The 72,089-nt window shown below is 39.4% G+C and overlaps 2 protein-coding genes across 2 annotated transcripts; one reads left to right on the plus strand and one right to left on the minus strand.

The window, feature by feature from the left end:
• Positions 1 to 12,219: 12,219 nt before the first annotated feature.
• Positions 12,220 to 37,228, plus strand: syt6a (synaptotagmin VIa). Its single transcript, XM_031741916.2, has 7 exons — positions 12,220 to 12,259; positions 14,631 to 15,021; positions 17,018 to 17,576; positions 27,103 to 27,223; positions 28,151 to 28,322; positions 31,223 to 31,373; positions 35,047 to 37,228. Exons 1-7 carry the CDS (start codon positions 12,220 to 12,222, stop codon positions 35,116 to 35,118), a joined length of 1,506 nt encoding a protein of 501 aa, XP_031597776.1. The 3' UTR covers positions 35,119 to 37,228.
• Positions 37,229 to 42,934: 5,706 nt separating this feature from the next.
• olfml3a (olfactomedin-like 3a) lies at positions 42,935 to 52,407 on the minus strand. The gene is made up of 3 exons (XM_031741915.2): positions 51,975 to 52,407; positions 47,542 to 47,854; positions 42,935 to 45,155 (listed from the first exon to the last, which is right to left on the minus strand). Exons 1-3 carry the CDS (start codon positions 52,083 to 52,085, stop codon positions 44,371 to 44,373), a joined length of 1,209 nt encoding a protein of 402 aa, XP_031597775.1. The 5' UTR covers positions 52,086 to 52,407; the 3' UTR covers positions 42,935 to 44,370.
• Positions 52,408 to 72,089: the final 19,682 nt, after the last annotated feature.

The following is a 72,089-nucleotide window of genomic DNA, read 5'->3' on the forward strand; positions in this document are numbered from 1 at the left end:
TGCGGTCCACCTGCCCCACTGGTGTCAGGAATTCTTGTATTTGTAAAGCTTCGAACTCCAGCTGCTTTATGACATTGCTTTCCTCCACATCTCATATAAAAGAAATCATAACTTCATACTGGAAATAATATTTATAGCCCTCTGTTCGGTAAAAAATTCATTAGCTGCGGAGTGACAGGGCAAGTCCCTGAGACAAGGCTGTGGTGGATGATGGATCAGGCGGGTCGCACATGTATCACAGGTCAGGTGGAGTGTTTCTGACTGACAACAAGGGCAATGATGAGGTGATGCAGTTTGGGTTGTTCTCAGTATAGTGACATGCAGGGATTTGTTCCCCATCATTTAGGTGTCCTGAACCCCAAAGGAAAGAATAATGTTGGGTTTATCCCCTGGAATTGCTTCTGCATTGGAAGATTCGGGATGATTTATGTCCAGTGCCAATGCTCAATGTCAATATGGAAAATAATGTGCCCATGTAGCAACGGGGGGTTGTAATAAGGTCTCAAGAGCCTGATGCTAGCAGGTTTGTTTATATGAGCACATCATTTACATACTCACCTGTGGCTGGATATTTTCTGTTTCACAATAATAAAAAAAAGTTAATATCCTGAACAAAATGTCTTCAATCATTGTTGTCGAGCCATGATGGCTCATTAAATGTGTTTATAGCCACCATATTGAGGGAGAGGAACTGGAGACACCGTTTTAATCACTTCATTGAGAAATTACACTTTTACATTTACAAGGACCACAAACAGCCTGGCAACAATTATTAGTAACATATCTCCCCACAAGTGGCATCTCACCCTGTGAAGATGATTTACAACCTCAGAAAGATGTGGGTGGGTTTAGAACAAGTTAATGGGTGTGTAGGATGGGTTACAGCTTTGATCCATAGAGAAGGGTTTGCAATTAATGTTTTAGTTATTAATCACAGTTAAACTAAGCCAAACCAAGTTAAATTGTAGTACAATAACTATATTACTGTAAGGGCAAAACATTTACATGCATCTTACTCCAGCATCAACCAAAAGCTTCACTGTTACCTGCTCTCTTTCTGAAAATATTAGACATATATAGGAGTCATTTGCTGTATTTTTAATAGTAGTAGCAGTTGACCTACTTTGAAGATTGAGGAATTAACTTAAAAAGCACAATTGACAAATACTGTATAAAGTTGGTTCCTCCTTCCTTTTGCTTATGTTGTGCTTGGAGTTTTACAGAGACAGTGTTCGAGACTTGTCTTGTACAGCTGAAGTATTATAGATATATATAAAGAACCACTTTCGAGGTCTCCACTCCTGTTTTTGATAAATTTCAGAGCTATCACAGAAGACGATGCTAGCTAAGCTAGCTGCATGCTACCAGCTGTCCTTTGATCACCCCGTTACATTATTCAGTATTGTTACTATTTAGCCATTTAGTGGGTTCAAAGCATCCTTTATCAAATTAATTTTGATTGTTAATCTTGCAAAACAATCCCATTTAGATTCTTGAGATAGTTTTTTTTTTCCTTTAGGTGCTCTTTATATATATAAAAAAAAGATATATTGCTCTGTATACATGTAGAAGACACTGTGTGGCTCTTTGGTAACTAAATTAGCTTTTTTGTTTTTTGAAAAAAGATGGCATTAAGGTTCTGTACTGAAATGATTTGATTAATATTTATCACTGTAAAAAACAAAACAAAGCGTTATCTCTTACCTACAATGCACCTGTCAGCATCTGTCCACTCTCGGTTCAGTTTTTGCTCTCATACTGCAACTGATTATAACCCAGGAGATAACATCAGTGTTTCACGTGTGCTTGCTGGGTAGTTTTAACCATTAAAAATAGCAACAAATTGCAGACCAGACAAAAGCCAACAATGGGTTTCTCTGTATTTTTGGACATGTGGTTCCTACGACTTTCAAAACAAGTAAAATTTTAAATGCACGATTTTGTTATTAGCAAAAGATGAATAGACAAATGAACTAATTAAGTTGAGCTAATTGAGTTAAGAAGACTTGGTTGCTGTTGTTCAAACACTGATGGGAGAAATACTGTATTCAGTTGCATTAAATAGCTTCCTGGGTCTCTGTGTTTCTTTGCAGTTCTTTTATTCACAAGATCAAAATGAACTGAAGAAAAAAAATCACAGATTTCTCTCATAATATGAGAATGTTAAATATCCATTCCAAAATAAGGCAAACTTTAAAAGAGACAATTTAATTTAATGAAGCAAATCAATGTTCATTTATGGTTTGCCTCAGGAAAGTCACAGTGTACTCTGTGTTGATAAGCAATAAGTTGATTTGGCAGTGCACACCTTTCATCATTTTTCATCTACCACTTTGTATTTTCTATTTTTAATTCAATTTTGTTATTTTCTCTTAAACAGAAGAGAAGCAGGCCTGTGAAGCTCTGCTGTCTAGTTCAATATTTGCTCAGTGCAAATGGCCCCCCAAGAGTAAAGGCAACCAGGCATACTGAAAGCCATGTGCCAAGAGATAGGGGCTCCTGGTCAACAAGCAGGTTAATTGTGTGATAGGACCAGATGTTAATACTGGACTGAACTCGACACAGACGGCCTCATGGGAAGCTTCCCCTGTGGCTTCCGATTGGCTGCAGAAAACAGCAAATGATATTTGACCCTATGCAGTATGTGCACAGGCCAAAATATATTGAATTCTGTAATGAGAAATATTTTAAGTTTCCTGGGTAGATAATAACCTTTTTTAAACTGTTCGGAGGAAGTGAAGATGTGGAGGAGACGAGAGACTTCACTTTGATTAACTTCACACTTGTGGAGGAGATAACAGCCTTCTGAGTGGCTCTCCTGGGTAGATTATTGAGTGTGAGTGCTGGCATATTGTATGAACCCTCTAAAGTCCATTAGCAAACTCAAGTCATTACAAACTGAGACAGTGGAAACTTAAGTCTAGAGAACTGACCTTTCAGATGACAGAAATTCCTTTATAATGATTAGATTTCAAAAGATGAGAAATTAAATCATCAAGTGTAAATCCAGTTAGGTACAAAAATTGACTGATGCTGAAAGTTATGATGAAAAAAATGTAACTTTTGAGACTAAAAAGTGTCAGAAAACAAGACTCAGAATTCCAGCTTTGTAATTCAAAATGTAATCAGACAGGACTGTTGACACAGCTATAAACAAAAATGGAACTTTCATGTTACTTCAGAGTTACCAATATTGATTTTAATATTTGAGTTGGATTTTGGTGGATAGTTAGAATTAGTATCAATAGTGCCATATGCCACTTTTTACCTGCAGGAGTCGAAGGGATGAGGGTCCAAATGCAGACAAAACTGGTTGGGCATGACCTTTTCTTAGATGATTTATTATTGAAGAGTTCAATAGGTTTTAGGTACACATGGACTGGCTGAGTTTAGAGAAAGACAACTACGTCACGAAATGAAGCATGTAAAGCAGGATCGAAATGCAGGACACAAAGACAGACGATGTGAAACAAAAGCAAGCTGCATAAAAAGTCTGTGAAGACTAAGCACAAAAGCTCACAAAAAAGGTACCTAACACCACATGGGGAATCACAGAAGACATAAATAGACCATGAACAAAGACTCAAAGTATAACTCATTAATCTTGCAGAAGTAAACAGAGGATTATTTATACACAGAGGGTGATCAGAGAGCAACCAACAGGTCATCAACACAGGTGAAGACAATCAGGACATTCAGGGGAAGACAGACAGGAAGCAAAGCAAACACAGGACACAAAAGAAAACAAACCTTCAAAGTTTAAAGGAGACCGAAACAGAAGTGAATACTAACATTTACCAAGGAAGCACTCAAAGGAGACATTGTAAACATGGACACAAGAAGGCTCACACTAAACGTGAAGCCAGATAAGGGAATACAAGAGAAAAAAGACAAACCACAGAGACAGAGGGAGGAACAGACGGGGAAACACTGCACTTTACTAACAGAAACCAAGAATCCAAAACTCATAACTAGAATAACCATAAGGTAAAATAGGAATCAAACACTCAAAAGATTTCACAGAAAATAAACCCTGCAGTGTACTAGATTAAAGAAATCAAAACAGGAACCCAGAAACTGAATAAAGACAGATATCAAAACTTCAGGCATGTGAAATGAAAATAAAATCTGAACAAAAGCCCAAAATCAAATATATCTGCAACAATTCAAAACCAAAAATAAACACCCTAGAACCATGACATGGCTAAGAAATCACACTTGGAAAAAAACACTCCTTAAAGCAGGAAACTAAAATATCTACTCATCATGGTGGTGATGGTTAATCTTCAGTTGTCCCAAAAACTTTATCTTCTTCTGGGGCTTCTGCTGGGTTAGCTCTGTGAGCCACACAATCACTGTAGATTTACACTTGTGCATTTAATCTACACTGCAGGTATTACATCATAACCAAAAACTTTTCTCAAACCCTACATCATAACCTGAAATGCACCTCCCTAGAAATTTGCAGTCAGTGCAGCTCCGCAGCATCTGTGATTGGCCTGTTCAGCTTCGGCCCTCCCCCCTAAACATTTATAGCCACTTCTTCTTCTGTAATCATTTTAATGAAGAAGTATACATTAAACTTTACTGTCAGAAGTCTGTTTGACATCCTCTGTCCTGTAAAGCAAAGTAGGTTTAATCAGAACTATTTTGGCAGAGTAACTGTTGTCTGTCAGATATGGCACACTGGAGACATTACTCTTCAAACCTGACAAAGTGCTGTTTTTATTGGTCTTTCAAGGGGAATCAGTGTAGATGATTTTAATCAGCCTTTATGCAGAGCCAGGACTTCTCTGCTCCCTCTTTATCAGTCAGCTGGCCCTAACCTTATGGAGATGTCATACTGAACGTCAACACCAAGTGCAAAGTTGATTTAAATGGCACGGCCATGTCCTGAATGATTTAGTTAGTGTTACTTTGTGCAATTCTGAAGTTAAAACTCGCAGTGAGTGACAGAAGCACCAGTGAGAGAACTGCCACCTGCCACTGGAGTTGCAGAGATATGCAGAAGGTGTCCTTCTCACAAGGTGACACATCATTAGCAGAGGCATTAGACACAGAGAGCAAACAGTAAAAAAAAAAAAAAGATTGTTGGGCAATGAATCCCATTTAGTAACTTTGTGTTTTTCGCCTTTTTTTCCCCCACTTTTTCAATCAAATTCTCATTTTTTAACATCACAAGTATGGGCATAGGTTTGAGTGAAAAAATATGCTTACCCAGTTCATTTAAATGCCGGCCCTTTACAAGTATCCTTATGAGCTTGTGATGAATTGAAAATGATAGACTCATCTCACTATGGTCAAACAATAATGCCATGGTGCATATCTGCCAACAACTTTGACAAAAACCGGATTATTAGACACCCTGGGAATGAAAACAGGTTGAAACTGCACTAATGCTTTAAGGGGTTAACTTAATTATGAGTAAATTATACATGGCTGGACAAAAGCAACAGCAATGTGATTATTTTGTGCACTGTGAAACCAACACAAAATCCTACTCTGTGAATATGGAATTAAGAAAGATTTTAAACCTTTATATCTTCTGGAGGTGTTTGGAAATTATACATGCACAAGCTGTGTCCTACTTAATCTTTAAATGATATGGATAACCACAGCGGAATATATTTGGCGTTTTGCATTCCAGAGGCAAAATTCTGTCCCAAAGCAGCCCGAATCCTCGAGCTGTCTGTGTTTTCACAGTGACAGATTCCTGGACACGACATCTCTGCGGCATATTTTGACAAAACTCAGACTGAAAAAACAAAAAAACACCACCTGCTCCTACAGACAGCTCTAAAGTATTTGGACACATTTCTGGTTGACAGTATATCTTGGCCTCACAGGTTTCAAACTGTCAACCATACAGAGTGATTGAGCTGACAAACGGGGGCAAATGGTTTTAAGTGGATGTAGCATCGCCCCAAATCTTTTGTCTGCTCTGATGCTTCTGACATGTTACCCAATATTCACTATTTTTTTTCTTTTTTCCCACTTAAAGCGCCCGAGCTCACTTCAGGGAGGAAAGGAACTAAGTGTTGTGTCTATAAAAGGTTCTGTCCCCTTTTGTCTCACTGCCAACACAGCTGGGTGCTGTAATTGTACTGTTACCACCATTGCTGTAAAAACATTCAATTCAAATTAAAGCAATGACTAATAGGGGTATTATATTTCACCGAGGCTGGTTTACACATTTTTTTCCCTAAAGCATGAGCATCTTTTCCCACCTTAGCGTGAAAAGATGCTCACAGAAAATGTGAGGGTGTTATTTTTTCCCACAGTCTCAGAGTCTTCTTCAAACCTGTAACTGATCTGCTGGGGCCTAAACTCCTCTTCACATGTGGTGTCAGGGCTTTAGGATTTGGGGATCTGGAGGATTATGGGATTTTCCGATTGCTCTGAAAACGACACCACGGGATACAGAAATCCAAAAATGGCTGAGGTACCCACATCAAGATTAGAGCGTATTATTTCACCCCTTAGGGAAAGAAGACAGGGAAGCCACTAGTGACAGCTTTGAAACAAGTGTGTTTGGGAAACATTTACAATTTAAGGGGATTGTACAATACAAAGCCTATTGGGGGCTAAAATCAGCTGTGCAAAGTCAGCTCACGTTTCTAATTCCATGAAATGTCATTGCCTGTTGTGTAATGTGTTCTTTCCCTGAACCAGTTTAATTTTCTCTGGAAGTTGGAACCATTAATAACAGATCTGCTGCACTGCTCTTTATGTTTGAGCTGAAACTAGTTTTAAAAGCTGCCGCAGGTTATTCAGTGTTACTTGGAAAACGGTATCTCTGTACATTGTGGGGAGGGAGATGCAGAAACACATTCATTTGTCATGTCAGGTAAATACATGAAATCGCCAAAGACTGCTTTTTCTATCTTGTCATGAAGACAGAAGTTTTTCTGTTTTTCCCCCGCAGAAATATCAGATGTCATAGCCTTGTGTGAAAGGCAGAAAAGATGAGTTATTTCAGTGTGTGGGGCACAGACAGCACCAGCACTCACCACCATCCTCACAGACATCGCCCTTTAGGTAAATGAGCCCAGCAGTGCAAGGCACAGCTGTCGCTATTGATCACCGAGGGTAGTTAGGGACTCTAGGAATTTATCGAGTTGTGAAATCTTTGGGGGTTTTGTTTAAGAAGGCTTTTTTTTTTTTTTTTACCCCTGCTTATTTCTACTCCTATTTAAATTCCATATTTCAATCTGTGTTGTTAACATAGCCACAGGATTGCTGGGAAGAGGGGGCACAATAAAGCAGTACTTTAAATTCTGCTGTCGACTCTACACCATATGTTGCCTAAATCGTTACAGACATAAAAGCTGTAATAAAAGGAAAAGTCAATGCAAAGTAACATTTCAGAGGATTTTCAGTTTTCTTAAAAATATATCCAGAAGGAAGACAACACATCTGCTTCTGCACTATGGGGGAGAAAACAAGGACTTGAATATGCAGAAGTAACTCTTTCTTTTTTTCTGCATGTCTGTGTTCATCGGGTGGGTGGTCCTAACTTCAGTCTACAGCTGTGGAGGGTAAATACAATGTGTCTGCATGCAGAAATATATTCTCAAATTCATGAAAATGTTAAAGTAAATACGGCTTGTAAATATGAAAATACATAATACATCAACCGCTCCGCTTATTTTTTACCAACCCTAACCTGTTATTTAGGTTTTTTTCTGGTTTTTTTTACATGTTTTATCTGCATGTTTATGCATAAATACATGTTACTGTCCAGAGGGTTTAACCTATTTATTCATATATGCCTGCATTCATGCATTAACTTATTTAAATTCCATCTATTTTTGTGCTGCATGCATCCATATTATTATGATTCATATAACTTAAACAACAGGTTAAATTTCCACAGTGGCTGCAAAGAATGAGTCCACTTTATTGTGCAGGTCCCTCTTCTTATAAAACAGGCAGTTATTTATATTATTCATATAGTTCGCATATTGTTTTGTTCTATTGCATTCATATTTGAAAATCTAAGACGTCACAATCCTGCCTTTCACTCACCGCTTATGTGCTTATCATCGTCCACCAAATACCTTTTAATGTGTAAATTTACTTAGCAATAAAAGTGACTGGCTATGCTAAATATGAAAGAACAAAACCCTTCTGTGCAGTCATTTAAATAACAAGAAAATTACTTCTTTATTTAGTATAGCAAACACAAATGTGAACTCTAATCAACCTAAAGCAATGTATTTTTTTTATTAGCAGGATGTTTTAAGATCTGCCAGCATGTTCTCATCCCGGGGTGCAACATAACTTAATTTTGTCAGACCCACAAAATCAGCATTAGAAGGCTGGTGGGGTGAAAACAGAATGAGTTAAAGTATGAACCAAGTAAATCTAAACCATAAATTTTTTAGTGCCTAGAAAAGGTTTAGTTTAAAATAATACTTTTAGTTCACTGAGACTATTGTTGCAATCTTACTCGCTCAAAAATGACAGAGCCACCAGCCTCAGTAATCTCATAATCTGCATCAGGGCACAACGGCTGAAGCCCACCTTCAATGTGAATGAGCTACAAGGGCAAGTGACACCTCGAGAAGGAGAGAAGTCTGGATCAAATGGACTCCTCCTGCCAGAGATGAATTGGTGCGAGCAAACACGGAGGATCCATACTTTCTCTAGTTATTGCGTAACTATGGAAACCAGGTCAGACCTTAAGCACATTAGTCAAATAAAACAAAAAACCCTTGGGCATCGTCACATAATATCTGATGAAAGGAAGCTTGATTCGAACAAGAAACTACGCCTGTACTGAAACGCACACAGTGGCAGCAGAGAGAGCAGCAACCTGTTGCATGCCTCAGCCCTCAATGTGCTTCAGCTTGTGGGAAAGGGTAAGCACGCCACAACGATTTGAAAGCGCTCGAGTTGCATTCACGCAAGGCCCATAGTTGAACATCCTATCTTCCATACTTCACTTCCCTGCCCTTTTCACCTGCCCTAAAGCCCAGCTTTGGAGTGAGATTGAGTCAGCCTCTGCAGTATTGATTGTGAAAAAGGCGTCTGCAGCATGAAAGGACCCCAAAAAGACCCCTTTGATTGACTGCAGGATAGTGAGAGTCCACTCTTCTGTGGCGTGGGTGTGATCATTAATAGTGTGGTAAACCCTGAGGTCAGTTTAGTCTCACGCTGTCAGGCGAGGTTGTGTCCAGAGGGAGTAATATGTTCACGCAGCTCTGCTCCATTACCCTTCTGTCTGGAGAGGAAGAACAATGGCTTTTCCATCACTCTCTATTCCTCAAGCATTCATACCAGCTCTCTGTCTCTGTCTCACTATCACTGCTTCATTAACTCTCTGCATTGAGTTTGTCACATCTTCTCAACACTGACAGACAATAGAAGCACTCAGAAATTAGCAGCAAATTACCTTTATCATTTCTATTTTTGTACCGGAGGCACAGGAAAAACTACCCTTCTCATTAACAGTGGTGTCAGATGGATGATTAAAGAAAAAAAATCTGTGTATTTCTTTTTATACCTTTACCCCGCACGGCGTCTGTCATAGAAAGTGCAAAAGTTCAAGAAGTGACAGTGGAGCTGTGATAGGAACAAAAGATCACTGCACAAACATTTCCTCAATAAGCACTCTTGTCTGGATTTGTGTTCTGGCAGACTTTGTCAGTCAGAGCTTGAGTCCAGTTCAAAGTCTGCTCCCAGCCAAGTACAGGAAGTGTCAAGTGATTTTGAGCCAGGCTGAAATGTGTTATTATGTTCCTTCTTGAACTGCAAGCCATCAGCCCATCCTGAATCCACTGAGACTGCAAATGATCTGAAAACAGAACACATCACGATTGAAATTATGTGAGATATTTCAAGATACTGAGACTACAGCAATAAAAAGAGGGATCACATCCATTAAGGGTCAGAAAATTTAATGTGTACAGCTTTGAAATTATTTTCTACTCAGAAATTAACTGTGAGGCAAAATGTGATGCAAAAGAGAGCATCTGTGTTTAGGACACTATCCCATTTCTACACTGAAAAAACCCCATGATTATTATCTGTTATTCAATTATTGCCTCTTTATGGCATTTGAATCATCACATGAGCCAAGGGGTGAAAAACGGCACACCTTGGCTCATGTGAAACTTTGCCCTCACCCATCATGAGACCTATTGAGGTCACCTGAGGCGAGGTGTGAGTGGGGTGGAAGCACGTGGGAAGGGATCTGTGGACTGCACCTCTGTTCAGTGATGGTCATTCACAGTAAACACAAACGCAGTGGCCTCCTCTTCTCAGTTAAAAATGTGAACTTTGGCATCTTCTGACCCCAATAGGTGGTAAAAACCTGGCACTCTCCAAGTGTCTTCATAAACTTAAAGACATCAAGTTGCCTTCTTTTTTCAAGATGCTAAGACTTTCTGAATCTTTTTTTGCAGTGTTCAGCACATTAAGTACTTTTTGTGCTATGTTTTATTATGTTGTCAGTGACATTTGTATGTGAGGATGCACAACTCGCCAAATCTGCCTCTGGTACAAGGCAGTGAAAGAACACATGCAGAAAAAGAGTGATATTGCTTAAATATGTCTCCACTTTTTTGTCATCTGTTGGCAACTTACTTCGTGAAGCGCTTTGTGCTGCACACTGTTTTTACCTCAAATACCTAACAAGCAAAAGATTTCTTAAATAAAAGGTGCGGATTTGTAGGACTCATATTAAGAAGTTTTTAACTACCTGCTAAGACCTCCCAAGATGACCCTGCCAACATCCATCGTTATTCTAGTTAGTCCTATCTTTGCAAGTCTTTGGCAATTTACAGCTGCCCTTGGTGGGAGAATAAAATTTTGCATAAGATTTTAAATATAAGTTCTTTCTTACTGTTTGAGGATGAAGTTGAATCTACCTCTGTGCAAAATTAACAGAGCCAGCATGTGACCTCGGTAAACGTTAATAGATGCCGACTGGACAAACGGCCATCTTTTGTCAGTTCCTCAAAGAAGGGTTGTCTGTGTTTGTCTAAAGTGTGGTTGTTTCAAGTATCGTTTAGTTTCTCATGTAGTTCTCTCTCCAGAGTTGAAAATGTGAACTTTAAAATACTTGAGTCTGAACTTTGTATTACAAAGAACTCATGTGTGCCTGTGTGTTTACACAAGTCACCTTGAGTAGTACTTCAGTGAAGAGGTTTTCAAACAGCGAGGCTGACTTTTAGATATTGTGTGTGCCTTACGGACCCCCTTATCAACATGGTCAGTACTTGGAGCTGCAGTATAAAAATACATACTGAAACCTAATATCAAGTCAGAGCCCACAGGCATGATATACACTTATTTAAGCTTAATTCTAGTCAGGCCCTTACTCCCTCTCACTCCGTTAGTGTGTGGAGTCACACTTGAGGCTTATGAAGGGTCTCTTAAATAAGGGGGTTGTAGAAATACAGCAGCAAGATTGGAGATGACCTTGTAATCAGCATACTAAGATCATGTCTACCACTTATTAGAAGATGTGCCCCGATTCAGTTTCATTTGGATGTTTTTATCATTTTTTTTAATTAGCCTATTTTTCTATATTCACATATTGGTATTTCTAGTCAATATTGGAATTTATTATCTAAAATATACAAAAACGGTGCATTTCTTTTTGTTTATTGCTGACACGCTTGAAATAGTCACATGCTTTACCTTCCCACAGTAGTTAGTAAGCTTAGACTCTGTGTTGGAGGACTTTATAACCCACTTCCACTTCAGGCTATTTGGTGTGAAAAGCACTTAATGTGATGAATCCTCCATGCAAACATGTAAATGGAGTGAAAGTGTGTTTAGGGGACTGAACTGAATTTGGAGTTAGTGTAACTTTCCCTTCCAGAGGGCATCTTTATATTTGTATTTCATCATAGGTGAAAACCCTTAAACTTATCAAATATGACACAATATACACGTCTTGTAACCCTGAAACCTGACTGTAAGCCATGATGTTTTTATGCATGTTTTTATGTATTTAATGTCAGATAATTTGACTAAAACCTAATTCTTATCAACTAATTCCCCATAGCTTTATGTCAAATTACAAAAATGCAAACACGAATAAAGGTTTAAATATCAAGTAATATATTAAAAGCAGGAAATATTGAGTTCCTATTTACATCCCCCAAAGCTCTAAAATTTAGTGCACGATTTTGAATTAAATGCAATAAATGGAGTGCCAAAATGCATCGATACCAACATGACTGAGGCTCAGAACATCCCACGAACATGGAGGTGGAGCTGGGCACCGACTCTAACGTCAACCTGTGTTTGAAGATGTGTTGCTGCAGTGGAAAAGTTAAAAACAAGCCAGAGTTAACATGTTCAAATGAAATTTCTAACCTGTCAATGTATTTTGTAGCGAAATATCGTCAAGACATACATGCAGCAGCACATCTCACAGCGCGGTGCAGGGTCAGCTTCAATTTGCCGTGACGGGGGATGAAGACTCGGCAAACGACAGTCCTGAGATGAAGCTTTGTGGGGAGCAGTGTGAAATTTCAGATGACATGGAGAGGCCAGGGCTGTGGACAGCCAAGAAATCCTCTTCAGGCATAAATCCTCCAGACTTGAAATCCAGACCGCTGCTTGGCTAAGCTATAAATTCTTCTTAGTGGACTCTCCATTTAGTTTGAAATTTTAAACATCAAAGCTCTTAATTTGTGCAAAAAAGAGGGGAAGCAGATTGTAGGATTTTTTTTTCCCATAACACTTTGGAAAAGTAAAAAATGAAACATGACGTAAAAAAACACAAGCTATTTTTAAGCTTTTTAATTCTTTGTAACTTTATACTTTAATTCTAATGTATTTTAGAGATAAATATTAAAGTTCCATGTTTCTTAAAACAATTTGAAACTTCATAGCTTATGTAAAAGAAATCAAAGAGGTTTACGGAGTAAATGACCAGAGGAAAAGAAATACTGATAATAACTGATAATAAATAAATAATACTTATATTTTCATACAAAGCTTATAAGGATCGGCAGGTAAGGTGAGTGTATGCAGAAGTTAAACCCACATAGGGGTGAACCATAAACTGTATATACTGTGTACATAAATACTGGACTGGCCTCGAAGTCTGAAAAGTGAAGATCATGTGTAAAGTGTCTTAAATCTGCATTCTTTCTAATGGCCAGCAGCTCAAGGCTCCAAAATGGGACTTCACAAACCAATATGTGATGTCATTTTATAATGAAAACCAGAACTAAACAGCCAGATTTTAGAGAACAACTTAAAGATACAAGAATGTATTCAGTGGGAGTCAGCAGAGAGTTAAAAGGAAGGAGAACAGATAAGTGGGAAGACTAGAAACTGAAAGAAGTAAAGACAAGATTTTAAATACACAGGAGGAACTGATAAGGAAACAAGGAACTAGCAAAGGCAGGGCCAACCATCTCTAAGGAGGAAAAAGACAAAGACATGGAGTAAAAGCACCAGACAGAGATGCAGGGGAAATGATAAATGGACATAGACACAAAATAGTTTTTTTAAAAATTCACTTAATCATTTAAATAAACCTATAAGCTAAAATAATTCAAAGCAGCATAAAAATACTGACTGCTGACTGCTATTAAATATCGCACGTTAGCTGCCTGATTAATAATTGCATATTACATATGGTCTCTAAAATTAAAACCCTGAGTAAACAGAGCTTCAAACGCCTCAGGTTTCTTATAGAAAAGGCTGAGCTGGGTAAATATCAGATAGTAAATCGAGTGCGTATTGCCGCTGATCTCTGTGGTGTTATGTCGAGAGAAGAGGGGGGTATGAGGATCCTCTGAGAGGCCACGAGACGCTCCATGGCACAAGTTATTGCGGCTAAATCTGAGCAATCACAGTGCGTGGAAAAGAACACTCAGGCAAAGATTGGAGAATTGAAAGCAGTCCTCGTCGAAGCACGTGGAAGACACTCCAAGTGTCATATAGTGAGATATAATTACTATAGGAAAGATGCCCCAGAGGGAAATTTGAGAGATGCAGCCTATATGTTTCCTGTGTTTAGTATTTTTTTTTCCCCCTGTGGTCCCTGTGAATCCTTGCAGAGTGCTTGTCAGCATTCTTGGTACATCTCCAGCTCTTTGTATGCTGCTTGTTCCCCGGAAAGCATTTTCATACCATAAAATAAATGAGTTTGACTGTGCCCGGCTGCTTTATCTGCTTCATGGTGAGAATCCCAGTGGAAGGCTCCTGACACCGTGGTCCTTTTCTCATGAGTCTTTTTACAAATTTAAACACTTTACATTGTTTGTTTTGGAGGGTTTTTTTACTATCATCTGTCAGGCTATAATTACTTTTACCACTAGAGCGAGTGTAATGTCATAGAAAATTATCCCTGTACGAGTTCACACTACACACATGCACACATTTAAATTCTGTTTGCACTACCATGCTTCTCTTATCTGTTGACCCAAAGGAAGACAAATGGAGGTTACTTTAATATTTATGAATCTTGTAGTCCTTGCTTGCTGTCCTTAGTCTTACATTAAAACCAGATTTAGCACCAGGCCTTTTGAAAAATCATCTCCTAACCGACTCTTTCTCTTTCTCTGTGTCCTCTGTCCCCTCTCACCCTTGTGATCACCATCTGTTTATCCATATTGTATGATCCTCTGTTTCTGGCCCCCGTGGCTCGTCACCAGACGCTACTTTTGGCCTCCTGCTCGGTGTGTTTGTGGTCTGTGGCCTGGCATTGCTGGGACTTCTTACATTTGTCTCCTGGAAGCTGTGCTGGGTGCCTTGGCGGACTAAGGCCCACTTTCCCAGCCCATCCCTCAGCCCGGCCCGTGGCCCACATCATTGCCCGCTTCAGCCGCCACTCCTGTTACCCAGCCCCCAGCAGACGCCAGTCACCATGGCAACAGAGAAGGTGAAGGACCCCATGGGCTCGATTGGTTTCCTGGAGGCTGCGGTGAAGATAAGCCATACCTCTCCTGACATCCCCACTGATGTGCAACTCTCCATGAGGGAGCATTTCCTGCGCCGCACGCAACGCATGCAAAGGCAAACAACTGAACCAGCTTCCTCCACTCGGTCAGTCACATACATGCATGTGCATGCAAATCTGATGACACATGACACACTGTCTCATGTGGTTATTTATAATATGTGTACATATGTGCAGGATTATGTGTAAGCAGAATTCAAGACATGGAGTAATCTAACGTGGAATAAAGTGTGTAAACCAGGGGGAAGTCACTGCTACATATAGGATTGAAATTTTCTAATTTGATACCTCCATAGTAAATTATAAATAACATTGAAGAATACTGAACTCTGCCTCAGAGGCACCTCTCTCCAGCTTAAAATTAATGTCTTTAAGACTTTCTTCAGAAGTATGAATATAACACAGTGTGAAAAAAATTACTTGCAGTTTTACAAGCACAACTCCATATTACCACCTAGTTAACATCAATGATTTATTATAGCTATTATGCATACTAATACATGCCCATTGTACAGTATTGTACAGCCTGTTCATGCTGTAAGCAAAAAGACAATTATTCACATTGAGAAAGGCTTTTGCTTTTTTTTTTTTTTTAAAAAAGGGGTCATTTTACCTCGTTGCTAGGTGGTTGCTAGGCTTGTATAATTCTGCCTTTGTGGCTATCGATATAAATGACATGTTATTGTCATGATATTGGAGTTATAGGACGCTTTCATAGGTTATTATAGGTACATAAATGCTAAAAACAGGTCACTTTTGCCAGTTGATGGGAGATTACTAGGGAACGTAGTAACATCATCATATCAGATGTAGATAAGAACCCTCGGGTTACTATCGGCAAAGTAGGTAAAACCCAGGATAAACTTTCCTCCTGTTCCAGGTAAACAATTAAAGCAGCCACCAGTGACAACATAGGATACCAGTGTTTGACATATGATCTGGCAGTAAATACATTAGAGGGTTACCTAGGCAACTGGAACATCCAAAAACGAGCAGCTGTCAAACTAATGCTTGACAAGTGAATTTCTTCCAGTTTTCATGTAGCTTTTAGGTCGATTTAATGCCAACTCCTGATGGTTCAGGAGGGGTTGGCAGACAAAGAAACCAATAAAAAGACAGACAGGATAATTTTTAAAGGATAAGAATTCATATTTATGTTCACACCACTGGCGCTCACTGAGCTGTCACAGTAAATTTAACTTTGACTTTTAACTTTTACACTTCCTGTTCAAATTTTCCCAACAGGTGTCAGTGATAGTGATAGTCCCATGCAACAGAAATACAGGCCTACTTACTGTAGAAATACAGGTCACAGCCTTTAATTTCTTTTTTTCTCAGGCAAGAATTAACTTTGATCAACTGCCACTATAGCAGAAGACATAAGGTGACACATTTGGTTGTATTGTGCTGACACTAGTTTAGTTTAGAGATGGATGCCAACACTCATAGACATCACATTACAAAGCACTGAGTCTTGTCATTTTTTAAACATGCATGTTAGTCGGATAGTGTTCACTTTGGGTCCCTCAGAATCTGAAATAAATGCCGTGACACGGTGAGCCTGTATCCTTTGAAATTAAGAAAACCAAGGAAATGTCAGAGAAGCCATATGCACATGGAAGACCTTTTAATATGTGCTTGTCCTAGAGAAGGGTAAATTTTAAACTAAAATACTTTTAGTATAAAATGTTTAATATTCTAAACCTGATTCCATAGTTTTAATATCTAAACCTAACTAAACAAAAAAAGATGGTAATGTCAAAAACAAAAGTAATATCAAATTGTTAAAAAAAGCAGTCCTGCAAATGACTAATTACTGTTATTTTTGTCTTCTGGTTGGAGGTCTTGTCACTTTACTCTCTGCAGTCCCGTCTTCCTTTACTGGATTTTTGCAGGCTGCCATTTTTCATTACATTGTGAAATGTTAAACTGGTTATTTTTGTATTAAATTACAGGAAGAGTTTCCTCACCAAATGTCAGTCTGTGACGAGTTGAAAATGAGAATGTGTTATCGTTTCACCAAAGCTCAACCTCAGCTATTCCTTCCCACTTGTGTTATTCTTCTCTTTTCTGTCCTTGTAGGCACAACTCATTCAAAAGACACCTGCCCAGGCAGATGCAGGTAGGCAGTCTAGACCTAGGAAATGACTACATGGTGGACAAGGATGAAAAGCCCACTAGCATCGGTCGTATCCAGCCAGAGCTCTACCAACAGAAGGCCCCAGAATCAGAGGACTCATCCAAGAACAGCAGTAAAAACTGTGGCAAGATTAACTTCTCCCTCAAGTATGACTATGAAAATGAGTCTCTCCTTGTCAACATCCTCAAGGCAGTAGACCTACCAGCCAAAGACTTATGTGGCACATCTGACCCTTATGTGAAGATCTACCTGTTGCCCGATCGCAAGAAGTTCCAGACTCGTGTCCACCGGAAGACACTCAACCCCACATTCAGTGAGAGCTTCCAGTTTCCTGTGCCTTATGATGAGCTGGCCGCCAGAAAGCTCCATATGAGCGTTTTTGACTTTGATCGATTTTCACGGCATGATATGATTGGTGAGGTGGTGATGGAAAACTTGTTTGAGACGTCAGACCTCTCCAGGGAGACAAACATATGGATGGACATCCAGTATGCCACCAGTGTAAGAATCTATTGACTTTTTCAACTTTTCTATAAGAGGCAAAGTCAAATGAGTAACAAGTAAATGAAAGTGATGCGATATTAAAGAGTCTGACAGAGAGATTCACATCCTTTAGTTTAAACATTCACTGCCCACTTCATTTGATAAACTTGCTCACTTGCTTATCAATGCAAATATCTAATCAGCCAATAACAAGTCAGCAAATTAATACATTTAGGAATGTTGACAAGGGAAGATGACCTGTTGAAGTTAAAAATGAGCATTAAAATCTGGAAGAAAAATGAGTTTGTAATGTGGTTGTTGGTGCCAGACAGGCTGAGTGTTTCAAAAAGAATTCAGGCAACTGGTGGTACAGTGGTGTGGGCAATCCTGAGTATCCATTTGGACATAGACATGAAAATCATCTTGACAATGTAGGACAGAGCGAATAAAGGCACAGTCCATCTAGTGCAGGGGTGTCCAACTCCAGGCCTCAAGGGCCGGTGTCCTGCAGGTTTTAGATGTGTCCTTGATCCAACACAGCTGATTTAAATGGCTAAATTTCCTCCTCAACATGTCTTGAAGTTCTCCAGAGGTCTGGTAATGAACTTATCATTTGATTCAGGTGTGTTGACCCAGGGTGAGATCTAAAACCTGCAGGACACCGGCTCTCGGGGCCTGGAGTTGGACACCCCTGATCTAGTGGGTTCTTCTTAGTAATATCTACATATATATCTCCCTTAGTTCAAATTGCTGGCACTGTGCCATTTATAAAGTAAAATATAATACAACTGTGACTAAATCAAATCTTTTTTTAATTTTAAATCTTCATCATAGTTCAATCAAGATGCAAATGGAAGATTGAAAAATGCTAGAATTTAAAATGAAGCACACTACCGGCTCCTGGATGCTCATATTTCACCTCAGTGCTCCATCAACACAAACGATCTGATTTCCTTGAGAAGCTCTCTGTATTTGTGGTCATGCTCCACCATCGCTGGCAAATATGGCCCAGAATGCTTAAAACCTCACTACATTTTAGACTAATACATAAATTAGCAGCAAGAAATCATTATTCCCCAGCAGATCCTTGAGCTTCAAAGTGAAGAATAAAAATTTATGTAAAGCCATAAAAGAATATTTTTGACTCACTGCTCACTCATGCAGGCATTTTTCTATTGACTTTGTTACTTGTTGACAACGTCCAGGGGCCATTTTTAGGAACAAATTGTTTGCATTAGGTGCCTCGGACCCTTCATCATTTTATCACCTCGTCTGAGCCCTTATATCTCTCATAAGCCCCACCCCCACTCTTGTTGGACTTCTTCAGGGGTTGTTCAGTAATCTCAACATTATTGCTTAGTGGGCAGAAAAGCAAGGATCCTTCTCCTTGGCACACAAACTTTATTGAACCACCAAATGATTTTACGACAAAATCCCTTGCTCGTATTAAATTCCAGATTGGCAACATAAAGAATGCACAGATGGTGCGAGGGCTTAGTTAAAGCAAAAAACAAATACAGTATGATGTAGTGTTCGATGTGAGACTGTGTACAACACTCTGCAGCTTAATGAGCAGAAAAGACAGCAGCATTGAGCAGAGTGAGGCACGGCAACAAAAAATAACCAGCAGCTCTTCTCAGTTCACAGATCAATGAGCGATAGTCATCAATAACATCAACCCACAAGCGTGACTTTTATAAAGAATCCAGAGGAGACCAGATACTTAGTCACTTCAGACTATTTCTCGTGTGTGTTCAGTGTGTAGCTATTCTGGGAAGCTCTTTAAAGGGCTGATAAGTAGCATTATTTATTAGCTCTGACTGGGACTGAAAGCCAAATTCGTTGTAATAAAACATCCATATGGTAGAATATGAAGCAGTTCAAGTTGCATCGACAAAGAAGTCGTTTAAATTATTTAGCCTCAATTCAGTTTTATTTTTATAATGCCACAACACTGTGCTTTATATAGCAAAGTAATGACTGTACAGTATTACAAGAGGGACTCCATTGATCCGAGAATCCCCTGTGAGCTAGCAAATGGCAAAGGAAAGAAGGAAGTCCTCACTTTTAACAGGGAAAGCCCTGAAATAGGCTCAGAGAGAGGCAGCCATATCCCTCAACCTCTAAGAGCTGACCTTTTGGGAGTTGAGGCGAAAGAGAAGAAAGAGGAGAAATGAGAGAACAACAAGACAGCAAGTAAAAGCACAAGACTACACTCACTGGCAACTTAGACATTTAAGCATGTAGACATATTAAAGTTCACCTGGTGGAACTTTAAATGAAACCTCAGAATGGAAAAGAAAGATGATTTTATGGATTTGAATGTGGTGTGGTTGATTGCTGATCTACTGGGATTTTCCCCACACAGCCATCTCTAGGGTCTACAGACAGTGGTTTGAGAAAGAGAAAATATCTCTTGAGCAGCAGTTCTCTGATGCCAGAGGTCAGAGAAGAATAGCTAGACTGTGTTGAGCTTATAGGAAGGCAAGAGTAACTTAAATAACCAGTTGTTAAAACCAAGGTAGGCTGAAGAACACACATCTATGCCATGAAGAATTAAGGCAGTTCTGAAGGCAAAAACGTCGGTTCAACTTGTAGTCCATTTTGGATTTCTCTAAAATACAGGGTTAGGTCCTGCAGTTCAGCAGAGCATCAAGAGTGAAGCTGCATAGTAATTAGCGTTAAAGCTGTTTTTGCACATAAAACCGTGAAAATGTGACCAGAATCAAGTCCAGGTTTGGCAGATTGTCTGTGTCAGACAGTATTGGAAAGGTTACTTTGAAAATCACAGAATACATGACCCAAAATGTAGTTTGTAACATATTCCGTTACGTTACTCAATGTGAGTAACATATTCCGAATACTTTGGATTACTTGTCATGCTTTATACAACTATATGACTGTACTATTGCTGTGTGATTTATTATTATTACAGAAGGCTATTCTCCACTGAGCTAACATCGTTAGATGGCGTTAGCTGAGGTTAGTTCATAGACGGCATTCTGTTAGACTTGATGGATAGCATTAACAACCAGCTAGTTGCAAATAATCATGTGCAGTTCTGAAAGCAATACCAGCTAGATTTTCCAATCTTAATATAAAATGAGTAACAGTAGGGTGGGTGGACATTAGGTAAGGCTGCACTTTTTGCAGTGATCTCGTATAGAAAACTATTTCTGTATCAGTAATATGTGTTCTTTCGGTCAACTTTCAGAACTGCACATGATTATTTGCAGCTAGCAGGTTGTAATGCAGCCTTCATTAATAGTAATAAATCACACAGCAATAGTATATTGAAGATACTGAAGTGGCACATAACCCAGGTGGCTATCAGAACTAAAACAAGGTAGTTGCAGTAGGCTAATGTTAGTTTTTTTAAAAGAACTTACTTCCAGATTTTTTTTAGGTTGGAGGTGGAGTCTTTTGATCCTGAGAGCAGCTTGATTGCTGGTGTCGGAAATGCATTCCTGCCCGTGCACTGCTGGCTCTGTTGTGCTGGCTCCAGGTTCACTGTATAACTGACGCCACCAACATTAACAGGACGCTTACATTAGTAAAGCCTCTTATTGCGTGTTTTGTTTGGGTTTCTGGCAATGTGTGAATTACCAAAATTAGAGAGGGGATAGCCTAACATATGAAACGAGAAAAGACCGCCGTGTAACCCATTTATTTCAACAAAGTAACTGTATTCTAATTATCACCTATTTAAGTGGTATCTGTAACAGAATACAGTTTTTGCATGTTAAGTACATAACACCGGTACATGTATTCTGTTGCTCCCCAACACTGGTGTCAGACATGTTTGCATTGCTAAAAAATATTCATTTGGTTTAATCTAGTGGTGGAGCTGAAGGAGGCGGGACATGATGCACATAAGCACCCTGACTTTGTTGTGAATTCTTTAGACAATTCATGTGGCATTTTCCCAGTTTGTAGTTAATAGTTCTCACTGTGGTTTGCTGGAGTCCCACAGCCTTAGAAGTAGCCTTTCCTGACTGATAGATTTCAGTTACTTTGTTTCTCAGCTGCTTCTTTGGATGATGTGTAGCTTTATGAGATCTTTAAGACTAAATCACTTTGTCAGACAGATTCTATTCAAGTCATTACTTGATTCAATAGATCTGCTAGCAATCAGGCCTAGGTGCACCTAGTGAAACTCAACTTTTTTTTTTATGTGGTTAATCACTAAAAACTGCATTTTCTATTTACTAGGGTTATCTTTGTCTAATATTAAAATGTATTTGATAATCTGAAACATTTAAGTGTCACAAATGTCCAAATAAATAAGAAAACAGTCAGTATCTTTTAACAGTACTGTACCTATAAGCTCAGTCTGATATTTTTGTACCAGGGAGCTGGTGTGTTGAGTCTGACTGAAGTGGATATTTGGTTTCTGATATGCTCATCTGGGTGATCTATAAAAGTTGAGTTCTCCATTACATGTGTCAAAACAACTTTAACCGAGTGCTCTAGTTTAACATCTTATCATTTGCCAATTAAGTCTCAGAGTGCAGTCTCATAGACCAAAGCACTGACCTGAAATGAAAAGTTCAGTAATCACTGGGATCATTCTAGGCCTTCAAATCAGTGGTGATTTCCCTTCTTTTCATCCGGCCATCATGAGGCTTTTTGCTTTGAGCAACACATCTAAACAGTTTTTTTGATTGATCGCATGAAAAAAACTTTAAGGCTATCCATCCAATTGTTCTTTAGAGATTTTAATGTGCACTAAAGAGACAGCCTGATTTATAGTGCCAAAACACGCCTGAGAAATGATTAATGCTGTGCAGATGTTACTGACTGGCACCAAAACAGCCTGCATTTCTACAAGAACAATCAAAGTGTCACTTTATGCTTTTACAACGCCTGACATTTCTGCTGTGCTCTCACATTATGGCTCAACCTTCACACCCTTCAAACAAAATCCCTCACATCGGCAGCGCAGAAAGCCAAATCTCAGCTGTATGTCTGAGGAGACGTTAAGACTGCAGCACTCAGACAGACGTGTTGGGATTTGCCAATCAGTGCGGTTCTCACTGAGCTCATTCAGGGTGATTAGGGGTCTGTGTAACCTTAATACTCTTTTGGCTAATAACTCACATGGGACAGATAACAGGACACTCATTCTTCTTGAGACTATTAGCTCAGCAGGGACTCAACACAGGACTGTCGGCTGTGCTTAGAAAGTTTTTGACTTCCTCTATGAAAGCTCTTAATGGTACAAACCTGTTTTTAAGACTCATTCACACTTTGATTGCGTGTGTAATTGGGTTATATTTCATTGGAGCCCTAATATGTGAATTGGATGTACTCTGTTTTAATTTATTGCCATTGGCAATGATCTGGAAACATCTAAATTCTGACAGCGGTGAAAGATTCAATTCTCTTTGGCATCATTGGAAACTAAATACTCGTCTTCTGTTGGCGTTGATACCAGACAACAACAACTCTGATGATGGATGTCTATGGAGGGGAATGACGGTGATCAGGTCCCAACTATGATCCAAAACATAGACTATACATTCATTAAAAACATACAGATGCATGACACGTTGCTACTTCCTACCTCGTGCAAGAGTGAGATCGTCTGTGCATGCTCCTCCAAATATGATCGCATGTGTCTGTAACTTCATTTAGCTGTTTATCTTGTTGTCACATTTTGGGACTCTTTGCAACATATTCAGCCTCTGACCACATGTATTAAATTATTTGAGGTATTATATATATTATACTAGAGTATATTTTTAACCAACTAGGCAGCTTCCAACAATACTTTTGTGATGGGACGTGGTCTGCGGCGTGGCTGCCAGGGAGGCGGACGCACCTGGACGGCACCGGCAATAACGCCTCGCCGGCTTTAAAGTCTATATTGGGTCCTGAGTTTGTGTTGTTGTTCATGTGTGTGTTTGGTTGCAAGCTGAAAAGCTGCAGCCATGTTTGTAACAGCAACCATAAATAGAAGAAGTATGCTGAAAAGCATGGAAATTTTGTTGCGTCTGTCGTGCCCAATCCTGGGTTTCGGCACCACTGTAATAAATCCACGGCAGACTCGACCAAGTTTCCATGTCCAGGTGCGTCCGCCTCCCTCGCAGCCACGCTGCAGACCACGCACAACCACAACTTTATTTAAAGATACAACACATTTTTGGGTCAGCTTGAAAGAAAGGCACATGCAAAATGTAAAAGTGAGATCAGAGGTCAAATGTGACCATACACCAGTATCTTTTTCTAAATAGGCAGTAAAATTTTAAGCATAGTTTCAAAGATGAAAGAGATTTTTTTAGGAAATCTTATTTGACATTTAGGAAGAGGTCAAAGGTCCAAGGTAATGTTATATATCATTCTCTATGCCTATATGTCGTCAATACAAACAATGGCAGTAAGAAATGTAGTTTTAAATAGCTTTTTAAAGCATAATTATCACTTTGACCTTTTAGATCAATCTGTTGACCTTTAAGAAGAGGTCAGAGGTCAAATGTGATATGGTACTTTCTATTATATTAAAATTAATACACACCACACTCGTAGTTTCAAAGTTATAAGGCTTTTTGCCAGTTTTTCGACCAATAAGTCGATATGTTCACCTTGATGACCTTGGTGGATGTAAGCCAAATTTTATTTGACATGACCGCACTCTACACCCCTGCAAAGTTTTATTAGAAATCATTCAAAACTTTTTAGCTATTGTGGTTAAAGACAGAATCTACCACAGACTACCATAAACAACCTCCTTGGTGGAGGTAACTAGTTACAATTAGGGATGGGTATCGTTTAGGTTTTATCCGATACCAGTACCAAACCAGTACTTTTGAAACGGTGCCAGTGCTTAAACGGTGCTCGAACCAGTGCTTAAAAAATGGAGAACACAAAATTGGTCCAAAAAGCTCTCATGTTCAGCTGTTTTTTTTGTAAAAAGATAACAATGTTAGCCTTTTCTGCAGCTATAGGGGATTTATGGCATCACTCTTGGCTGGAAGCAGTGCTTAATCAATGGAAAAAACACAAACTTTGTCCAAAAAGCTCTCATGTTCAGCTGGTTTTTTTGTAAAAAGATAACAATGTTAGTCATTTCTGCAGCTATAGGGGATTTATGGCATCACTCTTGGCTGGAAGCAGTGCTTAATCAATGGAAAAAACACAAACTTTGTCCAAAAACCTCTCATGTTTAGCTGTTTCCCACTTTTTCTTTGGTCATTTTAGCCTTTTTGGCCAGGGTGAAGGGAGTATCTGCCATCAAACAAGAAGACAGCCGCATGTAACAAGCAACTCACACAGAGAAGAACGGCTGCTGCTGCCATCATCATCCGTCATCATTTCTGCTACACTGGCAGGGCTAGGGGCCAGGACTCTACTCTTCGAGTTCTTGGGGGATGTTGCTAACTCCGGGTCCGATAACAGGCACCACACCCGCAGTAGATGTGCTCGGTGTGAGGTCTCGCAGCAAGCTATCAAATACGGCGCATTTCTCGGCTTTTAACAAAATGCTATACGTCGCCAGGTGTTTCATCAGATTCGAGGAGTTACCTCCTTTGCACAGTATCACCTTAAAGCACTTGTTGCAGGCTGCTGAGTTTGCATCTTTTGCTGTGAAGTACAGCCAGACTTTTGACCGCTTCGCCTTGGGCGTTTTAAATCTGTAACTCTGCTCTAAAAGAACGTACGTACCTGGCCCCGCCTACTACGCTTGCAAAGGTAAAATGATTGGCTAGAATCCAAAGTGTATGACATCTCAGAAAAAAAAGCACCGAAATAAAGCACCGAAATGTGCGCTGCTTTTCGGTCTGGTTACTTCCGTTTATGTCAGAACCGGATACCGGTACCCATCCCTAGTTACAATTCCATAAGTCTTAGCTGAAACTGATGAAATGTTGTGGTACACAAAGAGAAGACTGACAAAGAGAACAATAAAGGAGTTCAAACACCAGTCTGGATTTTAAATATTTCTTTTTGATATATTTCAGGTCCATTGAAGCAAACTAAAAAAACATTTGCAAAAAGTGCAAACATTTCAGTCTGTGTTGTGCTTTCCTCAGTGTAAAATGAGCCATGCACCATTAGTCACCCCATATGTGGCTCACTCTAGGGGTGACATTGTTAATAACTTAGGGTTTGATTGGACACCGATGAATCCCACTACCAGCTGGTAAGGTCATACCAAACACATTACAGTAATATAATTCTGAAACATTAGCACCTTCTGGTGCACATAATAAAACACTGGAAATGAGATCTACATGTACAGATGAACAGAAAACGGGTCAAATCTAATCTGTTTAACTAATTTTATAGAAAAATGCACTTATATTTATTGACTCTCAAATTAATTTGTGTCCTTGTGAACCTGTGGCATTGCCTAAATGTCTCTGTTGGGTGGAGTCCCACTCTTTACTCCAAAAATAAAAGAGTCAAGAATCTCTTTGCACATGTCAGATACAGTAAATATGTACTGGATTTTTCTATAATTGTACAGACGTAAACATTTCCAAATGATGAAAAAGTTGTGTAAAATACAGAAGACATGTTTTCTCCTTTCTGGGTTTCCATTCACTTAATAATGCAAAACTGTTTTTCTCATAATCGGTTGCAAATGCAAAGTCAAAAACTGATCAAAGGCTTTTTGAAGTTCCACTAACATCTCCTTTAGAGATGTCTAGCCTCAAACTTAATGCAGGGTGGACCTTTTTGGCCTTGAATGATTGCTTGAGTAGTGTAAAATGTACGCAGAGGAATATAGAACCATGCCAAGAGACTAAACATTGACACTGATTGTAATTAGACCTCAAGGTGGCTGTAGAGTCTAAGTAAGCTCTTTTATAATGTAACGATCAATTAAGAAATGTATAGTATTATGCATCTGTCTAGAAATTATTAGTTTCTTCTGTCATGCAAATGAATCTTTAAGGTTCCTTGTTAGTGCTTACAGTTCCCTTTTGGACAGTGCGGTCCTTGTTTCAAATCCAACTGCAGTTTCATATCCTCACATCTCTCTGCTACCTCAGTCCAACAAAGAAATCTCATCTTAAAGACAGAGGAACGCTACAGAAAATGCAGGCAACCCTCCAACCTGCAGTGTGCTTTATGATAAAAGTATATGCTGCATTAAACCTGAAATGGATGGTGCAGAGATCCAAGAACAGGAGCACAATGCAGCTGCTTTTTGGTACAAAAAAGGGGAAATGTTGCATTATTTTTGCATCAAATTGACTCTTTAATGCATCTTTATGTGTAATCTGTGTTCTAAATAGATAGCTAGTCTCAGCTGTGAGACTAATCGGGGCATCAGATATCTTCAGAATCTTCAGAACAGATAACCCAATAGTGCATTATGCAGTCCTTGCTTCACTCAGTCTGAGTGCTGTAGTGGTTACAAAGAGCCGACTTTAAACAAAATATAAGCATTGATCCCAGAAACAAACCTTCAGTAAGAGACAACACACTTATTGTACATCACTTCTCCCTGAATCGAAGCACTGGGCTGAATGTCAATGTGAAACTAAAAGAGATTCTTTTTTTTTTATCTGTGTTTGTGTTTGTTTTCCCACAGGAAAGTGTTGACCTTGGAGAGATCATGTTTTCACTATGCTACCTGCCCACTGCAGGCAGACTCACACTTACTGTCATCAAGTGCAGGAACCTAAAGGCCATGGACATCACGGGATACTCAGGTGTGTTGTGTTGTGCCTGCACTTTCAGCTGCACTGACTCAAAATGAATGGTGCTCCTTTGAGAATCCAATTGTGAGCATGTCAAATTGAATAAACAAACAAAGGAAAGCTCTCTCCCTAATGCTGCATTCTGTTTATATCAGCAAATATTAATAAGCAGCACTTGCAATATTAAGACAATGTCAGCAAATAGTTTCAGGCGGTCTGTTTATTTTAATGTCCCGCTGTTCCACTTTTCTATTAAACATTTTCCCTACGATACTGATACCACTTGTGAAACGTGACATTTATCGCACGTTAAATGCCAGGCTTTAGGTGTAATTTGGAGTGAAAGTGGTAATTTTCTTCCCGTTTTAAATGACATTTCAATTCTTTTGATGTTATTCACAATTTTAATCCTTGGAGTTTTCATGGATTTAGCTGACTACCATTATCTTGATTTACTGAACTGTGCCCTCAAGCATTTGTTGGGACTTTTTTTAAGGTGGCTTACGTCTGATTAGTGTAGTATAATAGCTCGTGCAAAGTGATTTATTACTGACAGATGAAAAATGGAATCAGCATTCAGGAGACTCTCTCAGTCATGCTTTTTAGCAGTTTTCTATGGCCTCCCCTTGTCTTTGGTTAGACAAGGCATTCACTCATCTGCGTTTATGCACATTACTGATTCCTGGTTCCCCCAGCGTTGCTTTCATGTTGACACTATTAACACTGTATTCATTGGACTTCTTTGAAGATGTTTTGGCAGTGAAAGCAACCACAGAAGCTTTGTTGTTTTTAAAATTTGCCAGAGGCCTTCGTGATAATTGCTGCTCTGGCTGCTCCTGAAAGAGACGGACAACTTGGAGGTTGTCCAAACGTAATGATATTCAATTATAAAGTCACATTTTCTGCCCTTGTTCATCCTGTTTTCCTCTCACCTATCAGATCCCTACGTGAAAGTGTCACTGATCTGTGATGGGAGACGTTTGAAAAAGAAGAAGACGAGCATTAAAAAGAACACTCTGAATCCCACCTACAATGAGGCCATCATCTTTGACATCCCGCCGGACAGTATGGACCACGTCAGCCTCCACATCTCCGTCATGGACTATGATTTGTACGTACATATTTGACTTACTTATTTAGTAATAGTGAAAAAATGTTTCAGCTTTTTATCTGATATATTTTTATCCATTTGCTATTTCATTGAACACATGAAGCTCCCACAGCAGTCATGATCAGGGTGACCAGATACCAAAAAATTAAATGAAATAAATTAAATTAAAAAATAAAATAAATGCGCATGGAAGCAGATTTCCATTTAACATGTAAAGGCCAAATAACTGATATAACAAAGTACATTTTCCAATTTTCTTCCTAAGTAAATGCAATAAGGATAAAGGGTATAAAGTCCTGTATTGTGTTTTATTTCAGTGTCATTTTAGCAGCTGTTCTGTCAGCTGGGTTTCAGTAGGGATGCATCCATAGATCATCAAATGTTTTTTGAGCCATATCCAACAATTTAAGTAATTTCTTAGCCGGCTGTGACACACATACACTGTGTCGCTTCATGCCCTATCTTCACTTGTGTGAAACTGAATATAATAAAAACCCTTTCCTGACTTCTTCACACGCACTCAGTAAAAGTAATACTTTAGAAAAGTTCACATCCTGCACAGCCTGTCAAAATGTGGGCGACTGCCTCAATATGGCTTTTGGGGTCAAGGGATAAAAATGCTGTTCAGTTCCAGTTTCTAGTTGTGATGGCTTGGCTGCTAGTGGAAATAGATGTAATAAGTGTTAACACAGAAATAGTGGGAAATAAAGGAGTGGAAGTGGGTTGCAAAGTGAGTTGCATAAGCAGCTGTAACTGTGGACATCCTGGAGCACCTTAGATAGTCCATTCCATGCAGGATACAGTATTTTCCAATAGGTTATGTAAAAGGGAATATGAAAATAAACTGATGTTGACTTGTTTTGAGAAAAGCTGAGCTGCCTGGAACCACAGCTGAGTTTGACTCTGTGGCCTGCAGTAACTAATGCATTGTTCAACATGTAGCAGCAGTCTGTGTTTACCAGAAACCAGCAGGAAAATTAATAAAAGATGATCTTACTTGTGCAGAATCATGCAAGTGCAGATTTTGGCATTAGAAAGCTCCTGCAGGTGAAAAGTTTTGTTTCTGCTTACCTGAAAGTTAAAATATAGGAACAGGATTTTAAGTATCTATTTGCTGGCACATATAAACTACAATAGTTTTGTAAAAAAAAAAAAAAAAAAAATATGTAATGCTATGAAATTCTCAAACTTTGTTTAAAAGTCATTTATGAATTTATATATTACTTGTACACCTCAGAATTGGTTCAGTTTGCATTTTTCAAGGCAGTCTCAGAACACAAAAGCACAACAGTGTATGCACAACTGACTGAAGCTGACTACAGTCAGTCTACAGTCATGGTGGATGCTGGCATACATGTCTGTGTCATATGCTGCTGTGCGACAGGCAGACTGGGGGATCCAAATGCAGGACACAGATAACAAACCTTGACTCAAAAAACAGCTTTATTGCTGTAACTCATGTAGCAAAATACAAAATTTAGACTAGGCAGGAACCGAGAACGTATGGAACTGGCATTATGGAAACAATACGGACCACACAGGGCACACAACCTCAGGGAGAATACAACAAAGAACGATGGGAGACTCAGACAACAAATACACACCAGGTAATGAGGGGAGAGCAAACAGGTGGGAGACACAGCGGGAACAAATCTGGGATAACGAGATAAGGCAAGTGGGACAAAATACAGAACAGGAGCAGGAAATAAATAATACTGAAACACAGGCACAAACCTACAAACATGACACAAAGACAGAAAGACAAACAAACATGGAGACATGACTGACTGAGGAGACAAAACTAACTACAAAAACAAGCATGACTGACATAGTAATGTAGGTCTTTATGGATTCATAACACATCAAGACACCTCTTTTGCCAACTTTTAGTCCCATAATGTCTGCTACTGAATATGCCTGACATGAGCTGGGTTAATGAGTTCATCAGGGGCCACCACAACCAATGACCATTGCACAGCTGCAGGCTACACTCATCACTCACCAACAGATCTGAAGGAGGAAGCCTCATATTAGATGTCTCGTATCTTTTTCTTCGTTCTGCTCTCCTTTTAAGAGTCGCCACAGCAGACCATCTGCCTCCATCTCACCATATCACTTGCATGATCTTCTGTCACATGGACGTTCTGCATATCCTGCCTGACTACATTCATGAATCTTCTGCCTGGCAGCTCCACCTTCAACATCCTTTGTCCAGTATATCCACTATACCGGACAACTTTGCCCTAACTTTGCCTCCAAATTAGTCTCCACCTGACTTGTTTCTCTTATAAACTCATTTATAATCCTGTACCTACTGGTCTAGTAGAGCTGAAGATGCTTTTAGTCTTGTATGCACATATATTATAGTCCCGGTGTATAAAGTCTATTTAAAACACAAACTTGTGTTTCTTTTTGACTGCAATAGTTTAAAAAGTTATCAGGATCCAATAATCATATAATTACTTCATGTGAAGTAGGAGACATTTTTGATGGGGCAAAAAAACAAATATATATATATATATATATATATCATATTTTGTCTTTCTTATTAACAGAGCAGTACCAGGATTAGAGGTGTGGCCCCAAGTGCTTTATTTACAGTCTGCTATTATGCAAGGAGAAAATCCAGTGCTGCTAATAATCTTGGGGATTATGTGTTTCCTCCATTTGCACTTCACATTGTTAACAGAGCAGCGATCAGCTCTGAAGCGAGTCAGTTCTTCTGCCACAGAGCTGATCAGCTGCAGATCCACCGCATCAATCAGGGGGACAACCACACTCAGATTTGTGTCTCCTCTGATTACAAAATGGGCGTCTTACAGTTATAAACAATGTGTATGAGACGTCACGTCAAGTTAAATCAGACGTATTCATACCAGTATGCGTGTGTGTCCCTACAGGGTAGGTCATAATGAGATCATTGGTGTGATGAGAGTTGGATGCAGTGCTGAGGGACTTGGCAGGGACCACTGGAACGAAATGCTGGCCTATCCGCGGAAGCCAATTGCACACTGGCACCCCCTGCTGGAGCCCAAAAAATCTGAGAAGGAGGTAAGTTTGAGGGTGGATTATTCTGTACGTGTTTATGATTTTGGATGAGGAATCAGGGGACTTAGCTGGTAATTCTCAGCCTACTTAAGGAACATTGCTATATGGAAGAGGATTCAAACTGCGAAGGGCTCTGAAGGAGAGACTTGAAGAAAGATGCTGCTTGAGGTTTGAGCAACAGGTCCACGGAGCGCTTTGCAAATTAACTTTAAATTAGTTGTTTGTCTAATTTGGCTCATTTATCAGTACACTTTGGAGCAGCCACTGGAAAACTGCTTATGAGGTAATTAAGTATACTCTTTATGAGAATATTGATATATCTAAAAACCAAAGCAAAAAAAATCCATAAACCACCAAAAAAGATGATTGTTGTAAAACCTGGACTTCCTGGACCTGGAACTCTTCTTGACCAATAGATTAGTGCAATGATAGCTGTCTGCACATGCATTAGTATTGCATAAACAACAAATAATAATAGATAAATGGGCTTAGCACAATCAGCAAGAAAGATGTTGACAAATAGAAGTTAAGAAGCGACTGAAAAGTAGGGATGGGCATCGTTTAGGTTTTATCCAATACCGGTGCAAAACCGGTACTTTTGAAACGGTGCTGGTGATTAAACGGTGCTCGAACCGGTGCTTAAAGAATGGAGAACACAAACTTTGTCCAAAAACCTCTTATGTTTTTATTTTTAGAAGTCTCTCATGTTTAGCTGGGCTTTTTTTTTGTAGAAAGATAACAATGTTAGCCTTTTCTGCAGCTATAGGGTACATATGGTTTCACTCTATCAAACAAGAAGACAGCCGCATGTAACTGCGATGGTGTTTGCTAGTTCACCTTACATGCATTAATGTAATAATGTGGTTAGCGTACTCAACGTTAATTACACATGAACAACATTAAGCTACTCACGCAGAGAAGAACGGCTGCTGCTGCCATCATCATCCGTCATCATTTCCGCTACACTGGCAGGGCTAGGGGCCAGGACTCTCCTCTTCGGGTTCTTGGGGGATGTTGCTAACTCCGGGTCCGATAACAGGCAACCCACCCGCAGTAGATGTGCTCGATGTGAGGTCTATCAAATACGGTGCATTTCTCGGCTTTTAAAAAACCGCTATGCGTCACCAGTTGTTTCATCAGATTCGAGGTGTTACCTCCTTTGCACACTATCACAGTATCACCTTAAAGCACTTGTTGCAGGCTGCTGAGTTTGCATCTTTTGCTGTGAAGTACAGCCAGACTTTTGACCGCTTCACCGTTTGCGTTTTTAATCTGTAACTCTGCTCTAAAAGAACGTACGTACCTGGGCCCGCCTACTATCCTTGGAAAGGTAAATTGATTGGCTACAATCCAAACTGTATGACATCTCAAGAAGAAGAAAAAAGCACCGAAATAAAGCACCGAAATGTACCGTTTATGTCAGAACCGGTACCCATCCCTACTGAAAAGTAGCACAGTTTTAATTTTTATGTGTACCTCACAAGTAGGAAGTCAAAACTTGGAATTATGCTACATGTGTACCAAAGATTATAATGACATGGAAAATATTTGCTTCGTTCCTGTAAAATATTCTAATCGTTGTTACTTTTTTAAAGTTTCCTGTTTATTCAGATGGTGCCTGTTATCCTAAGACTGTAGCTCCATATTTTCAATCTCAGACTGAAAGTAATCCCTACGTTTCTTATACCGGGCTTTGGTGTCTCTAATGAGCTTCTTGTTAAGCCAACCTTCTTCCGATTGGCTGATCCTCAACAATAGAATTTTTAAATTGTACTTGGGTTGGTCTCCTATGCTCATACTGGCTCAGATTAGTACATTACAGAAATCCCTTCCTCCTGACATCACAAAGAGCAAAGAGTAGAAAAATGAAACTGAGCTTACTTACATAAAGGCTTTATTCAAAAGTTATCCTTTGCCTTTCCCCTTTGTATATACACTTACCAGCCACTTCATTGGGTACACCTGTTCAACAGCTCATTAGCACAAATACCTAATCACCCAATCACATAGGAACGACTCATTTAGGCATGTAGACACAGTCAAGAGGACCTGCTGAACCTGAAAGTGAGCATCAAAATGGAGATAAAAGGTTATTTAAGTGACAATGATAATGGTATGATGGTGCCCGACCAGTTGGTCTGAGCATTTCACAAACTGCTGATCTACTGGCATTTTTCCCTCACAACCATCTGTAGGGTTTACAGAGAATGCTCAGAAAAAAGAGAAAACATCCAGTGAGCGGTAATTCTCTGGGCAGAAATGCCTTGTTTATGCCAGGGGTCAGAGCTGACTGGCCAAACTGCTTTAAGCTGAGAGGAAGGCAACAGTAACTCAAATAACATCTCTACTAAAGCTTTCCCACCAGGCTTGTGCTGGTTCTTAATCTAGAACAAACTCTGTGCATTTCATCCACTCCTGGCAGCTAAGAATAGGAAATTGAGGCTACAGTTCAGGCAGGCTCACCAAAATTGGATAAGAAGATTTGGGAAAAGGTTGCCTGGTCTCGTGAGTCTCGATTTCTGTTGCAAAATTCAGATGGTAGGATCAGAATTTGATGTAAACAGCATCCTGCATTGTATCAATAGTTCAGGCTGCTGCTGGTGGTGTACTGATGTGGGGAGATTTTCTTGGTACATTTTGGGGCTCCAAGTAACAGATGATCATTTTATAAACCCGACAGCCAACCTAAGTATTGTTGCTGACCATGTCTATGCCCCTATGACTATAGTTTACCCATCTTCTGATGGTTACTTCCGTAAGATAACACGCCATGCTCATCAAATCATCTCAAGCTGGTTTCCTGAGCATAATGATGAGTTCACTGTACTCGAATGGCCTCCACAGTCATGGGAGATTCCCATGAAGAATGTGACACCAACAAAGTGTATTAAGCAACTGTGTCATGCTATCATTTTAACATGGACCAAAATCTCTGAGGATTGTTTCCATTACCTATTTGTAGGTGATGGGAGGCAAAAGGACGGCCAACCCAGTACTAGAAAGGTGTACCTAATCAACTGGCTGATGAGCATATAAAAAAAACAGAACCAAGGAAACACATACCATGCCCACTTTCAATGCAAATGCAGCTACAAAGCAAATATCAATCAGAATACACATGAAGCAAATTTAAAAACCATGGTAACTTTAGGAAGTAGTGAGAGCATTGCTGAACCCATGGCAACAAATTCAGTGTTTAATTCTGACAAAGCGTTATAGGAATTGCCGTTCCAAAACTTGATGGATATTTAAAGGCAAATTTCATTATACACAAGCCAGCACTAAAGATAATAACTGTGGCTTTCTTTATTTCTATTATAATTGCAGCCAAATCATAAGGCCTTTTACAGCTAGATGTGACTCTATTGCATTTTGCATCATTAAAGAAAGTTTTCAGGAAAATAGCTTCAAGAAAATGAAAATAAAAGAAAGTTCTGGGGAATAAGGTGCAGGTGATTAGGGAGCTTTCTTTGTTTTAAATTGAGCATTTTAAGGCACAGAAGAAGAAACGATGATGACATTTTGCATGTTTAGAGTCGAGGTTTCATGCTACTTTTTTATCACTTACTGAACGTTCTGACACACTGATTTGACACCTTTGTTTTGGCCGATATTGAAAGTGAGCAAAGCGACATATGTGCCATGAATCACTGCCTTGTGTCTGTGTGCCCTGTAGTGGAAGGCGAGGACAGCCAGCTTTGACAGCCAGGGCTCCTGCCCTTCACCCAGGCCCCCAGCCAGTCCCTGAGCAGAGCCACCTGTGACCCAGCAGCCCAGAAGGGGGTTTCCGCCCTCCTGCTAAACCACTTCCTGTCTGTCTGATTGAGGAGAAATACAACCCCAGCGTGTCTCCCTCTCCCACTTTCTCTCTCTGTTTCTCCCTTCCTCGAGTCTAGTTCCAGAGCACTCCCAAGAACTGATCTCGGACTACCGTCAGTCAGTTAGTTGTGTAAAACCAACTCTGTTTTCGGGTTAAAATTTAGGGTCCTCAATTTCAAATGTGGGTGTTTTGATGGGCCGAAGTCATTTGGCGGACATGCAGTCTGCAGATACTGAGCCGTCTGAGCTGAGACGAGCTGATTCCGGTGTCCTCACAGGAGACTTTTCAAACACTGAAGATTCAACATTGCACTGCAGAGACGTTTGATGAAAAAAATAAAAAAGCTCAGTCGGATATCACTCCTTGAAAGCAGTGGAGGTTTCGCAGAGGGAAGCTGAGGACACGGCCTCAGCAGAAAAGGAGAAGACCTTAAGAGATCTGAAGCTTTTTCAAAACTCTACAGCTGTATAAGAATAAACGATGCTGAGTGTAGCATTTTGGAAATATTAGATATAAAACCACTCCACCATTCGTTATTGTTTGTGATGCTCCAGCTGAGTTTGCTGTACTTCCACTTTCATCACTAACAGAAGCAATTATCAGATCTCCATCTTATTGAGGAGAGGCGGGATCAGACTGAAACTAATATATTGTCAGCCTGACAAACTGCAGCTTTGGTGTGTTTTCAAAAGCAGACATTTTACATGACAAAGAAGAAAAAGCTGCAGGATTATTGGGCTTCACAGCAGAGCAAATTGGCTGCATTGCAGATTTTTTTCGGGTCTTTGTCCATTTTCAGCGTAAGAGGTAGGAGGTTAAATTACCACACAAAGGCACAGCCAGATTCTAAAAGACAAAATATAATTTTGACAAACAAAAGTTTTCACAGAGGGAGCTGCAAAGGTTTCTGTAAACAGGGAAAATGCGAGCACACTTTACACACCCTTACCTCTTTCTCTGTTTGATGTTGCAATCTCACCCTCTCTTCCAGGTGAAAGCTCACACCAACGCTCATGTTTTCTTTCAGAGAAAAACACTTTTCAGAAACACTTCTTTGCCACGTATTGTGTTTTTATGTTTGTTTTTTTCATCTGATTTTGGTGGATGTGTATAGCTTTATGTACAGGCATCTGCTGGTTACCGTATGTATGTTTTATCTAAACAGAAAAAAACAGAAGAGAAATACAATGATGAAAAAAAACTGACTTTAAATTTATGTAGCCTTGTTGGTGGTAAGGATTTAAAATACTAAATGGAAAAAAAGAAGAAATTCCTTCCTTTTTAGAAACATTCAACTTTCTTGATGTTTATGCTGTCTAATTATACTGCTGGATTCATGTACAGGGATAAATTATGCTGGATCTGTAATATGTGGCATTTGGAGGATATTTGATGTAAGAAAATGTTTGATCTGTATCAGTATTATTCATTTGATTGGTCCCTGGTTATTATTGGCTCTCTTTACAGTAACTCAAGTTTTAGTTGGATAAAAGATGATGGATGCAGTCTGCGTATCTATGGAGTATACACCTTTGATATGTTTGATACAACTGCCTTTTACTCCAGACATTATACCGAGTTACAGTTTTGAACAGATCATTGCATTGCTTTATCGTACTGACTTTACACACTAGCAGCTGCAATGCTGCACAAGTGCTGATGATGCAATTTCAGTCAAGCTCCCTCATAACCCTTACATACAATGGATACTAAATTTGTGTAAGCTTAATTAAGCACTTACTTGAACAAGTTATAAACTCGTTTTTTTATATCCAATTATGTTAAGCTCATAGACTGTATATAAAAGATGTCTGCAGCCAACGTGATACGACCCTTTGGTTAATAAAGTGCTGTTGTGAAGCTTAAAGCTGCCCATTTTTACCATCACCATGTTGGTGTTTTGGAGCCCTATGTGATGAGAGAGGGATGGATGATGCTGAGAAACTGAGGAACACTCCACTCTCATAAGGACTCATCAGTAGTGTTGGGTGTACCATGTTCCAAAGTAACACATTATATAATATTATTATATATTAGTATAGCATTTTTCAGTATCACAGTAATGTAACATATTCTTGTACTAAATTCAGTACTTACATTACAGTTACAATTATGTCATTACTTACATTCATAAGCATCACGTTTTCTGTAGAATTAAAAAAACAAATCAAACATGGCTTTTTAAATGTATATTTACACAACAATCAGCTGATTTGGAATGATAATCTCAGAATGGTCTACATCATTTACGGAGTGGAACTTTGGATATTCCTTTTATTTTTATTGTATGAAAGAGCAAGAGCGCAATGGCAAAGTGCAAACTGCATCTAGAATAGAAACAGCCACATTATACTGCTCACACAGCATTGGCTCTTTGCAGGCATCTGCACAGAGCATGCTAATGCAAAAGCTAGCAAAGAAAGCACATTGTCAGTTCTGTGTTCATAGGTGACACTAAAAGGCAGATCTGATATGTGTGTCCTCATTCGGAGAGGGATTTGTGTCAGTTTGTGCATTATAGCTTTGGGTTTATATAGTTAGCTGATTATTAAGGGAAAACACAAAATTAATTTAGCAAGTAGTATAACCAGTTAATTTCCCGAATGAGTAATTATGTAATGTACTACATTACTTATGAGGAAAGTAATGAGAAATGTGTAATGTATTACTTTGGAGTAATGACCCAAACGCTGCTCATCAATCATAGCTTAGGCCAACATAAAGCACATTCTGCTTCATTGTTTTAAATGCGAGTGGCAAATTTGACAAGAGATTTACTGAGACTCAGTGAACAGAAGGAATTTTCTTTCTGTAGACTTGCAACCTGATGAGTCGGCCTCTACTATTTATTGGAAGGAAACTTGCTTAAGGCACTTTCCAAATTGGCTTCACTTTTCAAACCAGGAGGCTACGTCCATCTTTTATTTACAGTCTATTGTTTAATCCCCAAACGTTAACTCTTAAAATTCTTCAGCCTTGACTTCTGTAACTTTATTAGTTTTCTCACAAGTACTTAAACAATGCCAGGAGAACCAATTCAGGAAATTATCTAAGCCATCCTTTCTCATATGGATCACACAATAGGACATAATCTGAAGTTCTGTCACTCCCAAAAATGATTCCTTTTGGTTTAGACAAAGGTGCTGACTAGATAGATCATGCAGGAGACATTACAACCATTCACAAGCCGTGAAACTTCCGGACTGTTAGCTGCGTTACTCTCAAATTAGCACAATCAATTACCATACAGACTTTGTACTGAGGAGCTGACAGGTTAAAGATCATCTAATGCAACAAATATTTGAGCTTTTACAGATTCTCCATCATGTAATAGTTAGAAAATGTCAGCACCCAGAACTTTTAGTGCATTTGTAAAAACACCTTTGACAAATAGCATGCAGCAGCAGGCAGGGTTTTTTTTATTTATTTATTTTTTATTCAGGGCAGATGGCAAAATGAAGCACAAGTTGCGGTATCACATAAAACGAATACAAGCCATTTCATGGTTCCTAGCTGGTTGCCGGCATGGCCTTGATTCTGCTCTCTTATGATCAAGTGTGACACTTATTAAGATGAAAAGCAGTTTTTTAACTGAAAATATTTCGTCATTTTTTGTAGATGGGATCAATCAGAAAATCCCAGGTTTCCATCTTGAATTACCACATTCACAAGATTTTCAGAAAACTTGACTCCAAGGTAAAGGTCACGAAATTCACCTTTATACAAGATTTTTTGTACATGATCCTATGATATCAATTTGAAGCTCCTACGTCATGTGATTCTTGAGTTATCGCATTAACAGACTTAGATGTTCACACCACCCGCCCACCAGGTGTGGTGACGACAAAACTCCATCAGCCTTTTACAGCAGAGGGGAAAAAAGCTATACATATAGAGGGTGTCCAAATTTATGGGCTGCATCCTCCTGAGGCCACCTTAGTAGGCCGATTACGTCACAGCGACGCGACAAAGGCTGTCCAAATTTGTAGACTCCCCGAATTTGAAGGATGGGTCGGGTGTGTCCCTCGTGGCCCACCATATCCCAGAATTCATAGCGTGGCCCAGCCAATTCCAGTTTTCAACAAAACCGTTACTAAGTTTTAATATTACTCTTATTACTCTTTCTGGGTCACAAAATATACTTTTAAGATATTTTCAGGCGAGAATGTAGCTGTGTAAACTTCAAATATCTGCTCGGTTTATCAAGATATCACATATCTGCAAAAGTGCCCCGACGTTTTCAGAGGCGTCTGTTACCCACCAGCTCGATAGCTAGCCGGGGCGATAACAGCAAACTCCCCACACATCATTTTGAACCCCCCCCCCGCGGTCTTTCGCTTCTCAGGTTAAACATGATATATGAATGTTCGAGAATTTACGTCAGTGTCCTGTTATATATTAGATAGAAAGGAGCAGACGGCTGAGTTTATTAAACTCCACCGAGACAGCGGTGAGGCAAAACTGAAGGCTGGACCGTCCAATTTCACAGCCGCTCACTTCCGGCCTACCCGACCTTCGGAGGACCCGGCCCACGTAGACCGCGAAGGCCGGGTCTTCAGGAGGATGCAGCCTATGAATTTGGACACCCCCCACAATATACAGATTTTTTTTTTTTTAATGGGCCAATCTCTCCTTCAAGGTTACTTTCTGGTGAACCTCTGGACTGCTCTCATTAAGGATGTATTTTTAGTCTACTTCTAACCACTTCCACTTGTGCATCTGCTTTTTAACGTGGACCTCGATCACACAGAAACTCCTTTATCATACCAACCTGACTTTCATGTTAATTTATCTCTGGTTATGAGCGCTAGCTATCCAGCAAAACTTGTGAAAAAAAGTCACCTAATTTACTGTTTTTTCTGGCAACCATATTCTTATTTTATATTACTACAAGTTACCTTTGTTAATAAAGATATTCTGTGGTTTTCTACCTCCCTGTTGCATGCTCATACACAACTCTTTGTAAACAAAAACAAAGTTTAACTAAAACTATACTAATATTGTATAATTAGGATTTTTTTTTTACCTTTGTAACAAGAATAAAAATTTATTTCATAATTTTCTGGAGTTAAAATCAGGACATTTAGCCCAGACATGATAATATGCAGAGTAAATGTTAAGCAGGGAGGCTGACAGACAACATTTAAAGATTATATTTGGTAGGGCTTGTACAGATAATTTTTTTTTCTGACATGAGGACCATTTATTAAATAGTAATTTTGCATTATAACATCAGCCTACAGCAAATTTAATCTCATATTTAACAATGTTCTTGGCAACGGCACACAACCGTCTAGACATCTCTGGGAAAGGAATACTTAAACTCAGTTGCAGGCTGCTGCACAATGAACATGCTGTTTATCACAGAGTCTGTGAAAATGTCATTGAAAAGTTGGGTCCGGATATCAAGACATGAGCAGATGGATTCAGCAGACCGAGTAGGGCCTGTTTTAGTCATTTCCTTCATGGGAAGTTTACCCAGAGAGAGCAGTTTAATACTGCTGTATTTCCGTAAGAGGCTGGGATGACAAAGCGGGGGCAGCTGATGGGTGGACAGGTCAGTATCTATAGAGCAGTGGCATTTCTCTAATTGGCACTTGTTACCATGAGAGTGAGTCAGTGCATTATTGTTTGTGCTTGGCGTAATCCATCATAGCATCTACACCCCTTTCACAGATGTCTGAAATTTGCTCTCATCCACGCAGTTTTCAATGGTGAAATTCCTCTGTAGACTAACACCAATATTCATCGATTTCTAATATCTTATTTAAATGTAAAATCTGAAACATGTGTTGAAATATTATAATGTAGTTTCTGTTCTTTTATAAAACGTGCTTTATGATGGTCTAACAATGTGGTGTGTTTTCATAGTAGATAAAATCTGTTAAATCAATTGCCTCAGTTTATGGACTGTTTAAAGACCTTCTGGCTTTGCCTAATATTGTAATGTTTCTTGAAATGATCTCACATCCCTTCCAACTGTTACGATAGCACTGAATTTCCAATTTTTTTATCGGGCATTTTGTATTTGTAATAATAGAAATGTTTGAGAAAATGTTAGTTCAGACAAATGTCTATTATGGGTTCCTTTTAGAATTTAGATCATTTCCACCGCGTTCTTTTTGTCTTAACAAGTCTGAAAATCCACATCAGAAAATTGCTTGTTGTTTTTTTTCTCCCATGGGGCGTGATGTGTTATCAGTTCTGTGACATGATTTTCATTTCTTTGATTAAAAGACTTCTGCAAAATAGGCTCTGTGCTGAGAATTTTCTGGCAAACACACCATATAATGACAACACAGCCAGCGGCTTAACAAGCAGGACTGAGCACGGAGGAAATGGGATTCCGACTGAATCAAATGGTCGAATTAAATGAGGGGTGGACACACACACACAGCACACAGCAGTTAGGACTTGACAGGCTCTACTAAACTGAATGGCATTTTCATGGTTTTGTTTGTTTTGTGTCATTTTATATTTAAAATAGTAGCTAAGCTCTGTATATACTGTATTTCCTTTATGTGAATTTGGGAGACTGTTATCCATGTTGCATTGCAGGAATAATGAGCCTCACAGATTCGTGTCTGTGAGAGTGTAAAAAATGAGTAATAAGGGGTCAATATAATCAGGTTTTCACCAAGTAGTGGGAAGGTGACCTCAAGAAAAGGCCTCCAATAATGTCCACCAGCATGTTTGGTTACTTCATTGATTTTTCTTTTGTTATAAAGGAAGTGTTCTGCTTATTAGCACTCCACATTGCAACAGTTGAGCACGTATTATTCAAGAATCCACAACACAATGCTATTTTTCTAAGAGCAGAAACAGAGCAGAGAAATAATAACCTCTTCACGCTTCACTAACTGAATTTGTTATTGCGAGTTTGTTACAGGCCACTTCTTCAGATCACCCTCAGAGGTGTTCTCTAGCATTTTCATGAGAACTGTTACTGATAGACTAAGCTGATGTCGGAAGTCTAAAAACATAACCATATTAGTTTATCATTGTTACTTAAAGTGTGGTTCAGTAGTGGCTGCATGGTGCATTCACTTCAAGAGCAAAAGATCTTTGGTTTGATCCCAGGAGACCTTTGGGGGATGTGTCGTGTGTAATCCGACATCTGCCAAAACAAATATGCAGAATGACCTACTTAAAAAAAGGGACATACCAAAGGTAGCTTGACTTAAAACGCTGTTCTGGAGGACTGAAGATTCATGCATACATGTTGTTTCAGCACGTGAGCTCTGGGGAGCATCTTTGCTCACATGATCATCGTAGCAACAACTACGAAACACTCACAGCTCACCTAACTGAGCTTCCATTATCAGTTAGCATGAGCAAACCCTTTTCATGTAAAATAGGGTGATTGGAAGATACAATAATCAACTTCCCCTTTATTGAGATGTTAGACTGTATAAGCAATTATCCCACTCTCTGGATAATTACATAATGGGTTTTGATTGGCTGCTGGCAGCACTGGGGCATTTAAAGAAAAACTATGTTTGATTAGCTGGCGCTTGAATTCGTCTTAACTTTTCAGTCCCCCAAGCAAATAAAATGGTTCAGTTCAGCAATGAATGACATCAGCATTAGATTGTATTTCTGAAAATCAGACAGATTATAACACTACTGCCTGTCTTACACTTTTTATTTCTGGTTGGGTGTAAGTCAAAATTACCACCAGATATTAATTCACATATTAGCTGCTTTCCAGCCACCAGTAAACATCACAAACAGAAGAATGGGCTACCTAAGAACTTCTAATTTTATTAAAAAACTGGTAACAGAAAGGCGCACAGACAACATGACTCCCCCTACACCAAAAAAACAAAATTAAAAAAACCCCCTCAATGTTCTACTGTTTAATGCAAAATGACAAGATTAGAGTCTTACTGATTTATGCTGCGCATCTATTATTCTTTTATGTATGTTGACAGTCTCCTGCATCTTGCTGGACATCTTCATTTTTCTGGTGAGGACGTGTAATAAATTAATCCAGTGATCATCATATTTACCACGAATTGGCAATGACCAGTGACGGAGGAATTTTTTTTACAATCAAATAACAGTATTACCTCACTGCACATAAAACTATGTGTTAATAGCCAATTTGATTAAAATATTAAAATCAAAAGTAAAGCATTGAGCTCAGAAAAAAAAGGGGATGACAATAGAAGAATTTAAAGAAATCCAAGTTGAATTAAGTCTTCAGCACTGTATGACATAGATTGGGGATTAAATATATCGATGAAGATTAAGGTGTGTATTAGCAAAACAACTGATGAACTAGTTTCTCATTACCCTGACAAAGATTGTGAAGCCTGCGCTTGCTTAATCTGTGTGTTTTATTAAACTGGAAATGGCAGATGATTTTCTTCATGATATGAATCATCTCTGTGAAGCTGAGGCGGTTTTGGTATCTGACTGGGTGGGATGCCTCCTGGGCAACTCCTAAATAAGTTGTTCCAGGCATGAGCCCCCAGAATACACCCAGGACACACTGAAGGTATTACACGTCTCAGCTTAGATTTTATGCAAACAGAAATATGACAAAAACGAAAAATTCCAGTTGTGTGGATTCCTTAAAATGTGTCAGCTTTGCCTGGTAGAGGTTACATTGGACCTCCTTTTATTTTATTTTTGCAGAAATTCACACAGTCATTTCCAACGCATCTCGAAGACAGTGAGAAATTCTAAGTTGTTGACTTGATACTAAGACCAGACACCACACTTATAAGAGGAATAGGTTCACTTGGTGGAGACAGAAGTTTTTGTTCCGTTTACTTCAAAGGTGCACTCTTTAATTGTTCAGATAACCTTCCTTTAAGTTAAAATGTGAAACCACAGCCAAAGGTCAGCAATTAGCATGTCATCTTATCATTTATTTTCTGTGAAAACATTCATATTTATATAAAAACACACTTTAGAAATGAGAAAAATCAAACTTCCAAAATTTATGCAAATCTTAGCTGTCTAGTCAAGGTGTACAAAAGGCTATGTTTAACCATAATTTAAAAAAAAAAAAAAACCCTTAAAGTTCTGAGAAGAAAGGGATGTTATGTGGTTTAACTATTGCAGAAACAAAGTATCACATGAATAGGGAAAAGGTGGATAGGCTATATAAATTCCCTGTTCCTATTTTTTTTTATATGTCTTTGAAAATATGACACCACTTCTCTGCTGTCAAGCCAGGAGTTTCCTCTTCATGGTCAGTCTATAAATAATTTGGTAGCCGTCATCCCAGCCGTAAAGCTGCTTCTCCTCAGGGTTGTATTTCAGACTAGCGTGGGCCCCGTACCTCCTGGGGAAGTAGATGAGTGGAGCCTCTTCACTGAGCACCATGTCGTTGACGTCAAAGACACACTGAACCCGCGAGCGACTGGCCAGACGGGTGTTGTAAACGACATAGACAGTCCCGCACACTACAAAAGCCGCCTCTGCATTTTCCCGCGGGCATCGAGTGTCCCAGATTTGCTCTATATCAAGAGTGGCAGCGTCCATCTTTGCTAGGCTGATGGTTGGTTCACTGTCACTGGGGGCATACAAGAGCCAGAGACCCCCATCATCTGCTGCAAGGTCTGCAACAGTCTCTGGATTGAGGTTGTAAACAGTGGCACGGCCCTCCACAGGGAACATGGCAGTTTCTGTCACTGAGCCACTCAGAAGGTCATATTTAACCACCTGCATATCTGCTTCAGCCTCCTGCTTTATGTAATACAAATAGCCATTGTAAACAGCGCTACCAGGGCCGCTCCATTCAGAGGGAAGCCTGATGCTTCTGCTGCCTGTGACTCCCAGGGAGCGTGAAAAGTCAAGTAAAGATTTGAATTGGTAGATGGTGTTTCCTGATGTGCCATTAAAAATGTAAACCTTGGAGGATCTCGGGTCTCTGGTCCACATGCCCTTGGGACTGCCCACTCGCTTCATGATTTTCACTGATCGGATGCCAGAAATTATTTCCACACAGTCTGCAGCGAGAGAAAAAACACACAGAAGAGGATATTGGTGAAATGGAAAGAGCCACTGGTTATGTTCACTTATTTTAAATTCATATACTAGTCATATACTGCATATACTTTAAATGATGTACATATATTTTTAACTGACCAGTACATCCATTTAGTCAGCTGCTCCAGTTGCAGATCATATTTGCCAGTCAGTTAATAATACCAGACATTATTTTTGTTAGTGCTGCAGGTCATTTCCATTTCCAGTAAATATCCCAGACCTGCCCAACAAACCCAAAACATTCCCTCTAGTAATATGTGAAGGAAGGAAAAAGCAACAACAAACCTCTTATTTGAAAATCCCGGAAACCTGAAATGTTTATATGATAAGCTGTAACTGTCTCAGGTTATCTGAAATATCATTTCAGATAAATAGTACTTAATACAAAATATAACATATAATAACCTTTACGGCAGTGCCCATCATACTGTTCCTCTACAATTTTACTACCAAAGAAAAAATACCCTCTAATAGTTTAATTAAAAAAAACAACAACAAATAATATTAGCAAAAGCAATAACAAAATAACTACAGCTGTAAACTAAGGAGGCAGCAATAACTCCTCCATAAATTACACCTGTGACAACAACATTATTGTCACTGTTACTCTGTTAACAGCATAGACCGATTATAAGAGATTACTTAGCCTTATACATGAATCTATGCAGATCCTACAACATAGACTGTTTATACTTTTACATGGCGTGTCTGCGTTGTCTGCCACCAGAACACTAGCTGGCGGCGGGATTTCTTTTGTTCAGTTGCTCCAAGAAACACTGAGACTGTAACGTGAAAATCACAAGTTCGCTTAGTCCATTTGTTTCACAAGTGAGCTGATGGCTGTAAGTTTGAGTTATTTTTTTATTCGACCCTCATTAATGTGCCATTTGCTGTGTGGAGCCCTGCCTTATTGCTTTTCTTACTGTAATCCATGTGATTGATTATCTGTTAAAGGGAAAAAACAGACCAAACTGGAAAACAGCCGGAAAGAGTTGCACCCATATTCTAAACCTCATGTCAAAACAGACATTACAGAATTGTATAAAGATATAGAAATGCTTAAAAAAACAGTGGAATTAATAAAAACATAATTTAAACATATTTTTTCCCCCATTTAGTTTCACTAACATGTTTCAGTAAAGTGCAACTCTTCAACTGAAATGTGTATTTGCAGCCTTTCATCCAGCAGCCTGTGGTTATATCTATCTGGCTCTCTAAATTAAAGGCAAATTCAAACCAGTCGGGGAATTGGACTCAGACTCATATGAGTGCAGCACAAGGGCAGCATGAAGAGAAAGAAGACTAATATCGTTCTTTTGCCAAAATATACACAAAACGGAAGCCCCAATGGCATGTGTGCCAGCATTGTGCTTGCAGAAGCTGAACCGGGTCTCTACAATGCAGTAAAGTTCATTCTGGGTCACTTCACAGACATTCACAATGGAGAACTGTGTGCAGAGATCATTCCGGCGAACATGAGAATAATGTCACTGACCTCAGGCCACTTTCTGTCCTTCCCTCCATGAATAGATTGCACACAAAAGCTAATAGAGCAGGCTGTTGTGCCATCATAGACTTTATTTTAATTTTGAGAATACTGTGTATGACCATCATTATGAGCCTAAGCAAAGGGTTTATGATATTACAGCCTAATCCTTGAATTAATGTGTTATTGACTGGCTTGTGAAGTCACCCAGTAAAATAAAGAAATCAATATTTTTTTCATTTGCCTTGCAAGGAGAGTAAATGGCACCAAAGCAATTTAATGATCTCTCATTGGGGGATTTTAGTTTTTGGAACCATTTAAGTGCAAAAATTATACATCTCCAGCTTAATGTGCCACATTCACTTAAATCTGCCAACATGGAGTAGGAATTAAAAACTGATTTCACAACTTTTTACATCATGTTTTAACCAGGCTAGTATTACCTGAGTTAATGACTCAGTGCAGGAGTTGTATTGCAGCACCGTTAGCAGCAGTTCGCCTTGGGACGTGATGATTATAATGACAAACGCTGCGCTCAAACAGTGCAAACAGGGGAGTAGCTCTGCGGAAATAAATGAGTTGCATAAAGCCAGAATTCTACTGGAAAACATGACTGCACAGTGACTCAAAGCACTCTGCTAAATGACTTGTAACAGTGCCGTGTTTGTTTCCCATTTTCCAGAGGCATGGCTCTTCCGAGACTCTCTCTGCAGAAGGAATGATGTGGAGCCCGGTCCTGTAGATGTGTAGCTCTAAATATATACATCCCAAAGGATCTGACTGTGTCATTCCTTCACTGTGAATTAAAATAAAAGATCAAACACCTGAAGAGGACATTTTTGCTGAGATGCATAGCTCACCAGAGACTCTAGACTGCAGCTCCTCCCACTCTTCTTCTTCCTCTTCCTCACCTCTGCTTTCCTCCAGCTCCCAGGCATCCTGCTCCACTACCTTATCTGCCCTGTTCGTACAGGCCCGAGGGGACATCTGGGTTTCCACGTAGTCCATCTCTTGTTCCACTCGGTCCACTCGAGCAGCTGCTCCTTCCAAGTCTTTGAAGAGCATGCTGTGGTGATTCTTTAGTCCATCCATGGCTTCGGCAGTCAGCTTTTTGAAATCCTTCATCTCTGTGTGGTACCGATGGGATTGCTCATGCCACAGCTGCATGCGGTCCTGTGAGATGTGCAGAAAGCAACACAAGTGTTAAAATGTACTGGAAAATGTGTTTGTTTTTCTCTTTTTTATTCAAACCAGATGACAAGGAAAAAAAACTGTGTTTACACTGTAGCAAATGCTGAGGTCATCAGTTTGATACAAAATAAAATTCCTGCCATGCAAACAGTATAAACAATGTATCCTCTCCATCTTCTGCTGCTGATGGAAATTTTGAGTCTGTTTGATGACCAGAGTCACTCTGTGGAGTAAATTTCCTTGATGTTTTGGTTTTAATTCCAGGAAGCTTTGATGTTGTCCATCTTTATAGTATCTTTGCAAACATTCATTTCATCTAGAAAATTAATCCCAGTTATTTTGAGTGCTACTGTTACTTATTTTACACCAACACAGTATCTGTGTCCAGGACTGTATTGTTAGAGCCAATTCTGCCTTGGTGCCCTTTGAAAACCAGTCTACATTTGGACAGGTTTGATAACAAACTCTCTGTGCTGTTATGGAGTGGAAGTTTAAGTAAATACCTTCAGAATAAAAGCAAGGTGGAAGAGATCTGTGGGTTTCATTTGCAAATCACTTTATGCAGTTTTCTTCCAGTGTTTTGTAGGGCTGTGCAGTTAATTCAATTTAAACTGAATAATAACATTCAATTAGAACTTAATCAGTAAAACATTTTTTCTGGCCTATTGTTTTCTGAAGTATATAGCATTGTCATTTTGTGATTTATTTTGGTGGAGTTTTTTTATTGTGTGTGGATGCAACCTGCTGCAGATTGAATGCAAATTGGACACACAACTGCATCTATAGAAGAGATGTAGGAGGAAGAGATTTTGGCTTTGAAAGTAAAATATCTTGCAATTTGATTTGAAGTTGTGGAAGTTTTTCACAAGATAAAACTTAAAAGATCTCTTGAAGAGTAACTTGCAGGAAATAAATGCCAGGAAAATATAGATTGCGTTTCAAAAAAGAATACATTTATGTCTTTATAATGCAATGACATGAACAAGAAGGAAAAGTTAGCAGAAGTAATTTTTGCTCCCAATAATGGGTTTGACTGGCAAGATCTCTAAAATAATTTAGTCACTCACCTTAAACTCTTAGCTGTTTTTATTATTTTTCCCATTGAAGTAGTGGTTGGATTTTGTAAGGAAACACAAGTAACCATGTTGTATGGTTTTAAAATGCTGTGTTATTTTGTTATTTTGGTTACATAATGAACACAAAGGGTTAAATCAGTGAAAGAATAAAAATAAAATGACCGTTCAGACCACATTCAGTCTGCAGGCTCATGTCCTCTGTGCCACCTTTATTTTGATTTTCTAGCTGCTGCAGATCTGGCTCTATTTTTCTCCATTTGCCACGTTGCTTTGTAATGGTTAGTTACTTGAAAACAGTGTGTGTATATGTAATTTCATTTTTCAGTGACCCTAATTAGTCTACAAAAGCCCAGTATGTATCCAACCAGCATGACATTTCTCATTGTGGTTCAGCAAACAGACCAAAACTGGAAACACTCCACTGAGTTCAGGCAAGTCTCAGGTTTATAGCCTAAATGTCCATCTTTGGTATGAGTAAAGTTAGCATGTTGACTGTTTTAAGCTTAAAATGGGACTAAATAACACTGCCTCAATAAAAGGCACAATTAAACAGATAGTATTAAATTTCTATGTAGAATACTTATTTACAATCATAAACCTAAGGCTTGCCAGCAGTGAGCTATCAAATTCATCACACTTGAAACTGTAAATATTGGAAGATACCAGTGAATGAATGGTTCCTTTATCACAACATCCGTGCATTTCTACAGTTATAACTGACAGCAAGCTGACAGATGAATAATGAGTTGAGCTATATACCTGGTTCTAATGTTCATCCACAACAAACCCCAAGCAAGAAAGAATTAAGACGACACTGAGCTGCAACTGACACCAAAAATTGAATGGCAGCTTGGAAAAGTGTTGCCTTGTCAGATGAGTCTCAAGTTCTGCTGCAAATGTGGAATGAACAATGTGAAAGCATAGATAATGGTCTGGAGGATATCTTCTTGGCACACTTACACCCCTTAATACAAATTATTTAAATGCCACAGCCTACCCGAGTATTGTTGCTGACCACCCCATCCCTTCATGACCACAGTGTATCCATCCTCTGATGGCTCATTCCAGCAAGATAACACACCATGTCACAAACTCAAATAATCTCAAAGTGGTTTCTTGAACATGACAATAAGTACACTGTACTCAAATGGCCTCCGTAGTCACAGTTACCAGATCTCAGTCCAACAGTACGCCTCAGGGATGTGCTGGACAGCTGTCAGTAGCGTTTCAATATGGACTAAATTCTCAGAGGAATGTTTCCAGCACTTTGTGTTTGCGCCACATTAAGAAGAAATATGCAATTAATCACTTCGAGTATAAAGTGGAAATTCTATTTAGAGAAAAAACGTCTGAAAGTGGAGAATACAGTGGTCTCAAGGCATACCTGCTATACCCTCCATAAAATGCCTTGTGTAGATGAGTTAGTGAAAATCGCCCTTTAGAATTGGTTACAGTAACAAGGAAATTGTTTCTTTCAGCTCATAAACACAGTGTGGTGTGTTTATGAGCTGGACGATGAAACGATGGTGCAGAAAGCTGCATCTGGTCAGAAGGAAAAGAAACACGCAAACTTGGAGGAGTGGGAAATGGCTGGTAATGGACAGATGCAAGGATAGCGATGGTTACGCCCTCGTGTAATATAGAGGATGTATGAGGATAGATAAGACAGGATAGATGGCTGATCAGTCTGTTTCACTGACTCATCTACACAGGGCATTTTGTAGAGGGCAGAGCGGCCGTGGAAGTTTACCTTGAAAACACTGTAATCTCTACATTTCAACTTTTTTCTCAAAACAGAATTATGATCAATAATACTTTTTTTTCTTACTGTGGGCCTAATAATCTTTCATACTTTGCTGAATCTATGTCATGCAGACATAAAGCAGCTCTGAAGGCAAACGTGGGTCCAATCAAGTACTGGCAAGGTGTGTGTGCCTAAAAAGTGGCTGGTGAATGTAAGCAAGTAAACTTTAGAAACTAGTATATTAGTATTTTTCACATTAGTAAGGACAATGCATTTACAGCCCGAGTGACTCAGTCGTGTTTCCATTTATAAACACTGTGGGAGGGTAATACTTCCCTGTTTCAATCAATTATTGCCTAAACTAAACAGAAAGGAGCACTGTATTTCTCAGCACATGACTGACACAGTGAGAGTGACAGGTGAATTATTTAGACTGAGATGTAATAACTGATGGCTCCCCTGCCTCCCTCCTCCTGTACATGCTGTGAGCCTGTGGACAAATGGAAATGAAAGTTCAATGAAAGCTTGCTGATGAGTTGCTGTGTTCATATTAATGCAAAAGAGCCAGTATATTGGAACTGAGACTGGAGGAAAACCACAGGGGGATTGGGAGTGGGATTTAACTTAAAAATAGAAAATTTATTTCACGCTTATAACAGTTTTAAAGATGACATTGTTGCAACGGAGCCACACAGTTTGACTCTGTAAATGTAAACCGAAAGAATAAAGGAATTATTTAAATTACTCCCTTAGGTGAGCTGACATTTAATCCTCAAGTCAACATAAGTGTTTGACTTGCACAAACTTTCATGACATTGATATAACATGTAGCCTTATGAGAGCCGCTTTAAAGAAAAACAATGTTGAACACTCGGTAATTCGATTCTTTCCTCGAGGCTCTTTGTTTACTGCAGCTTCATTCTACCTCTGAAGAACACATTTCTCGGTTAGGCTGTTGGGATGTTTGATGCCACAGCCACAAAGGTTGGGCTTGTACTCATTACTGGTGTGTCACTGTCTTAAACCCTGAAGAAAATGTAATATTGTTGGACAGAGGAGGAGAGGGCTGCATGCATCAAATGATGTTCCCCCCGGAGGCTGCTGTAGAGCTGATGAGCTGGGCAGACATCGCATTAATTGCTTTGCATTAGTAAAGGCATTAAATTCAAATCAAAAGAAGAGGAGGAGGCAATCAACTGTTGTTTATGATGATTTTATGACTACACAGAGATCTGATGTGCCATTTAAAGCATAAGTCACTTAAAGGAGGGTCGATTCTTACCTCAATAGCCAACAATCTGTTCTCCAGATAATCCATCAGCCCCTGGTAGTAATACTGGGCACCAGTGAAAGTCCGGGCAGTGGAAATGAGGAGGGCAAACAGCAGCTTCATTGTAAGCCGATCAATGGAACAGCTGAGTTTCTTTCTTTCTCCAAGTTTTAGAGGATTCTTCGGGGTGATGTTTGCCTCTGCAGAGTTGTCCTCAGAGTGTCAAACAACCCATCAACGCTCATATGTGGCGTGCGGTAGAAGAATAAGTTTCAGCTGCACATGCAAAAAGGTGAGAGGCATAGAAAGAGTAAGAGGCCACTCGGAGAGTTTCCGATTATTTGACCGCTCTCACTTTGCTGGAATGTTTTCACAAACTCTCAGGGAGGAGCCTTGTGCCTCTTACCCCTCTCTATCCAAAAAAAGTGAATGTGCTGCACTCACTTTGTACTTGTTGTACACACTCCCTGAGGCATGTGAGGGATACAGCACAAACAGAACTTGATACAAGTGCTGCTCTACTCTGATTACTTTTTTAGTCAAAGAAACTTTATCATACTTTGTAAGTTTAGCACTCAGTAAACAGCTTTTTAGCTTCTTTTTCAGTCTCTGACACCTTTAAGGTTTCTGTTTCCTGCAACTACTTGACATGAAGCTGAATAATGGAATCAGCCAATCCAATCCCCTGTTGGGTGATATTAACTTTCTGTTGCTGCTAAGATGCTCTTCTTAGCATTTTGAAGAAGCAACTGTGAGCTGTGATGAGAGGGACAAAGATGCCAACGCTACAGCTCAGAAACTGCACAAAGCTAGTTTTAAGCTAAAGCTGTCACTCTAACACAGAGGTTCCCAAAGTGTGGGGCCCGCCCCTGGGGGGGCACAGAGCCATTGCAGGGGGCGCGGTATGAAAAAAAAAAAAAAAAAAAAAAAAAAAAAAAAAGCGCGCTTGGACACTGTGGACAGGTTTTTGACGGGGCTCCCACATAAACGCAAAGCAGGAGATGAAGCATCGCCAAATATGTTTCCAAACCAACCTCCTTCCAAGCCAAAGACAGGAAAATATGGTGAAGCATATCTTCCCTTTGGCTTCACCTGCACAAGTGCCAAGGTAGGTCTCCCCTGCAGAATTAATTTCCCTGCGTCGGGAGCAGCGCTGGGCTCTCCAAATCACGGACAAACAGGATCCCACATTCTTGATTTTTAGTTCACAAACACTTCTTGTAATGACTAACTACTCCTGACATTTTGGACATGTTAGCTCTTTGTGCAGTAAAGTTACAGTGGGATACAAATAATATCAGGCTGATCCTGCCGTAATTTGTTCCCCCTGTTCAAATCACGGACAAACAGTATCCCACAGCTGTTTATGTGTTTAAACCCATTTTGCACAGAGAGATATTTTTTGAAAAATGTATTGATAGCAATGTTGAATATTATTACACAGGAAAAAAAACAACTACACGTAAAATAATCACACCGTGACGCCGCTGCCTTTCTAAATAGAGGGACAGTAACTGCGTGTGTATATGTAAGCGTGTAAAACCTGAAGATAGAGACAAAATACTGTTAATCTGACTATCTGCCATTCTGCAATTCATCTCATGTAAACAATAACGTGGCGCACAGCGTGACGTGAAAAGAGGCACATACCTTTGTCGTTGCGTGACGAACTGTAATCCTCGTCCACACGTAAACGCAAAAAAGGAGTTTTAAATAATCTCCGTTTTCGGTGAATCGCAACGCCGTTTACGTGTTGACGAAAAGCCCAAAGGCATAGAAACAGCTGAGTTTTCAAAAATACCCGTGTAGGTGTGGACGTAGCGTAAAAGAGTTAGTAGTATATTTTATTACTACCTGTAATTTATTGCCGTTTACTTCTATTTGCTTAATTGTTTACTAAATGTTTGAGGTGTGAAATAAACCGCAATGGAGTTTGTAAACAAAATATGGGTGTTTGTGTTTGGAGGATGTGTTTGTGCGGGGGGGGTTAGGTGGTGGGGGGGCGCGAACATTTTTCTTGTAAAAAAACGGGGGGCCTGGCAAAAAAAGTTTGGGAACTACTGCTCTAACACATTACTGGAGATGACTGTACCTGGAGAGACTTGGTATCAGGAAACTGTGTCGCAACAAAGGGTAAATAAACTCAGGAAGTAAATAGGACTAATGAATTATAACCAACAAATTTGTCACATACACAGTCATACAGGGTACATGTAGTGAAATGCTTTGTGTCCAAGCTGCGGACAGGCTGCGGACGTAGCCATGCCATTCTGGGGCTTGGTTTTAGCATGGGGGGCCTAGCCAGGACTCTTACTGGATACCGGATGGGAATCACTTGCAACTTACAACTCCCGCTCCAAAGGTGTGTAGTCTTACCACTACACTATCCAGCTGCATATCCAACCAACATGTGCAAGAAGGCAGAGTGTTTGTTTCTTTGCAAACAAATTCTACCACGTTACTTTTGTCCACTGGTAAAACTGTAATGCAATGGATTGCTTTAGTGGTAGTAATCATCAGTCATCATCAAGTAAGGTAGTCACTTATATGACATGATACTCATGCACAGCATTCCTCCCACCAATCGTAAACTTGCCCATAAAATGAAAACTTGACAGACATTCAAACATTCAATTCATACATTTTGTTGAAAAGGGGAAAGATTAAAAAAGAATATTTCACATTACAGTGATTAAAATGTCAATATTCTAAAATAATAACAATAATTTTGGTAACAATGTTTATGTTTGTCTTAGATGTCTAGATCACCTATAGCTACAATGACTCCAAGTGAAATTTTGCATTAAGAATAATAAAGCCTCCTTCAGAGTGAAGAGCATAGAGACTAAAACAGGTTTTAAAAAAAGGAAAAAGAAAGAAAAAGTAATCATATTTTTTTTTTTATGCTGATACAAAAAACAAAAATTCCAGCTACCCACAAGGAGCACAGACATGGCACACTAGTGAGAAACACAGCAGAGCCTGTGACCAAGAATAAGGGAAAGACAAGACTATTTATACACAAAGGGTAGATTAGGCAAGTAGAGACAGCTGGGGAGGAAATGAGAACAATCAAGACAGTCGCAGGGATGGGAACTGATTAACCCAAGTAAAACAGAAAATAAGACCAGCAGACGAAATACAGAGACAAGAAAACTCAAACTGAACACAATACAAATTGACACTGGGGAGACTGGAATGATAAACTCAAGACAGAAATGAAAATGTAATAATATTACCAAACTGGAAGGAAGTACAACAATGATTAGTGCCAATATATGAAGTCCGAACTAGAAAATGTGAGTATCAGTAATAACTAGTCAGAAATCAGTACTATTAGCAGGCCACAACACATCCAACTGATCTGATAATGGCTATGTACCATTTAGGCATGTTTTGCACTAAACAGCAGAAATCATAAATTGGTATTTATCCATTTTCTGTTGCTTATCTAAGTCCAGGTGTCAGAGGCAGCAGTCACTTCCTCCTTCTGTTGGGATACTGAGGTGTTCCCAAGGCTAGAGATGTAATATCTGCAACACATCCTTCCATCTATAACAGACCCAAAATCTGACATTTTGGAGGCGTCAAATGCCCGAAGCGCCTCACTTGGTTTCTATTGTTATACACTTAGCCCCTCCTGCATGATTAGGTTTTTCCAACATTCAGCCTCTTCAAATGTTTGACAGAAAATTGAAAAAGATATTTTATACCAGTCTGAAAATAAAAGACTTTTCTCACTCAGCCAGATTTAGCCTAAACATTGTCCATGGACAGCTGTTGATTGTGATGCTGCATATGTGCTGTTACATTATGAAATACACTGCACGTATACTTCTCCATGATCAAATCATTATTGCAGCATGTGTGAAAACATGACCACATCACAATATTTTAATTGAAGCCTTTTCAGTACACAGCAGACTCTTTGATGGTCAAAGCAGGAACAGATTTGGTAGCGATGGTTCATTTCCAACAAACGTCCCAGTAAGCCATGACAGTGAACCAGCATGAACAATACCACGACCCTGCAATTACCTCAACTACACAGCACAGTTGTTTTTCGGTGCAATCAGTTACACCTGTGCTTCCCCTGCTACGAAACATCTGCTGTGAAAAAAAAGCCAAAAAATGCAGCTTAGCTAACACCTGCACATTCATGTGATTATCCAGTCAGATTATAATGTGGCGGTACTACAATGGATAAAATCCCGCACACACAGGTCAGGTGCTCCGGTTAATGCTCACATCAAACATCAGAACAGGAAAAAATGTGAGCTCGGTGACTGTGGCGTAATTGGCGGTGCCAGACAGGCTGGTTTAAACACTGCTGATCTGCTGGGATTTTCACAACAGTCTCTAGAGTTAAATGAGAGTGTTTGGAGCCAACAGAGAGACTATGGTAACCCAGATAACCACTCTGTGCGGCCCTGGTGAGCAGAAAAGCAACTCAGAGTGAAACAACACATTGAGGCAGATGGACTACAACAGCAGAAGGCTGTGTCAGCCAAGAACAGAAATCCGAGCCTGCAGTGGGCACAGGATCAGTAAAACTGGACATTTGAAGACAGGAAAAAACGTCTGATGAATCTCAATTTATTTCACTGAGGCTGCAGATGATCAGAATTTGGCATGAGCAGCATGAATCTGCTGGCCAGCCTGGCTTTGTCTCAACAGTCCAGGCTGAATATCGTTGGGAATGTTGTTTTGGCACACCTTGGTCCCCTTATTACTGACGGTGACAGTGTGAATGCCAGTTTTTTTTTGTACTGTTGCTGACTGTGTGGCAGGCTTTATGGCCACAGTTTACCATCTTCAAGCTAGGATAATGCACCAAGCCATAAAGCAAAAGTCAAACCGGTTTCATGAACATGGCTCACCACTCACCAGATCTGAAGTCAGTGGGACATCTTGGGGATGCGGTTGGAGGGGAGAGTCACAGCATGAGTATGCAGCTGACAAATCTGCAGAAATTATGTGATGCAATCATGTCAACATGGAGCACAGTCTGAAGTCTGACTCAGAAATGGAATGCTGTTTCTAAAAGAAGTGCGATATAAGTAGTTTATCTAAGAAACATAAAATGCTGCTCTGGTAGGACCTATAGCGAAGGGCTAAGTAACAATATAAATGAAATATGAAAAAGAACAGAAACACACAAAAGCATAAAAAGAGGAAAAAGCAGAAGAAAAGTGAGGACATTAAAACAGACTGTGCCGGCAGATGGAAAGTTAAGATACAAAGAAAAAAAGAAAGGGAAAAAGAAAAAAGTTTGTATTGGTGCATTTGCTCCATTAAGCAAGATTTAGACATTTATAGCTTCACTGGTCCCCTGGGTTGATCTAACTTATTGGTTTGAGAGTGGAGCTCTGTTCCCAGCCTGACAGGTGTGATTAGTCAATAACGCTGCATTGCACCTTTGAAGGAGATTGCATTTCTCTGATGTGGGAAAACAGATTATTTTCACTGCAGGAGCATCCGTGCATGACTCTAACATGCAACCTTTGACCCCAAAGCTGAGTTTAGAAATGTACGAATGCAGAGGTGGGGTCACAGAAGGGGTTATGAGATCTCACAGTATATAAAAAAAGACACATTTAAAACATCTTTTTGCGGTCCGTTTATGTCTCATTTTACCTGTGTTGCATCTCTCTGCTCTTTGTAGTGTTATGTGTTATTCTTTTGTGTCTCTTTGTGATTGCTGGTGAAGCATCAAATTTCGCCATGATCGTCTGCCTTTTCGAAACCAGCCTCCATGACCGAGGAGTGAACATGGAGTGTTGGAGCATCCAGTGTTTGAAAGACATTGGATGACAACCATATATCACTCACAATACAGGTCTAACCCACAATGTGTCTGAATATGTGATCTGTGAATGATTATGTTGATAAACTTCCTCTTCAGTTTTACTGAGTCTCATCTCTGCGTTTTATTACAAATGTAAAGTCCTTGATTCACCATTTAATTCTTTATAATTTGGTTTACTATGTAGCTTTGCATTTCTCTTTTTCTCAGTGCCAATAATTACCAGCTATGCTCCTCTAAATGGTTGCTTTACGATGTTCCCAGGGTTGTCAGAGATGTGGAGAAACTGAATTTTCTTACTATGCATGGAATAACTCACAGAAAGACCCAAACCCAAACAATATGCCTATATTTATTGTTGAATTTAAAAACTGTCATAGTTAACTGTCTGGAAGAATCTGTCAAATGCTAGGAGCAAGCCAGGGAATACAAAAATCAGAGGACACAGTGGAAATAGTGAGTGAGATAACACAGATCTTAGGCAGGCAACACCACAGTATATGAAACAAAGAACAGAACACTCAACTAAGACATCCAGAAATCCAATCCAAAGAGAACCTAAAATGTAGGTCTCAAAGACAGGCTTCTGGAAGATATAATAAAATACACCAAGCAAAATATAAATAAACTATTACAACTATCACAAAAGAAACAAGAAACAAAACAAGAAACAAAACAAGAAACAAAAACGCTGGGTTCATGACCAGGGAACCACAGTGACCTGTCAGTGTTTCATCTTAGAAGTCATTAATGGTTTATGTTAAGGCTATTTGTATATTATATATTATGATGTCGAGTCTGTATTTTATACTGTTTATGACTTTTTTAGATGCTTTGAGTTATATGGCTTCAAAGAGATTTGGTTTCAATGTTTCTTCCTGATTAAATAAAGTTAGGAAATAAATGTTCTGCTTTATGTTGAGCCTGCCTCATTCCCCTCTCCAAGTTTAAATCAATTTTTATAATTGTATAAGCCTTAAAATAGATATATAATCCTGGCTAAAGGTAACTAAGCCTTGCTACTTGTTGACCATATATAAAATTTGCTAGTCAGCCTACTTCATGGTTTGAATGACATTTTCATTTATTCTTTATCTGCCCTCAGACCACCCGACACAGGCAGGGTTACATCTGACCTTAAACACCATATCCTCATCACAACGACACATCCATTTATAATTTAAGTCTAAATTATGAATGAACATGGAGCTGCAGTCAGATCTTCTTGTGCCTTAATGACACACTTTATCTTTTTTGTTTTTAGTACCAGCTTTTCTCTCTGGTTTTAAACAGATTTTATTTACAGAGTGCTGTTCCAGTCTTCCAGGCTCTGCCTATCTCACATCGCTGCTTTGGCTGCAGCAAATGTGCTGTTTGAAACCTATTTTATGTGTTTTAACCTTTTCATATTGTTAATATTACAGTCTTCTCTTCATTTGAAAAAGATTTTTCTCTGCTGCCAGCAGACGTGTCCATGTTTGTGACTGGCAGCATACTGCAAAAATCTTATCTTTTTGAGTTGATAACCACTTTCATGTGAGTGCTTAGCCTGATTACTGATGTTATGGTAAATTAAGCCAGATAAGGAGAAGATATACTGGGTATGCTGAACTTACTTTGTAATACTGCCCAATGGTGACTAATGAGGACCATAAGTTACAAAATAAACATGATGTCGTATTCAGTAAGACTTGAAAATCACAGCTCAGTCCATAAACCCATCAGGAAGGAGGATACTGAGTGCATGGATCAAGGGAGAAAAAGGACAGGTTCCCATAGTCTTCTACAACAGCCCTACGTTTGGTAAAAGATGGATGTGTCTGAAAGGTAAAGTAGCTTAAAACTGCAGGAGGGCAAAAGACTGGAAATCTATGACAAAACAGCCCCCGGCTCCCTTGTTCTGTGACCTCAGTAAACCCTATTCTGATTATTTTAATCACTAATCTATCATCCAATCGCTAGTTTCAAGTCTCATTGAGTAGAATATGAAGTTCATTATGTAAGACATGGTCATTATTAGAGTCAAAGGGAAGAATTATTTAGCATATGATCGTCAGCTAACGACTTGTCAATCACAAGTAATTAGCCAATGAGTGTGCAGTGTCCTTGGTTTGTCAGTCAGACCCACTCTTCTCACACATCACGTCTGCTTCCAAAGCATCAAGATGATGATAGCGATAACGCTCACACCAGGGTTTCATAATGGAACTACTATGAACAGTGGGTACATCCATTGTTTTATAATGACTATGTTTGCAGCCACAGCAGTCACCACTTCCACACTGGCTTCATTTTTGAGATCCATCTTTTATATCCAGTTGAAGATGATCCTTTAGAGTTGGCCAGTACCACCGCTGCCCCCACCCCTCTGACTTTGCCCCTGGTTAACTCCTGCCACAGCAGATCAAGCTATGATTCATGAGTCTTGCACACACTTCGTAAAATAAACCACAAAGTTGCTGCAGCTTGTTGCCGCATCATCATCATCAAACTTTGATTAATGTGTTGGTGTCAAGTGCTCCAGCAGCCTGATGACGGTGGTCTAATCATACTCTGTTTCCCCCTCATTGTCTGTTGTCCGCGATCATCTCGGCAAGTCCTGAACTGAACCACAACCTCTTGTCTATTTTTATGCTGGCAGACAGCAGACCAGACTGGGAGTGTCGTCATGGTAACAAAGTGCCGAATGGCTGCTTTTAGAATCGAAATGGGCAACCTGGAGTTTGATCTAATCTGGAATACACTGCCTGTCTGGAGCTGGCAGGCGAGGGCACAAACAGGCCAGCGGCTGTAAAACCGTGTGTGTGTGTGTGTGTGTGTGTGTGTGTGTGTGTGTGTGTGTGTGTGTGTGTGTGTGTGTGTGTGTGTGTGTGTGTGTGTTTCTATGCCCCAGAGGTTTTGTTCAATCACACTTTTTGAATGATGTAATTACAGTTTTAGCCCCTTTTTTTCTATTTTGCTAAATCAATTTGAAGCGTGCTTCTCGTACTGCCTGCCACTCAGTGTGGAGTTATAATCTATTATTAATTACTGCCTTAATTGCGCCATTGAGGCCTGCGATGTGATCAAAGGGCAAAACATCATTCAGGATTCATTATGTTCTACTAAGCACTGGCATATTGCACTCTCATAACCTTTTAGCTGTAGGCTGTCCTATGATGAAAGCTTTTAACTGTTGCTCAAATGTTTGTTTAGGATGGCTCTTTCTGATTCAGTTTATTTAAAAAGAAAGTGGACAGAAATTTCCTGTGGCAAGTGTATTTTTTTCTTTTTCAAAAAAACCCTTCTGTTGTGCACGGATCATTTACAAAGTCGTCCACAAGATGGCGGCATGTGGCTTTATGTGAAAAAGCTACTCATGGAAGAAGAATTCAGATAAGCCTCTGATATCTCCCCAAAAAGGGGAAACTTATCACTAAAATACACTTGTCAGGAGAGTTTTTGTGCATTTATTAATACTAGCAGGTGGTTGAAGTTGGGAGGTTTCAAGCTACTAATAAAAGCTGCAACACTCAGTGCTGGCATCCTCCAAAGGGGGACAACATAAAATGTGAGGGGCTGCGAGATGATCAATGGAAGGGGAAAGATTTATGCGATTTTTTTTTAAAGCAACTCTAGGCAGGTCTTGCATTGTTTATTTTATTGCAGTTATTTAAAGAAAAACATCTGAGAAGTTCAGAAAGTTCATTGTTAACCTGTGATAATCTGATGCTTCCTTTGAAAGTGTCACGTGTCAATGTGTTTAAAAGCCTTATTTCCTTTTTTTAGTATAGTGTAGCTTCTAAACTTAAAGTAGCTTGTAAATACACCTGTCACTTAATTGAAATTGAAAGTACTGCAGTACTTTGGCTCTTAAAATGCAATGGAGTAGAAGTGCGTGTAAAACAGGAAAAAGTGTAATAGTGAAACAGTAAAGTCAATAAACTTGAAACTGTGCACAAATTCTCTCACCCCAACCGGTTGCAGCAGATGGCCCCTCCCCTCCTTGAGCCTGGTTCTGCTGGAAGTTTCTTCCTGCTAAAAGGGAGTTTTTCCTTCCCACTGTCGCCAAAGTGCTTGCTCGTAGTTGGGTTTTCTCTGTATGTATTATTGTAGGATCTACCTTACAATATAAAGCGCCATGAGGTCACTGCTGTTGTAATTTGGTGCTGTATAACTAAAATTGAACTGAATTGAAGTTCAGTACTTGAGTAAATGTGCTTATGTTTACTATACCTCCTGAGATTTAGGCTTGAGCACTGAATGGTATGAACAGTTAGTGAGTGAGTGCTCTGCAAAACAATTTAATGGGCACAAAGTGTTTTTCACAGCTATGTTGATACTTCTCATTCTTAGGGATAACAGAACACAATAATGGGGAACGGTAGCATATCAGCAATTTGGGTAGGTGTCAAATTCAGTAAGGTGCTGAAAAACCTCAGGGCATTGTGACATGATGGGTTTTCCTGGCCTAAACAGCCATCAGAAAATTGGTACACTGTGGTCATACAGGGACGGACATGGTCAGTAACAATAATCATGAAGGCTGTGGATACAAACAGATCCACACTGTCTAAAGTAATTATCTTTAAAACCGTTACACCACCTGCGCCAGCCTGAACCATTGATACAGCTCAGGACGCATCCATGTTTTCATGTTGTTTGTACGAAATTCGGACCCTCCTGTCTGAATGTTGCAGGAAAAATAGAATCGAGGTGGGCTGGGGGAGGAGTCCACCCAGCTGTCATATCACCGTATGATTGGCTGATTAGATATCTGCGAACAAACAGTTGAGCAGTTGATGATAAAGTGACTGGTGAGTGTATAAAATAATAACTCTGATATCAAACTCTTATTTCTATTTCTAATTTAACTTGTTTCATTAGTTGAAGATCACTAGAAGTAAAAAATTGTGTAAAATCTTCATAAATGAAGAGGAATGGCACTATTTTTTTATTTTTTTTTTTTTACAGTGGTGGGTACAGTACAGGGACAGTACATTTTAATGGACATCAGCATTAAAATGTAAGATGACAATAACAATAACAATAACAGACCAATGATGAATGTGTTTTGGTGATTTTAATGAAAAGTGCATCATATTCTGTATGTGGCCTGATTATTTTTTTTTATTATTAAACAACTGGAGATAAGCATTAGGTATTAACGTGATAAAGTTCAGTGTTCGGTATATTTTTGATCTAAAGTCCCCAAAACTACAATGAGAAAATTATTATAAGAACTATGTCAATAAAAAATGTTGACAAGTCTGTTAAATCTTTAAATTTAAGAGGTGGATTGAAAAGCAATTTTAAATGTTCAATCTTCTTGTCTGTAACCGGAAAGCACATTTATATCAAAGCAGGGATTTTTGTTTTTTGGAGTTCATTATTTGTGTAAACACCACCTTCATTGCACCATTCACAGAGGTCTTGTGAACTCCAAATAATTGGGTTTAAATAAATGTTACCATAAAATTGAGTAGACTGCAAAACTCAAGAGCGGTAACTTTGCTTATAAAAATGAATAAGTGCATACGTGGATGCATGTTTTTGTGCGTCTGCCTCAGTGTTTATGACAGAGTGCCGATGATCTTGTGTAATCTCACGTCTCTCCGTGTGCTCGCCTTCACACTGGGAATCAGGAGCCGGCCATAAAAACCTCTTTCCTCTGCAACAAAACAAAAAGCCAAACACCCCCTAAAGGCAGCGTTCTTTATTACCCCTTCGTATTGATTGAGAGGGTCAGAGAAACACGGCAGTCCGGTGCCAGGTCGTATAACAGCACAGACCAAATGGGTGAGGCAACGTAAAGCCTTTAGTCCCTTGTAAATAGTTTTAATACACCAGAGGCGCCAAATCACTTGACCTGCGTTAGCCCTGCCGTTTGGGGGCTTTCTGGCTGACTGAGCAGTGTGGAGCCAGCCCTTCTCCTCCCATTCTCTGGCTGTCACTCCAGGTAATAGTCAAGGTCTTATTAGTGGCACACTCCCCCTGTCTGGCTTCAAACCTTCATCTGCTGCATTTCAGCTGCTAAGGCCACATTTTTCTGCAACCTGAGATTTTCTATAACTGAGTTTCTCATTTTATTGGAAGGGGGAGTGATGTTACTTTTTTAGACACTGAAAGGAGATACTGAGAAATCTGTGGAGATTACCTAGGTTCAGCTGAGAGGGGGGGGGACAATGTAAATCATTCTAGGTTTACAGACTTTCATATTCTTAATCGGTAACCACAGTTTTGTAACTAGTGAGCACAAACTTGCACAAACTTTTTTCCTCCAAGAACAAGTTATGGAGCATTTCAACAGCCAGGTTCAGTGATCCCCAAGAGAAGCAAGTCCAAGTGTGTCATGGGTTTTTTTGACAACCTAACGCATTCTCATTACTCAATGTAATTTTGTCAGATGCTGCCTGTGTCTCCCTGTAACTCATAAGGTGCCCGTGCCTGGCCCAGAAAGCTGTAGGGAGATAATGAGAGGCTATATGCACACAGGGCCAATTGAACACAGGTGAAAGTGATTAAACACAGGTTAAAGTAATGATGGAGGGGGAAAGGAGAGTAAACAAAGGAAAAACACTGGAGACGTGAAGTGTAAGCTCTTCCAAATAAGTGAAATAATAAGTCACTGAAAGAAAAGGAACAGAGAAAACCAAGGGAAAACTCAGAAGGCTTTGTATTTTATGTTTACTGCTTAAAAGATAACATATTTATTGTGCTTTTTACACCAAAACCAAGCTTTCATCCTGAAGCTGCCAGGGAAGTCCTTGATGTTTGCAAACCCGCTGGCAGGGATTGCTCAGATTGTGAACCTGAGAGCTCGGTTCAAAGAGAGTACAGATTTGCACATGGCTTTTCTTTTCTCAACTGACGGAGTGATCCAGAGATTTCAAAAAGTAAATCAGTGAAGATGTTTTTCTGTATAAGTCGAGACATTCTTCCCTAGTGTGCAACATATAAAACAATTTGCTCAATTAACCAGACCAAGATCGGTATCTCATTTGCAATTATTTCAAATCATTTTGGAGTGAATTAAATTCAGCTGAGTTTACTACAACAGTCACCTTGAGATGCTTCATTTTAATAGGAAAAGACCACAATGTTGGAGGAAAAACAATCAGATAATTCCCTGTGAAGAGCACTTGGCAATGGTGGGAAGGAAGAACTCCAATTGAACTATGATCAGGGAGAGCAACCAAAACCTTGATTGTTAATTATATTTTAATTAGAAACATGAAACTAGTCAGACTTAAGAATAAAAAGTGTGAGAACCAGAGTGTAAAGCTTGATATAGATTCAATTTAAGGTTCACTGTAAAACAAACAATCAAATAAAAGTAATGCCCACATTTTTACTCCTTAAAAATTTTAAATCACTTCATGATTTTCTTTCTCTAATCAGCTGATTGTAGCGAGTGCCAAATGCACATTTGATGGTTTGAAGATCCACCCATCAGATAATCGAAGAACCTTTGTAACTTCAGTAAGGAACAACATAACAGTCACTACTGAATTCACTCAGTACTCTGATTGTTGAATACAGTGCAATAATGAGTCACACAAAAATGTATGTAGGTGTATTTTAAATAACATTACACCCAATAAGGGTTAGGTTTAAAAAAATAACATGGCTTAAGTTAAAATCCAGTGGTTGCCAGGGTAACGTACCCTACTTTGTCTGAAACGGGGATGTCAAACTCATTCAGCATCGTGAGCCACTTTTAAGTGGGTGAAACCAGTGAAAATCCATAGTTAGTATAAAGGAGTTGCACATTTGTTCTCTGATATATCGCAATATGAGGGGGGGAAAAGTGCAATTTCAACAGTGTGTCTCAGTTTTTTTCTGGCATTAACATCATCAAAAACTGTGTGCAGGGAGCTTCATGGCATGGGTTTCCAAGGCTGACAAGCTCCTGTAGGTGTAATGTTGTAAGTCACCAACTACTTTTGTCCATAAATTGTATTAAAAAGGTTTATAAAGTCAGCTGAAAACACATTAATAACAGTCTTTTCTTTTTTTATTTATACTTTATGATGGTATTTTCTCGAATTTCTGGAGTCAGGTAAATTCTGAAGTCTATCTCGATATCTATCATTGGTACCCCAGTCTGTTTTCAGTTTAACCGACACCACCACCATCTAAGACACAACGTGATTTAAATGTCAGTTACAATAAAGCTAACATAGGTTAACCTCTATGCCAACACAGAGTTTTTCTGTACCTGTGTATGCTTGTGCCTACCATCTGCTCTTTGTCTTTTGCAATGAAAACAAAATATTTTCCACAAAAATTCTGTCTGTAAAAGGTTGAAGCAGTGCCAGATTTCAGTGTTTGTGTTGTTGGCTTCATAATCTTGGAAAATTTACAACATATAGTGCGATTACAAACTAACTTTGGGGAGGTCCCATGAGCATCAGTGAGTCATGCAACTATCAGGAATTGTGAAACAGTTTGAGGTGTGTGGAGTATGCAAAGCCAGATTTCGGTGAGGTATGCATTATGTACACATGTCAAACACAATCAGTACACAGGTGTGTCTAGTTTTAATTTGTTGCATACAGTGTCTTCTTTACAGTTTTTTTCCCCTCAACATGATCTCTACAGTTGACTGTACGCTATAATGAAAACTGTCTCTCAACTTGAACGTTCATTTCTTGCCACCCTGACAGCCTTCGTGCACTTGCTTGGTTTGCTGCACAGACAAATACTCGAGGGGCTGCAGACAGCTGCTCCGAGGGGGAAAAAACTCTTCACAAAGCTGCATTTATCCATGGTGGGAGCTGCATGGGAGCTTGACCGCTGGAAATAAAGACACAGTATGTGAGCAAGTATCCAAGGAAATGCCGTCACAGGCAGTTGTCCCTGGACAGGAGCACACAGCTGTTAGCCATACTGCTCCTCACTCTGCTCTCTGCTGTGCAGCAGCATTATATTGGCTGAGCAACCGTGAACAGTACAAGCTTACCATCAGTGCCAAGCAAAAAGGTTTCAGCAGTGTTTTCTAAACTATATGTGCGAAAACAAGTTTGTTTTGCTTTAACAAATACCACAAGACCTGAAACTTTTATCAGACATTCTGTACAAAATGCTCTAATCCATGTTATTGCAGCAGAAATGTATCAAAGAGTAACCTTGAAGAGTTTGCTCATGCTGATGGTGAATATTTATAGTAACATGAGCTTTCTAGCAAGTTTCAACTCACTGCATTAGCGTCTAGCCCATGAATGTACTGTATTGGTATTGTTTTTTAGTAAAAATCTCCAAAAACCAACTGTAAAGCAGCTACCAAGCAGCAACCTCCAGGGCTTAAAAATTAAGCACTTTTCTTGAATGCCCACTTAAACAGCATAGCAAACTATATCGGTAACCTCTCCTCATGTTCAGCATCTTCAGCCCCTCAACCTGTACACCTCAACTTAGTAGGGGCAGCAAGGCCAAGGCTAGCCTTCACCTGCAGGAGTGTTCCACCTGAGAGCTCTCACCAAGTGCAACCCTTTGAGGTCTTCTCTGTTGCCATGACTCAACAAAGGCTTTCTTCAGTCCTTTGGGCCCCAAGATGCTTTTCTGTAGAAAGCAGTGCACTGATGGTTTCAACTTCTATAGGAAATAAGGCTGTTTGCCATCCTCTGGCTAGATCTTGGTTCTTGGTTCTTTGCTTCCTTTAGTTCATGTCCTCTCAGAGCACAAGATGGTTTTTGCACACCTACTTAAGAGCCTGGGCAGAATGTGGTCGTTTCTATCTCTTCTGGGAAGACAAGCTTCTTTCTGAGATCTGCTTGCATCTCCTACTCTCTTGGTGCAAAATAGAAGGTAGTTTTTTTGATACTTCTTCTTGCCTTTGAAGCCCTGTCTCTTTTCTTATTGGAACTGAGTGATCGGCTCAATGCATATTAGCGCTGACCCTCTGAAATTCTGTCCATTTGACGATTACTGTTATTTTGCCTCTACTAGGAAAGCCAGTTAAAAAGTGGTTACGATGCACAGGACTGCTCCACAGTGCATCCTCTTTTTTAAGGTTCCAATGTTTCCTCATAGTAAGATGATCAAAAAGTTTACTTTTGAAAAGACTTCATAAAATTATGCCATAAACAAGTTGATCTTTTAATTGCCAGTTTGGACAGGATGTATTAAATGTTGATATACTAAGCAGGTAAGTACAGTATTAAGACAGATCTGGAAACCTGTGAAGTTTTCCTTTAACACATGCAAGTAGGAACAAAGAGTTTCCCCGCCGTCAGCACTACTTGAGAGTTTTATTCATTGCAATCAGCCCGTCACACAATCGTGTGCCACGTAGAAAACAGATTATATTGCCTACCCACCCCGCCAACCCGAGCTTGTCTACATGACATGTTTCGGCATTGTTCCTGATGCCGTTTGTGCCTCTGGAGCTGAGTGAGGAAACATAGCAGGAGGTGGGCTCGTGCATACCATTATCTCACAAAGCTCTCATTATGGGAGTATTCCCATATCTTCTATACCAGCAAAACATGTCACCTCATGCTATGTGCCTCATTCTGAACACCGCAGCCCTCAAACCCAACACCTTTTTGGCACAGGGCTCCGCTCTAACCATGACTCACTTGAGTGAAATGCCTCAAACGTTACTGATGCCAAATTATGAAGTGAACAGAAATGTATGCATGGTGCCAAGCCTCCTCTTCCTGTAAGTCAGGGAGGGGGAGCCACTTGCAACCCACCTGCAAGCCCCCTTGTTATCAAAACATCGTGTCATGTTTTGCTACCATACATCATTAGGACATATATTTAATTTACTGTAAACACCAGAGCAATAAAAATGAGGTAAGAGTCTGCGGACAAAAACATGAAATTACAGCGACCGTAATTGCCCAGGTTAATTACGTAGGCTCTGTGCCCAATGCTTCAACACTAATTAGAGCATAAACACCAAATCCAAGCTTTCATCTTGCAGAAAATCTCCACATTATCCGTTTTTTCATTTTCTTAAAAGCATGTAAACGGGGCATGCTTCTTTTATAAGGTAATTGCATGTTTAGTGGCTCCATGCCCTAAAATTTATCTCGGGTTTCTCTACAGTTACCACGTGTTAGCCGTGTCATCCATTAAATCATGTTAACTTTAAAAGCTGCGATCACACTGATAAGCAGCTATAATTAGCTAAAAGTACGTTGCTGCGAGATGGAAACAATTTCCTAGACTACAGTAAAATTAAATCAAACGTAGAAGGAAGCACATTAGCTATTTTGTTTATCGGGCCCTCATCTTGAGAGCACCTTATCCGACAAAAGCAGAGTCGCAGACGGAGCATCGCGGCAGACTGGAGCGGGACTCAGGAGGGCTGGACTTGTCAGCAGCTGTTTCAGTCTGTTGCACAGTGAGGAAAAGCTCTGTCATGGCCTACCTAATGGTAATTGTTTGGAGCGGTGAGAGCACAGCGTCTTGTCTGCATGCTGGTATCTCAGGAGTTTGCTGTGGAGGAGACAGTGCTTATAGCATGGGAGTAAAAGGGTGGGGTGGTCTGCTGTGGTAGTTGTTTTTATAGCTGTTTTTAAAAAAAAGTTTGTATCCATGTCAGTAATATGTAAAAGAAAGTAAAGACAATGTAAAACTTACAAGCCGGAAGAATATAATCTTTCTTTGCTAAAGGAAAGTTTTGTTCCAAATATTAAGGGAACAAAACAGGCTATACTTAAATAATAACAATGTAGCTTAAAAATGATGAGGAGAAAATTCTTGCCTCTTTTTATCAAACATGATCAGTTGGTGATAAGGAGGGACCACATAATAATAATAATAACAGTAAAAGGACTTGATTTGTATAGACTTTGAATAGACACACATTACTCTCCTAGCAGTATCACATAGATAGTTTCAATATTACATTCAGAGACTGTTTAACATGTGAGTGTTTCTTTCTGGTCTGAAAAATGAAGCAACACATCTGCATTCTTTCTAATGGTCAGCGGGGGGCGACTCCTCTGGTTGCAGAGAGAAGTCTGTGGGGAAATGGAGTTCTAAACATTTTCCTGGTGAGTTTATGGGCTCATTTCCTGTTTTGAGGTCATTTTGAGTAAAACCTGAAATTCCTTTTGTAAAATATGGTCATTGATTTGCAAAAAGAAGGATTTTTTAGGATATGCTAACTGGCTAATGGCTTCAATCACAAGCTAGTACTTGCTCATCACATCCAGTTTCAAAACCTTATGTCATGGTTGTGCTGTGTGGCAGGGTTGGTTAGGACCCAAACGCAGGACTCGGAGACAGAATAATTAACTAAAGGCGGCAGCTTTATTGTTGGAAAATACTCGCTAACACTAGGTACATGAACACTGAAAAGGAAACAAACAAAAGATGAACTAGAACTAAGAATCTTGCGCCAAACTACGAATGACTAGATGAGACATAACATGACTATAGAACATATAACAACAACCAGGGAAAGACACAGGAAGCCAGAGTACCCACATAAACATGAGGAGAACATAAACTCCACACAGAAAGATCCCAGCCAGATGGTAGAACTGAACTCAGGACCTTCTTGCTGTGAGCCAACACTGCAAACCACCGTGCCACCTTTTGCATTTATCACCCTTAATTTAAAAATATAATTTGCAGAATAATCACCTTTTCATTATATTGGCAAATTTTGTCTAAACATACTGTATGAAAACATTAGTGTGAACAATGGTTCAAAGGCGTGGTGGAGCTGTGCCTTCACAGTTTAGTAATTAAATGATTTTCATTCTGTCTGCGGACAAATCGTTCCAGCAGGACTGACAGAGTTCGGATTCCTTGGGTTATTTTTAGTTTTGCTGTGTGTCTTCTGTCGAGACGAGGTGGGATTTAATATTTATAAAGCTACCAAAAACATAGTTTTTCTAAAATACTATTTAGGATTCTAGTCTCACCTCCTCATAATTTAATATACTCTCAATCATTTTAACATCAACTTTCAATTAGTCCCTTAGTTAAATGCGAGGTTACTGTGTAAACAAGTGTCACATTGGTCTTAACTTTTTGAAAGATTGTGTTAAGAATTACAAATCATTAACATGTTGTTCTGTAATTATGTCCTTTATTAATGTAATAGAAATATGTTTGACTAGCAGACTGATATATTTCTTTTTTCTACTCGTATGTTCCAGACAACCAAGTGTAATTTCTCATAAACACTTTCCAAACCCATATTAGTCAGCACGATGATCAGTCATATGTGCATAATTACTGAGCGCTGTTGCACCACTGTTTTGCAATGAGTGTAGATGGACAGATGACGAGTCTGCAGACTTCTTTCTAATTTTTTTTTTTGAGTCCTAAGAGTACTTTTTCTGGACAAACTAAAAAAACGTTCCTGTTATTCAGGTGCTTCAGGTACATTTTGTAAATACCTTCTGCAAATTTAAGCAACCCCTGCACCACCAGGGAGCAGTGCTTCATTTGTGGGAGTCTTGAAATGTCGTTTTTACGTGTGGTCTTGTTCGTGTACATTTTTATTCTTATTTGTTTATTTAATGTTTTTTTTTTTTTTTATTAACAGCTACCTCCATTTCCTCAAGAAGCTTTGCCTTGATGCAGACTGTCTGGAAATAAAAATGTAATCCTAGTGATTTACCGAGTTCACTCGATGTACCATCTTCTGGTACAAATTGGTATTACACAGAAATACATTTCCCCTTCAGCTGATAAGCTCCTTTTCTCTACTTAGCAGATCGATCCAGATCCTAGATTTAGCAGAATTTTACAGTAGATGCCCTTCCCGATGCCACGGTGGTATGGGTGGTATGAAAATCAATAGGGATTATTTTAATTAATTTCACCTACTAGAACAATAAATAAGAAAAAGAGTTTTTGGAAGACAACCTGATTTGAACTTTATTTTTCCTTTGAATGGCTGTTATCACCTGTTCTCCATCCCATGCTGGATTTAAGGTGACAGACAAGCAGTGGGCAGCCTGGAGAGAATAAATGAGCTAAGCAATATCTTTAACAGATCCTGAGTCTCAAACAGGAGAAAATACAAGAGTTATGGAAAACATCTTCCCTAGTTCCCATTCCAAAAAAGTCTGTAACAACTATCAACCAATTTCTCTTACGTAACATGTGATGAAGGTACAGGAGAGACTCATCTCGGCCCACCTAGACAAAATCTGAGAGGATAATGCAATCATCTAAAATGCTGCAGGGAGCAAACTCCAATCTAGATAGGGATGGCTGCATAATGAGCATCACTTATCACTTTGTTTAATTACTCAAGTACATTTAACACCACCCAGCCACTGCTACTAAAAGAGAAGCTATTGGAAATACCACTAAACTCTTTGACCATTTTGTGGATTATTGCCGACCTGGCAGGCACAGTA

The sequence above is a fragment of the Oreochromis aureus genome, linkage group 20, assembly GCF_013358895.1.
Source record: "Oreochromis aureus strain Israel breed Guangdong linkage group 20, ZZ_aureus, whole genome shotgun sequence".
NCBI lineage: Eukaryota > Metazoa > Chordata > Actinopteri > Cichliformes > Cichlidae > Oreochromis > Oreochromis aureus.

Excerpts from the sequence above, each read along its gene's own strand:
- olfml3a (XM_031741915.2), bottom strand. The coding sequence starts at position 52,085 with ATGAAGCTGCTGTTTGCCCTCCTCATTTCCACTGCCCGGACTTTCACT. Across the intron at positions 47,855-51,974 it reads ACAGATTGTTGGCTATTGAG|GACCGCATGCAGCTGTGGCA; the intron begins GTAAGAATCGAC and ends CACATCTCACAG. Across the intron at positions 45,156-47,541 it reads GCTGCAGTCTAGAGTCTCTG|ACTGTGTGGAAATAATTTCT; the intron begins GTGAGCTATGCA and ends CTCTCGCTGCAG.
- syt6a (XM_031741916.2), top strand. The coding sequence starts at position 12,220 with ATGGAGGTGGAGCTGGGCACCGACTCTAACGTCAACCTGT. Across the intron at positions 27,224-28,150 it reads GGACATCACGGGATACTCAG|ATCCCTACGTGAAAGTGTCA; the intron begins GTGTGTTGTGTT and ends CTCACCTATCAG. Across the intron at positions 28,323-31,222 it reads TCCGTCATGGACTATGATTT|GGTAGGTCATAATGAGATCA; the intron begins GTACGTACATAT and ends GTGTCCCTACAG.